The sequence below is a fragment of the Alnus glutinosa genome, chromosome 2 (assembly GCF_958979055.1).
Source record: "Alnus glutinosa chromosome 2, dhAlnGlut1.1, whole genome shotgun sequence".
NCBI lineage: Eukaryota > Viridiplantae > Streptophyta > Magnoliopsida > Fagales > Betulaceae > Alnus > Alnus glutinosa.
The window spans coordinates 3,028,076-3,100,164 of NC_084887.1; the positions used below are offsets into that span (position 1 = coordinate 3,028,076).

Genomic DNA, 72,089 nt, shown 5'->3' on the forward strand with positions numbered 1-72,089 from the left:
TCTTGTTTTTACTTTTAGATTTTGAGAGAACCACGCGGACACATGATTTTTAAATCGGAGACATCAGCGCCAATGTTCACACCCACGAAGGGTTGGGTATCTTGGTTTTGATCTTTTTGCTGCTAGTGAAGATTTAGCTACAAGAAAGATCCTCAAGAATTGAAGAAAATAAGAAACTTGGTTTCTTGACTTTGAAGTGGGTTTTGTTTCTGCCTTGTGAGACTGGGAAAAGTACAGTGAAGAAGAGGGAGATGACGGTGAATAAAGGTGTACAACGATTACGGTTCCAATTATTTTCTCTTAACTGCAACCGCCTTAAGAGGGTTGTCACTTTTAAGTAACCGCACTTGTTTCACTAGGGCCAGTTAGCGGTCTGTTATAGTGATTATTGAAGGTCAAACTGCATCTGCTAACCACATGTCAAGTAATTGGCTTTTTGAGCATTTTTTAGTGTTTTGTACCTCTTTTTATGGCCTATTTTAGACTACTTTAAAGAGTTTTTGCCTCCTCGCCTTTCTGTAGTACTCCCATATCTGGCATACAAGACCAAATCGCCTGACATGATTTCAAGATGCTGAAACTGCATTCCTTGCAAAAGGGTATTGGTGGGATGTCTAAACTCTGCCAGAGAATATTTCCATTGTCACCAAGCAAAACCAAGTTTCCCAAATCTTTCAATACAACTGCTGTAGCTCTTTGTCCGGCTGTGTTTGTAGACCAAACCACACCTTTCTTGCTTTCCAAGTAAACATTCCCCCGGTTGTCAAACACAAATTTATCCGCACCGAGTAATGTTCTTTGCACAATTTGTATACACATTTTGTACACAAAGTGTATTGGGGAAGTGAGAAAATAGTTAATGTTTTTTGACGGAAAATTAATAATTAACATAGGTAGTGAAAACAAAAAATTTGTAAAACTCAAGTAGCATAATTTGACAGTTTTGAAAACCATGTTTTGATAAACCTGCAAACCACATGTTCTAAAATGGTATTTAACCCAAATTCTTATTAGTTAAAATATTGAATTTTTCTTTTCTTCTGGTGATGTTAGTGGGAATTGAAAACATTATCGGATCTATCTGTTCTTTCTTCCACCCTTTTTGGATTTGGAAGGTCCAGCAATTGATGTGGATGCAGGCTCCTGCTTCTTAGCCCTCCCAGGATGCCGAGGTACCAACTCAGCAACACGGAGCATCAGCTGTTTTCCTACAATATGATCAAAAGATTCAAAACAAAGGTAAGCTCACAAGAGGAAAAAAGGCAGATTTTTTTTTTTTTTTCTCTAAATTGAGCAGATAGCCATTCAAACTAAACAAGTGACATATAGTTATTATATCCTTGTTTTATTCTTTCCTATGCTTTTAATAACAGAGAAAAAAAATTATTTTCTTTTAAATTGTTCTCCTCTACTTTCAAAGAAGATGACAAGATCTAAAAGGTGGAGTCTCACCAGAGAATTACCACAGTTATCTTCCAAGACAAATATATCATAAATGGCTAGTTCATACAATAAGGCAATGCATGATATCCAAAATGCTAAAACCAAAGCCCTCCTAAATGAGGTTAAGCTGGTGTGTCAATATATTTACAGTTGGGAGGACAATTATAAACTTGTTAACCATTCATGTACCCACCAATAAGTTCACTGATATCAGCGTTATAAACATGTTAAAACATTTGGACTTCAGCCCACATGTGCAATTGGAGAGGGGAAAAAATGAAGGGTGAACTGATGCAAGTATGGTAAAGCTAAAGACTAGGTAGAATAGATTCAATTTTGGAATTGGCAATTGAAGTCATTCGACTTACAACGTGTAACAACCTAGGCAATGCGTTAGCCACATTTGCGCTATGCCGCTATCACTTCAAAAAAATTAGTCGATTTGGAGTTTTCTTAGAATTACTTATAAAGCTCAGCTTCACCTAACAAGGAACTAATGTAAGACTTAACACCCACGAGTGCCTTTATAAACTACCTACTCTATGTGAGCTACTTCATCTTCCCAATGTGGGACTGGGGTGTTACACAAAGACACTTAGGATGAGTTCCCACAAATAAAAGGTATGGAAGACAAAAGGCTGCTTAGTATTTAAATGCCCTTTGGTCATAGAAGATGAATAAATTATGCTGTATCTACCAATATGGCTGATTTCCACTCCATGACAAGAACCATGGAAAAACAGTGATCGAGATTTGTTAGCAACAAGCTTGTATACTCCCCCTCACTATCAAGAATTAGATAAAACAACAGAATCACAACTACCAAAAAATAGAACAACAAATTTTGTCACCCCTTCACAATTCCCATTTAAATAACTTAAAACATTACTCCTTAGAAAAAAGAAAAAGAAAATTCTAGAAAATCATTAGTAAACACTCTCCCAAGCCAGCTAATAATGTGGGCAAATCTAATACAACATCAAGAACTTTCCATGTCAGTTAACAACTGCAAGAACCCATTATAAGAACACAAGAGAGGGAAAGTCTACTCGCAATTGAACTGGCGTGTACGACATATAACAAGGACTCCCACAGACTGCATGCTTGCATTCCTTCACACCAGGTTACATATATTTGAACATAGGTATAGAAGTACATGAAAAAGAAAAATTGAATACAACCACAATGCTAAGTTTTCAGAAAGGAAAAGAAAAGGATACGATTAACTATTCTAACAAATTGTTGTTTTCAAACCGGCATGGCCAAGAATGTACTATTTACAGATTTCCATCTCAAATAGACAGGGTAATTGGCCCATCCCTGACAAAAGGAAATTGAATCAATAACATATTTTGCCTCATGCATTAACTGATGTATTACGGCATTTAAATGACTCATAAAGCTGGAGCTATTGGCATGTCATACTAATATTAGATAACTGCACTAGGACAGCCGCTTCTACAAGGAATTTTGTATAATATAATATATGCATGTCATATTAATCAAATAAAGATTTCAAGTGTTTTGGCAACCATCTAAAAATGATTAGTGGAAATATTTTCACATACATTTTGAGGTAAAAACATGCTCAGATACAGCAACCCAATTGAAACAGAGGAATTTCTTTAAATTTATAGGTCTTTGTTGGAAATCAAATATTCTGCTAAAATAATATGACATTGCCAAATAAGCATTCATTCATAACAGTAAATTTCTTAAAATTCTAACCATTATTTTTAACTAAATTATTCGGATTTTACCACCTCAAACTTCACAGGTTCTAAAATATCCTCAAACTTGCCTGTACATAATGGGTAGGATTCTTAGAACTCGAATAGAAAACGTAGAGATAAGTAACAATTTAAAAAACAATAATTTAACATATAATAATAAATAGTAAATAAGAAAATTTATCCTTACTGGAAGAAATGGCTGGGTTGCACAGAGTCCCATCCTCCCTTTTCAACAATACCCTCACTCTCCCCATTTGCATGAAGTCGCGCGAATAAGCCTTATCTATCTGCCACCAACACCCTCAAACACTTTCATAGACCCATCAAAAATTACAAAAAGAAAAAAAAACAAAAGCACCAACCCGTAGATCCATCAGCAACACTCTAAAAACACTTTCGAGACTCATGAACAATATTCAAAAAAATTGAAAGAAGAAAAGAAGAAGCACGAACCTCAATAGCAGAAGGGAGCTTGAGATGGGCGCAGCAATCGGCGACCTCGGCGCAAGTGGGATTTTCGCATGCGTTGCCGAGGCCTATCCGCCTCCCTTGCGCCACTGTTTTCTTCGAGTTTATGTAAACTGGGTGGAACACTGTCCACCTCTTTACATTCACTGTTCCTCCTCCACCGTCCATGTCTCTGATTCAAAAACCCTAAACCCCAAACAACCATAAAATTCACAGATTAATATGTGAACAAGTCCAACACGAGGTAATACGACGTCGTCTCTGTATGGGCGAACCTGAAACAAGTTTGTCGAGGGCAATTGCGAGATTCACCCACCCTCTCAATGTAATCTAATGGAAAAAATGCACTTTTGTTCCGTATTGTTTAGGGCTATGGAGGTTATTAATAAAAAAATTAATAATAATTAGTCTTTATTGTTAGAAAATTTAGCTTTGCTGGTCACTACTAATCATGTTGTGACATGTGTCACTTAGAAGAAAATATAAAAAAGAAATACTAAAAAATTAAATATAAAATCATATGGTTTTCAAGGCTTAGGACCAAACTTATTGAGTTGGGCTTTGTTGCCTCAAGATCTGATTCATCCCTTTTTATTCTAGGGCCTCTACCATGTTATGTTTATATTGATTTTTGTCAATGTGGATAATATTATTAGGGAAAAGTGCACCACAATTTGTATACTAATGGTTCTTTTTATTCTTCTTCTTTTTTTTTTTCTTTTTTTTTTCTTTTTTATTTTATTTTTTATATTGTTATTATTGATATCAAGTAACTAAATTGGTCAACTTCTTATTCTCATGCAAAAAAAAAAAAAAAAACAAAATGAACCTCCAATGGAATAAGTATCTCATTTTATATAATTATTTGATATAATTAGTGTCAAATGAACTGGGGGAAGGGAGAAGAAATTCATTACAATTTTCTTTTCATGAAAAAAATAAAAGAGACAAATTTCTTTTTCCCACAAAAAATCAACCTACTTTGCACACATACCTTTGTTATGAATGTCATCCCAAAATACTTTTACACACAAAATCAGTGTACTTTAAATCACTCTTTTCATGTGATCATAGTGTAAAAGGCAACAATCTCAATGAGGAAGTTGAAACCTCCACTTCTATCTGTTTTATTAACTAATATTATTATGTTTTTAAGCCATATAATTTTTTTAGTTAAAATATTTGAGGAAATTAAAGCTTAGTTCCATTTAGAGAGGAGATTAAAGCTCTTGCAAAATTCAAGGCTAATGAATTTAGTGGAACTAGCAATTTTGCGGTCGTTTCAATCCCAGAGTAGAATTCTTTTGTATTTCATATGATTCCGTGATTATGGTTTCTTCAGTTTATTTGTTCATCAAAAGTAAACGTGAGAACATGAAACCTAAAAGTCCCTGCCAATTAAATAGTAAAATGTACAAGTTAAACTAAGATCAAAAAATCAAATATTTTTTATTTTATTATTTTTTCAAAAGTTTGACGAGGAAATTACTAGAATTATGAGAAAACAAACTGGCCGCCATATTATTGTTGAGCAAAAGTTCACCAAAGAGGATTTCATTTTCATGGCTGATTGGCTTTGTTACTTTCTCGTGTAATACTTGGACAAAAAATGCAAAAGTAATGTTAAATTAATATATTTTCAAAATATTAAAGCTTAAAGAAAAATTAAAACAAGCCAAAAACAATAAAAATAGGCTTTTTTTTTTCTTTTCTTTTTTTTTTTAAAAAAAAATCATTAAAATAGGCTCTAATAGAGACCCAAAGAATGTTCAAAACTAAGGCTCATTACTTAATATGCAGATAACGAATAATAACCTCAATAAGCGCTCGGATGCGGTTAGTAAAAACATGAAATGGATGCAAATGCAGATATCTAAGAGTACTATCTGCATTTGCAAATGCAACAGCAAATATTGCAAATTACTGCATTTGCATGTACACACTTAAATTACCAACCATAAAGTGGAAGCAAGAAAATAAAAATAAATAAATAAATAAATAAAAGGCTCTCTTATCGACTTAGTTTAAGCGCTTATATCTCTTTCAACCTATACAACTTTCTTAATTAGCCTCTCAACAAATCCTACCGCCCAAGGAAAAAAAAAAAAAAAAAAGTTTTAGACGACTGTGAGTTTTCTAAAGTTCATGTTTTTAAAATAATTTTTTTGAGATTTTGGGTTATTAATTTATGTTTCATTTTTGTGTTTTATGGTGAATGATGGACCCAAAACAGTATATCTTTCTTATCCATATTGTGTTGACCCTAAACTACAATATTAAATAAGGCTGTAAATTAATAAAGCTACTTGTGAGCTCGTTTAGGTTCGAACTCAACTTGATTATTAAACAAGTTGTTCATGAACACGAAATTAAGCTCGATTATTAAACGATTTGTACTCGTATAAAACTCAACTCAGTTAATGTTTGTGAATAAGCTCATATAAAACTCGACTCGCTTTTTAGCTCGACTCGTACATATATATATGAGCCTATATATTAATAAAAATAGCTTAGTATTAAAGTTTATATAAATATATATTAAGAGATGCGTTTAATGTCATTCTTTTGCACATCTCTTGTACGAGATGGACAAGAAATGTGAAAGAGAATGAAACAAAACATTTTTCTAATAAGAATATGTATTCATCCAAAAAAAAAAAATGTGTATATGTATATTGATCATTCAGTTAATATATACTTAGTATTACAAAGTTAATAAGTAACTTAATTAACATAAGTTATAAATAATTAGAAAGTTAGTTAATATCTCTGAGTTGCATGACATTCTCTTAATTTCGACAAGGTATTTGTAGTTTAATAAAATTCATGGAATAATTAAAATGATTTATTTAATTTGGTTAGTTTGGCAAGCTAGTGTTTATATATAATTGGGAGCACTTGAATATTTTGTAAGTAATATATGGAGAATCTATATTTGCAGTAATGGGTAACGCTAAGCATGGGTCGGCCAGTGTCGGATTTTCAAGTATTCTGAAAGCAAACTTGTGGTCGTCGGGTTTCATTTCCAACTCCCGATACCCGAGATTTATATATTATTTCCATCTAGCTTCTTTTGGGTATTACTGGTCGAGGTAAGGTATTCTCCGAGAGTTTGAGATTGAGAGACAGATATATAGAGCTTGATTCGGTGGAACATGTATAACTTTCTCCAATGTAAAAAATTGTCAATTTTAATTAAATTTTCAGTAGAAAGTCTTGGTATTCAATGTGCTCTAATGTCAATTTGAATTGAATGCTGAGAAGAATATAGAAAATCTTGAATATAAAAACTTATTTAGTAATTTTGTATCTAAAAAAGCGAGATAAATGACTTTTAAATTAAAATAAAATATTATTTAATTAATATTTAAATATTATATATATATATATATATATATATATATATATATATATATATATCTCGCTTAAACTTGTCGCTTTAGGCCTCAAAATGCATGGAGCCGTTGTGCTCGGGCTTAATGTTGCTGCTTCAACCCATTTTGTTATTATTGATATCAAGTAACTAAATTGGTCAAGCTCTTATTCTCATGCAAAAAAACTGAACCTCCAATGGATTAGGTGGGATTGAATTCGCCCACACAAGAAAATAGGAGTTTAAGAAGGTAATAAGTATCTATATTTTATGTAATTCTTGGATATAATGAGTGTCAAACGAACTAGGGGGAGGGAAAAGAAATTCATCACAATTTTCTTTTCATGAAAAGAGAAAAGCAAATTTCTTTTTGCCACAAAAAATCAACCTACTTTGCACACATACCTTTATTATGAATGTCATCCAAAAATACTTTACACACAAAAACACTGTACTTTAAATCACTCATTTCATGTGATCATAGTATAGAAAGTTACAATCTCAGTCAGGAAGTTGAAACCTCCACTTCTATTTGTTTTAGTAACCAATATTATTATGTTTTTAAGCTACATAATTTTATTTATTTTTAGTTAAAATATTGGAGGAAATTAAAATATCCCAGTTCTTCCAACGTTTTTTCCTCCTTTCTCAACATGACTCAGGTGCTACGCAAAAGAGAATAACTTTTTGGTGTAAACATATTAGATTTGAACACAAGAAGAAATAAAGATGAAAACACCAAAATTTGAGTTATTCTCTTCAAACAGAGCCAACCCCATGGACAAAATATTCGCTTTCCTTTTTTCCTTGTTGAAATTTGTTGATATTTCTGATTAACAAATGAATCTTTTTCCTCGATGTTGGCAATTAGGCTTCTAAGGAAGTGGAGGAATGCATAGAAAATGGTGATTTGATACAAATAGATGATTTTGAACAAGAAGAAAATATGCAGCTAGGAAATTGTGGAAATGAAATGCCTCAAGGGATCAGGGGTGAAAATGATGTGCAAAATGTCTCAAGTGCTGATCATAGGAAACAGGGTAAATTTTTTTATTATGATACACCACTTTCTGAAGAAACTGGGATTTGGATACCTCTCTCTGTTCCACCCATGTCTGAGTGTGAGCATGAAGAATGGAGTAGAGGTTCATGCGAGAATGGAGATATATCCCGAATAAGGACATGCGTTGGAGCAGATAAGGAGTTGACCATGTGGGATATGGTTACTGAGATGTTATTTGCAGCTCGAGGGAAAGTGTCTGCTATTGCTTCCGGTGGTGTCCATGGATGTAAGATTTCTCGGCCATCAAAGCATATTCTTGAGCAAGCTTGGAAAGAGATGGCTCAGACCCTTACGGAGGTCAATTTTGGTAACACCGTAACATAAAGGAAACACTTGAAGCAGAGCCTCCAAAGTGGTCTTAAGTGGTAGCTGGCTGGGGACCACGCCTCAGGAAGCGGAGGTCACTAGTTTGAATCTCTATCCCTCTTCTTGTGTGGACATGTCAAAAAAAAAAAAAAACAAAAAAAAAAAAAGAGTAAAAAGAAAAAAGAGCCTCCAAAGTGGTTGGCTAACGGTGCTGCATTTGCTTGTATGCTATGCAATGTGCGGTTTCATCCTATCATATGCTCTAGGCATCACTGTTGCTTTTGTGGAGGGATATTTTGTAACAAGTGCTCTAAAGGGAGGTGTTTGTTGCCCTCAAAGTTCCATACTAGGAACCCCTGTGATGTATGTTTTGTGCGGCTTGAGTTTGTCCAAGCATACTTAATTGATCAAATAAGTCGTGCTGCTCAGTTGCCAACCCATGATTTGACAGACCTAAGTTACATTGAGATCATGGCTTAATTTTCCATGGGTCTAGTTCATGGAATATGAGATTTATAAGGCCACAAACACCATTCCGGGTTATAACAAGGTAGCATTTCAGTTCTGTTGGTAGTTTTCTGAATTCAGTTAGATTGATGCTTGACCCCATTGAATTAATATATATATATATATAATAAATTCATTAAAATGATGTCATTTTGGATTAAGTATAGGTTATGCTTACATTAGTTTGGTTGGCTTTGTTACTTTCTTGTGTAATACTTGGACAAAAAATGCAAAAGTAATGTGAAATCAATATATTTCCAAAATATTAGAACTTAAAGAAAAATTAAAACAAGCTAAAAACAATAATAATCGGCTTAAATTATATTTAAAACCGTTAAAATAGGCTCTAATAGAGACACAAAGAAAGCTCAAAAGGCTCATTTCCTAATATGCGGATAGCAGATAATAACTTTAATAAGCACATGGATGCAGTTAGTAAAAACATGATGTAAATGCGGATGCGGATATCCAAAAGTAATATCCTCAATAAGCGTAAGGATGCGGATTTCTAAAAATGTTATCTGCATTTGCAGATGTGGATGCGGATATTGTAAATAACCGCATCTGCATATGTATGTACACCCTTAATATCAACCATTAGGTGGAAGCAAAAAATAAAAAATAAATAAAAATAAAGTCTTAGACGACTATGAGTTTCTAAAGTTCATGTTTTTAAAATTATTTTTGAGATTTTGGGTTATTAATTTGTGTTTCATTTTTGTGTTTTATGGTGAAAGATGGCATGCAAGAGTTGTGTGATTTCCATGGACCCAAAAACAGTAAATCTTTCTTATCCATATTGTGTTGACCCTAAACTACCATTTTAAATAAGGTTGTAAATTAACAAACTTACTCATGAGCTCATTCAAGCTTGAGCTCGACTCGATTATTAAACGGGCCATTAATGAACACAAAATTAGATTCAATTATGAAACGATTCATACTTGTATAAAACCCGACTCACTTTTTAGCTTGACTCGTGTGTGTGTGTGTATATATATATATATATGAGCCTATATTATAATAAAAATAGCTTAGTATCACTAAGTTTATATAAATATATAGGATTAAATACCTTACACACTCTTGTGGTTTCAAAACTTTATATTTTGCCTTTTGAGTTGTCATTTTTTTCATAGGAGGTACCTGTGCTATGGGAAAAGACGAAAATTGTACATTTGTTCATTTTTCCGTCCAAAACTAACGTCTGGCCTTGTCATCGGACACGTGTCGGCGTACCTGTGTGCATGACACTTGTCCCAAATGCAATGTCAACACCGTGTCAGCTTTCACATGGCTACTATATATATCTAGAGAGAGAGAGGTGGCTCAACCATACTCAATGCCAGTTTTGGGGGTTGCTTCGGTCACCCCCATTTGGCTTAGGGGTGGCTCGGCCACCCCCACTTGGCCTTGGGGTGGCTCGGCTACCACTAGACCGGTCGGCCTGGGGGTTGTTCGGCATGGGGATGGTTTGGCCACCCCCAAAAGCCAGAGTGAAAATAATAATAATAATAAAAAAAAAATTAAGTTTTCGTCCATGAGGGTGACCGAACCACCCCCAGGCCAAATGGGGGTGGCTCGCCAAATCGGGGTGGTTTTAGCCACCCCTATTTTGGCTCTTGGGGGTGGTTTGGCCACCCTAAAATTGGCATTGGGGGTGGCTAACCAAAATGGGGGCGGCCAGCCACCCCCATGTGGCCCAAAGGGGGTGGCACAGCCAACCCTACCATTTTTATTTTTATTTTTTTTTAAGCCTTAAATAAAAAACCAATGTACCATTTATGATACTTATTGAAATCACAAGGGATACATCATGAAATTTATTAAACCATAAGGGGTATATAATTGAAAACCGAGGTACCATTTGTGATTCTTAATGAAATCACATGGGGTAAAACATGAAATTAATAAAACCTCTAGGTTCAAAGTTACATAATTCACATACATATGTCAAACTATAAGTTAGTGTTGACATGGCGCTGACGTTGCATCTGGGGACAGGTGTCACAATATTACACCGACACGTGTTGGATGATGTGGCAATCCGTTAGTTTTGGATGAAAAAATTGATGGAGGTACAATTTCCGTCTTTCTTCATAACATAGGTACCTCCTATAAAAAAAATGAAAACTCAAGGGGTGGAAAATAAAGTTTTGAAACCAAAAGGGGCAATTATGTATTTAACCCAAATATATATAAAGAGATGTGTTTAGTGTTCTTCTCTTGCACATATCTTGTATGGAGATGCACAAAAAATGTGCAAGAGAATGAAACCAAATATTTTTCTAATAAAATATATATTCATCCAAAAAAAAAAAATGTATATATGTATATTAATTGATCATTCAGTTAATATATACTTAGTATTACAAAGTTAATATATTGGAAGGGATTTTCAAAAAAAAAAAAAAAAGTATTACAAAGTTAATAAGTAACTTAATTAACATAAGTTATATAAGTTGTAAGTAATTAGAAAGTGAGTTAGTATCTCTGAGTTGCATTACACTGTTAATTTCGACAAGGAATTTGTAGTTTAATGAAATTCATGGAATAATTAAAATGATTTATTTAATTTGGTTAGTTTGGCAAGCTCGTGTTTACATATAATTGGGAGCACTTGAATATTTTGTAAGTAATATATGGAGAATATATATTTGCAGTAATGGGTAGGGCTGACCATGGGTCGGCCGCGTCGGATTTTTAGGACTATACTGTTTCCATCTTCTTTCTCGTATTACTGGTCGGGGTCAGGTATTCCCCGAGAGTTTGAGACTGAGAGACAGAAACACAGAGCATAGAAAATCAGAATTGAATGCTGAGAAGAATATAGAAAATCTTGAATATAAAAACTTAATTAGTAATCTTACATCCAAAAAAGCGAGATAAATTATTTAATTAATATTTAAATATAAAAAAAATGATCTCACTTAAACCTGTTGTTTAAGCCTCAAAATGCATGGAGCCGTAGTGCTTGGAGTTAATGTTGCTGCTTCAGCTCATTAGTACGCAAGTGTTCTAAATGCTATTTTGAAGCTTCTTGTCTGGCAGTTGATGTTCTAAATTTTTCCTCTTGGTTAATTCGAGGAATCCTAAGCATTCTTACTTTAAGGTAGTTTGAGAAACCATAAGTTTCTGAACAACAAAAGTAAACATTTGACAACAATTAACGCATCCATTATTTCATTAGAGAAATGATCCATACACTCATTTCTCACAACATTTCCACAACAAGCTGACGTGACGGATAATATTTTATTATTTTATTATTTTGTTTTCTTTCTTTTTGTAAAAAAATAATAAAATATTACCAGCCACGTCAGCTTGTTGTGGGGCTGTTGTGAGAAATGAATGTAGGGATCATTTCTCATTTCATTAACTTTCTAGTGTCTTTAACTAGACACTTCCAATAGGATAAAATAGATAATACTCAACTAATGATAAACTTAATCCTAATTATCTTACATTAAAATAAAACTAATCTTAGTCCTAATTGATAACTAATAATCATTATTAACTTAAAAATTCTACATCGGTACAAATTCTAATCCCCTCCTAACTCCATCCGTAACAGTGTGGTTGTTCAAGAGTCCTAATGATATTCTTCAATTCTTCTAACCCTTAAAAGCAAGAATACTATTGCTCAGGAAAAAAAAAAAAAAACTATAAATAATATTTCTGTGCGTCAAAAAGTAAACAGTATAATTATATCAAATAAATGATCTATTTGGTGTCGGGTAATTTATATTTAAATTTTATATTCAGACTCAAAAATACAAAAATTATGTAGGAAATGTGTAATTATATTGTAAACAAATCAATTAAAAGTAGATTCGATGAATACACTAACTATTTGGTGCTCATTCAGGAAAAGAATATCAGAGTATAAAAAGTTGCTATACAGATGTAACTCGGCAAAATTGCTCACTTCAAGTAACAAAAATGTGCACTAATGTTTAACTGCATATTGCAAGATGACAAATGGAATTCTGGGCATTACAATCCTTTCGTTTCGAATGGTGGCTACTCACAGTTTTTCGAATACTACTTCTGCTGGCTTGAAGCCACCACTTCAATTTGTTTCACCAAAATCAAACAAGACTTATATCACTAGCCTCAATGGCACCCTCCAGGTTGACAGATTCTCTAACTGGTTCACGTCGAGCATCGGTCCGCCATTGTTAGCCATGATGGTAAGCACATACTCATAATGGCCAGACTGCAGGTTGTAAGGTGAGAAAATAGTGAACCCTACGACACGTCTGAGATTCCAATCTTGCGTGATGGATAGATTTCTATCATGATGTCTATTTACTCCTGGCAAGTGATTTGGATCTTTTTAAGACTAAAGGAAGAACCAGCTTGATATGCCATTTTGGCAACTTGATATCACCTCTTTTTCAATTTCTTTCGCAGAAAGCAAGCGAGTGTAATATCGTAACTCTCTTCAGGATCACCATCTAGATTAATGCTCACTGGTTCTTGGAGACCAGCATTCTTCCCTTGGACAAGATCTTGTCTACCAGGCCCACTGTCACTATCTATGATGGTTGGCATATCCTCCAAATGACCAGACTGCAGCTCGCAAGGTAACAAATTATGAGGATTTTCAACATGACAGCATGTCTGAGGTTCCCCATCTTGTGTCGATAGGATTTGATTTCCATCATGAAGTTTATCTACTTCAGTGGGAACTGAATCAGCACCTGTTTTCAGACTAGATGGAGAGCAAGCCAAATTAGCATTTTTGGCAACTTCGAGCCTTCTCTTCTTTGATTTCTTGTGAAGAAAGCAAGTAAGCGTAATGTCATCTCCATCTCCCGTCCCTAAAATCTGCTTAGAAGAAATGTTTCTACATGTTGAGATTTTGGGGCCATCTTGTTGGCAAGGATCAGATACATTGTGGCCTTCCCCTGACGGTTTATTACTTCTTTTCCTTCTTTTTTGCATCTTTAAAACTCTATTTTCCTTATCCACAAAGCAGCTTTCAACATCTTCACCATCAGTTTTCCTGAACTCCAAACTTTCAGGATGCGACAAGAAACTGTGGCTATCCTTGGCCAACTCCATACATTTTTTCCTTTTTGACTGCAGTTTAGCTCTCTTCTCCCCTGTACAAATATGTCCATTCGGTGAATCAACCACTTCACCATTCGTTATACATAACAATGTAGAATCCAGACAAGACATCTGATCATGAGGATGTTCAGTATCATTAGTAATTCCTGAAAACATTGACTTTCCAGAAGACCAAGTTGAATTCTGGTTTCTCCCTATATATATAGAAGTATTATCAATAGCAGCCTCTATACAATCACCGTTGGTTGTCCCTGATTCCAAACTTTCAGGGGGCAGCAGAAGACTCAGGTTGTCCACAACTGGTTCGGTACATTTCCTTCTCCTTGAATGTGGTTTGGGATACTTATTCTTCTTTATAGTACCAGAAGAAGCTTGAGATTGTTGTTCACGCTCCTTGGATCTGACCTTCCTTGGAACATTGCTGCATACAGTAAGAAAAAATTCTCAAGAATGAGTAAAGCAAAGTCAAAGTTATAGATAGCAAAAAGGACGCTAAACTAAAAAGGTTAGAAATCCACCAACAAAACACGAGGAAAAGAAAACTCTTAGAAAGCTTACGGTGATTGCAAATGAACAGGAAAAATAGTCAACTTACCAAAAAGCTGCATTCTTCTCTTTCATTGATGCTGCCATTCCTCTGTGCATTGCGGGCGCATCAAGTCAAAATCAGTACAGTGTATGCAGTAAAAAAGAAAGAAAAGAAAAACTAGATAAGTGTTTGAACAATATACCTTAATCCTCCCTTCCTTTTACTGCAAGGATTTACATTTTCTGGTTCTGATACTGAACTAATAAGTGGTAATGGAAGAAAGTCACTAGTACAAAGGGCAGGGCGTTCTGACTCCCGATCTACAAAGTTGGTTATAAGAGCAGCTTTCTGTATTCTTCTAGCTTCTTGAAGCAAGGGCACTTCATGTGGAAGCAGCTTCTTCCATCTCCTGGTTATATAGAGAGATGTTATCGAAGAAGGTTCAAACCATGTAGGCAATAAAAATAGATGTAAAATATTTGACATAAAGAGACTGATTTGACCATACATAAAAATTCAAAACCTTCATACCTTCGGCACTGATTATCTGTACGTGGAGGCACAGATGCAGCAACTTTAGCCCAACAATGTCCATGTTCCGCTATAGCTGCATTCAACTTGGAATCCTCTTCTTCAGTCCACTCACCCCAATTCAACGAAGGATCTAAACTATTGACCCACCTGTTACCAGAATAAGAAGAGTTAACAGTTATATCCAATAAATAGCATCTAGATCGAGTTAACACAATTCCACAGTACCTTTCTCTACATTGCACTTGAGTTCGACCAGGCACAAATTGAGCTAACTTATTCCAATTTTTAGGCCCAAAAAGCATCACAGCTACTTTGAGGCGTTTGTCTTCATCTGCAATCCACTTCCCTACTCTTTCCCTGGTTGGGTGAAGCGATTTTTTCCACCTGCAAATCACAAGAGGTCGTGATAGAATTAATTCATTCACAGTGAGCAGCCTATAACCAAGAACTAAGTGGTTACTAGAAGGCAACCAGATAAATATGTCCAAAGGCAAATTTGGCAATAAAAGAATTGGTTGATTCAACTCAAGGGAGACAGTTGAGGGCCTTGAAAGGCCACATAGGGAAAGATCATAAAGGTTAACAAAAGGTACAAGTTTGGAGGAGTTTAAGGAATGAAACTCAAGGAAGACAGTTTTGAGGAGGGCCTTGAAAGGCCACATAGGGAAAGATCGTAAGGGTTAATAAAGGCACAAGATTTGACGAGTTTAAGCAACGAATGAAAGAGGTATATGTTTTTGGAACTTGCAATGGCATATGACATTGTAACATCAGCAAACTGCCTTACAAAAAGGAATCAGATACTCTGTAATCTTGAAATCAGGTTAAACAGCAGGAGTTTGACTCCAAGGGAAGAGAGAGCCATAAGTTTACTTTCCCAATCAAATAAAATACACTGCACTATTACATTTGTGTAATACATACCTGAGACAAAAGGGAAAAGAAAATATATTGCCCACAATCAGGTTACTAACCTTGAATGGGAAGTAGAAAGCACAATATTAGTAGAGACTCTAGAGAAGGAAATAAACTATAAAGATGAAGTGAGTTATTGTATTACACAAGTTGATGTGGTTTTTAAAATCACCATTGAACTTGTGATTAATCATTATGAAATTTTGATGAAATGATGATTTTAAAAGCCACATTATTATTAGAGGGACACAAGAAAGACGTGCATGACGTCTAGAATTACTCATCTACTAAAGGTGTATTTGCTATTGGTTCTTCGATTACAATCAACTATATGAAGATAGAAATAAACATACCCCTTTCCCTTTTTCCTAACCGAAAATAATTGTGAGCCAGATCTCATAGATATATTGGCTTTGGTTTGTTTAGAATTTTTTTTTTTTTTTTTTTTTTTTAATAAGTAATAGAGATATCAATAAAATCATAAGGCGCATCCAGATATACAAGAAGTATACAAGAAAAAACACCTTTCTAGAAGGAGAAAAAAGAACAAGAAAAGCATGTCCAAAGATATAGAGTATAGAAAAATAAAGCCTTAATCTCCTCCAAAGTCCAATCATAGTGCTCAAAACTTCTGCCATTCCTCGTTTAGAAAATATGATTAGAAGGGTATTGATTCTAGTAAGGATGAGATCAGTAAATGGGAATTGATTAAAAAACAAATTTAATTTATTTATTTAATGGGGCTAGAATCCCACTGCTATTTCTACGATAGGAAAAGTATAGCATAAAAAATAAGTTTTCTCAAGACAGCTAACTAACCTGTTAGAGCATTGGTTACCGGTCCGTCCTTCCAAAGCAGAAGCTACAGACTGCCAATCGTTCTCACCAAAAACCTCTACAGCCGTGCGAAGTTGAGCATCTTCATTCTTAGTCCACTCACTTTTAAGTATAGAAGGATTTAAACTCCTTTGATAACGTGCCAAACACTGAAATGGGGTCCTGTTTGTCCCCAATGACCCAGCAATATCAAACCAGTTATTAATCCCTTTTTCTTGTACAAGTGACATCAGATTCTTGTCCTCTTCAGCCTTCCAAGGATTGTGGTTGATTAAGGGATTTTCACAGTTCAACCACCTGCAGAGATAAACAAAATATATTAAGCTAAAAAAAATTAAAAATGCAATCCATGTCTACATGGTGGTTGTCATTCCAAGGGCATAAGAAATGAGAGTCACAGACGTCTGTGATGACATCATCAAAGACCCATTTAGCACCACTGTATTTGAGTAAAGCACACATCATGTATGGATCCCACCTATATGACCTATGACGACCTCACACTTGTTTTCAAATCCAACAATGCTATATGTGTCTGTGATGATGATTGTCACATTGTCATAGATGTCTGCAAAGCTTGCTTCATTGGATACATATTCTTCACATAAAATCAATAAACATGAAAACAATAGTCAAGAACTGATTGAGACCAGAAAAATCTAACTGTTAAGAGCACAACAAAGACGCTTTAAATATAATATAATCTGCCTGTTAAGAAAGTACATACCTTGCTTGACATTCAGCACCAGAGCGATTGGAGCAACCGGAGCGATCAACAAAATACATGGAAGCCAATTGCTCCCAATTAACCTTGGGCAGAAACCCCCTAATCTTTCCTGGGGTAACTTCAAGCTCTTTGATTGAGACGAGGATCTTATCATGATCATTTGAATCTCCAGAAGATCCCTCTGAACCACTGTCAAAAAGGTATTTGTCAGGGAAAGTACGCCTAAGAAACGTTATCCAAGGAAGAAAGACAAATATTGAGATTATCTGTAGCAATGTCTTGAAAAACGAGTGAGAAATAAGGTCCAATAACACAGTCTAAGTGGCCCCGTATTATTATTATTATGTATCTTTCATTCTTTCTTTATGAGCACCTTATACAAGTGTACAGAATCTGTGTATGGTATCACTTTATAGTGATGTAACTTATTCAATTCTTTATCGACTCAACTATGCATGGGTAATACTTTAGTAAAGTGTGAGGCCTGACAAAGACTGGTTTTACAATCTCATTTAGTTCTAAAGCCATAATGATAGATTTTTTTTTTTTTTTGCTCAAACTTATGCTTTTGGCAACACCTAGTAAAAAATTAGATAATGTTTTTCTTTTTTTTTTTCCCATAAGAAGTGACCATTCTGAATCTCTCTCTATTTCCCATTCATTTCATACATTTCTTTTCTTTTTCTTTTTTGAAAAGTTATCTAATTTCATTAAAAACCAAAAGGCGCACCCCAAGTACATAGGACATATACAAGAGAAACACCTAACCAAACAAAGAAAAAAGATCAAACTAATCATGAAAACTAGAAATATGGAAACAGTCATAGGCAGCCATCCAATGGAATTTTTCATACATTTCATAAATTTCATAAAGTAACCAAAAGCATAAATTGCCTCCAATTATAATTTAAGATTAAACATTAACCTTTAAAATATAATAAAAAAGTCATCAGGCAAAACAATTGGTAGGACTCTTTAAATTTTCATCACGAGTGTGAACCTATCAGAGATGGGGTTTTCTAGTAGCTGGTCGGTGGAATCCAAAGAGTTTGAAATGGTGGTAGTGGGAGGGGAGATAGGGGTCCGTATCAGGGAGAGTTGTAAGGGTAAGAATAGGTCGATCTTGTTAGATAGAGCTGAGTTAGCATGGTTGTTAAACACTTTCGAGACTCTGGTTTGCGTGCAAGACTCGCGGGTGTTTTGGGATCAATCTCAGCATGGGTTCCCGCGGATCATTGCGCAACGGCATTTTAACAGACATGGTGGTTACATGGTCATAGAAGAATTTAATGGTGATCGAAGGAAGGACTCGATCTTTATCCCGGAGGGAAGATCCGGCCAAGGTTGGAAGAGCTTTCACGCGGAATTACGCCTGGTCTCTGATTACTTCAGAGCCATGGTGGTAGAATCGGAGCTCCACGCAGACCTGAGAGGGAGGAGAAGCTATGCAGAAGTGTTGGCGAAGACAACTCCTCCGCTGGATGCGCCTTTTGGTGATGCTTCTGGTTCAGTACCTAGAGTGCTGAGATGGGTTAGAGAATGCTCGGAGGGGATTAAGTATTCCCAAAATCCGGCGAAGCGTGATGCTTACTTTCTGGCGAAGGACTATCACGCCCAGGAGTCTATTCCGACGAAGCATTATAGAACAAAGGAGAAGAGAATTCATCCTTGGCTTCCTGTGACTCGGCAACGTCTGCCCAAGCAGACGATTCTGGAGAAGACAGAAACAGCGGCGGGTAAGACAACTCCAGCTCCAGCAGGGCTCTCTGCTGCGTTGGGAAGGACGACTGACTCAAGGCATGGAGCAGTCTCAACTACGTTGCTCCCTGCAGCACGCATCAATCATTTTGGTGAAAGTCTCGATGTGGGCGCCTTCAGAGAGTCGTTAGAAAGGATTCAAAAGGAAATTGGGTTTTGCCTGAAGGGTTTAGCCATGTTTGAAGGTGGTGGACTGGGTCGCGCCATTTCTCGCCCCAATCCTAGGGCCCGTGCAGATTCTGCCATGGGCTTCAAAGGGCCACGGCCCAAAACGAAATTTCTAGCTCGTTCCAAGTCAGCCCGGGATACTAAAGGAAAAGGCCCCATGGTTTGTTCAACTAACCAGCCCAAGGTGTTCAAGGCTAAGGAGGGTCCAAGCTCCCGCCCCCTTTCGGCTCTTTCGGGCTCAGGTGCATCACTTTCTCGGGCAGATTCGCTACCGGGCCTGGACGTCGGGATCTTCACACTAGGCGCCTCATCCTCAAGGCTGGTTCCAACTCTGGTCCTAGCTGCCAGTAACCCATCATCTGACGGCCAGTCTCGAACGCCTGTGATGGTTTCACCATCGCCGGTTCCTTTGGGCTCATAAGTGTCAGCCGCACGGGTGGATCCACCACAGAGCCCAGCCGCCGGTTTTCCGACACCCTCACCACCGGGCTCAGTTGCCGGTCATCTTCAAGGCCAACCCAGGTTACCGGACAGGTGCGTTTCTCCTCGAGGCAGCATTGAGTTGATGGTGTTTACTGAGCCAGCGCAGGTGAAGGAGGTCTCGGGTCAGAGGAAGGAGGTGAGTTGAACGCAGGGTCCGGATCAGCTATGGAAAAGAGGTCCTCGGAGCAATTACAGCCGGACAGCCGTGAGCTTTCTGTGGTGTGTTCAGAGGCTGGTCCACTTCAGGTGAGGGAATCTTCGGAACAACTATAGTTGAAAACTGACTATCTTCTTAATATGCCACGGATGCTATCAGGGACTGAGTTATGGCCTCAACCATTGGTGGAAATTGCAATTGTTCCGTGCATTGACAGTGCTAGAGGGGAGGGATGTGATTGGAAGGGGGGGCAGTATTGGAGTCAGAATCTTCTAGTCTGCAGGTTGGAGATGAGGGTGAGGCCTCCAGCGGTAATCATCTCGGGGGTGCTGAATTGGTGGAGTTCAAGGTGGGTGAGAAGGCAGAAGATGCGGGTACTCCTCTCAATGCTTACTCTCCAGCCTCGGGGGGTTTGGGGCACTCTGATTGGGTTATTCAGTGTGCAAATGAGATTTATCCCATTTTAGGGATGTCGTTTGCGAGTCATAATCTGCAACTGTTAGCATTTTTGACTTGTCTAGAAGAGGAGCGCCGCATTGGAGACAGATGCACGAAGGGTAAGAGGGAGATTAAGAACTTGGAGAGTTCTATAAACTATGATGCCAAAGGTTCTTGCTCGAATCACGGTAAAAGGAGGGCAAGGGGGCCTATAGTAGTGCCATGAAGCCCAAGATTCTCTCTTGGAATGTGAGGGGGCTGAACAATAGGCGCAAACGCCTAAGGATATGCAACTTGCTCAGAGATTGGAAGGTAGATATTATTTGCCTCCAAGAAACAAAAGTTAAAGATCCGTCTAGAAGATTTGTGCGAAGCTTATGGGGGTGCAATCATGTGGATTGGAGTTGTTTGGATTCTAGTGGGGCTTCAGGGGGTATCCTGATCATGTGGGATAAGAGGGTTGTGGAAAAGGTAGATGTGTGCGTGGGGGTTTCACACTTCCAGTTTCCTTTAGGAATGTTGCAGATCATTTTGAGTGGGGTTTTGCGAGAGTGTATGGTCCGAACTTCAAGATTGATAGGAGGGGGCTTTGGGATGAGTTGGCTGGGATCCTTAGTGGGTGGAATATGCCTTAGTGTATAGGGGGTGATTTCAATATTACTAGGTTCCCTAGCAAAAGATCTGGAGATGGTAGTGTGTCTGCCATGAGGGATTTTTGTATTTTATCTCTGATCAGGGTCTTATGGATTTTCCTCTCGCTGGAGGACCTTATACTTGGTCGATCTCTTGTGATCCTCCTGTTTGGTCCAAGATTGATCGATTTCTTGTTTCTCTTGATTGGGAAGCTAGATTTCATGTGGCTTCCCAGAAGAGGCTTCCTCGCCTTTACTCTGACCATTTTCCTATTCTTCTCGATTGTGCTCACACTTCTGCAAGAAGTAGGCCGTTTAAGTTTGAGAATATGTGGCTTAAGGCGGATGGATTCGTGGGGTTGGTGAAACAGTGGTGGGATTCATACTCTTTTCATGGCACTCCTAGTTTTGTGTTAGCTTGTAAGCTAAAGGCTCTCAAACAAAATTTGAAGACTTGGAATGTAGAGGTTTTTGGTAACTTAGAGAGAAACAAGAGAAAGCTTTTCGAAGAGCTTCAGGTGTTCGATACTATTGAAGGTAGTAAGGCTTTGGTTGAGGGGGAACTCCTAAAGAAGATAGAGATTGTCAGCGAGATAGAGACTCTCTTTTGGAGGAGGTTAGTTGGAGGCAAAAGTCCAGGGTGACGTGCTTAAAAGAAGGGGATAAATGTACTAAATTCTCCCATTCCATAGCCAATTCAAACAGAAGGTACAACTCTATGGACTCCTTATTGATTGGAGATTCTATTTCTTCTGATCCAGCTGAGATAGGTGAGCATGTAGTTCAGTTCTATCAAGATCTCTTCTCTGAGAAGCACAGTTGGAGGCCTCGGTTGGATGATCTTTCCTTTGATGCTATTCTGGAGTCAGAAGCAAGTTGGTTGGAGAGAGCCTTTAAGGAAGAGGAGGTTAGGAAGGTTGTGTTCGCTATGAATGGTGACAAAGCATCGGGTCCTGATGGTTTTACTATGGCTTTCTTCCAAACTTGTTGGGAGGTTTTGCGCTTGGAAATTATGGAGGTATTTTCTGACTTTCATGCTAGAGAAGTGTTTGAGAAGAGTCTGAATGTTTCTTTTATTGCGCTTATTCCTAAGATTCCTGGCGCTATCTCTCTCAAAGATTTCCGGCCCATAAGCCTTGTGGGAGGTATCTACAAGATTATTGCTAAAAAAGTATTGGCTAACAGATTGAAGACAGTTTTGGAAAAGGTTATTTCCAAATCCCAGAGTGCTTTCATCAAAGGGAGGCAGATTCTCGATCCAATCATTATTGTCAATGAATGCCTTGATAGTCGAATTAGATCAAGGGAGCTGGGCGTCATTTGCAAAATGGACTTGGAAAAAGCTTATGATCATGTTAATTGGGATTTTCTCCTATATGTGTTGAGGAGGTGCGGATTCGAGGGTAAATTGTGTTCGTGGATAGCTCGATGCATTTCTTCTGCGAAGTTTTCGGTGCTGGTTAATGGCTCGCCCAACGGCTTTTTCAGTAGCCCTCGAGGCTTGAGGCAAGGGGATCCTTTGTCTCCTCTTTTGTTTGTGTCTGTTATGGAGGCTTTGAGTCGTATGATTATAGCGGCGGTCAGTGGAGGTTTGTTAGATGGCTTCAGAGTGGGTAATGCTTCTTTCTCTCATCTTTTGTTTACTAACGACACTTTGGTTTTCTATGATGCGCGCTCCTCCAAGTTGCAGTATTTGCGGAGTCTCTTTCTCTTATTTGAGGTTGTTTCGGGTTTAAAGGTCAACTTGGCCAAATCCAATCTTATTCCAGTGGGGAATGTCGTTCAAATGGGAAAGTTAGCCGACATTTTAGGGTGTGAAGTTGCTTCTTTGCCTGTGAAGTATTTGGGTCTTCCTTTGGGGGCTTCCTACAAGTCCACCCGTATTTGTGATGGAGTTATCGAGAAGGTTGAAAATCGGTTGGCTAGTTAGAAAAGGTTACACCTCTCAAAGGGTGGGAGGGTGACCCTTATCAAGAGTACTCTCTCCAACATACCTACCTACTACATGTCTCTGTTCCCTATTTTGGTGTGTGTTGCTTCACGCATTGAGAAGCTACAATGAGATTTTCTTTGGGGTGGAATGGGAGAAGAATTTAAATATCATTTGGTGAGTTGGGTGAAGGTTTGTACCCCAATTTCAAAAGGGGGGCTTGGCATTAGGAATTTGGTGTTGTTCAACCGTGCGTTGTTAGGAAAATGGTTATGGCGCTTTGGCATGGAAAGAGATGCTTGGTGGAGAGTTGCGGTGGACTCCAAGTATGGTAGTTTGTGGGGTGGGTGGTGCTCCCGTGAAATTGCAGGGGCGTATGGAGTAGGGTTGTGGAAGTACATAAGGAAAGGATGGGAGACTTTTTCCAGATTTCTTAGATATGAGGTGGGGGATGGGAGTAGGACTAGATTTTGGCATGACTTGTGGTGCGGAGATACGGTTCTGAAAGAAGTGTTTCCTGATCTCTTTGGTATTGCTCGGGTTAAGGATGCGTCAGTGGCTGACAATATGGAGATTTTGGGCGGGTCCATTCAGTAGTATGTGAGCTTTGTTAGAGAGGTGCATGATTGGGAAGTAGATGTTTTTGCCTCATTCTTCCAGGTTTTACACTTTACTAGGGTGAATAGAGATCGGGCAGACTGCCTTAGATGAGTCTCTTCCAAGAAAGGTGTGTTCAGGGTTAAGTCTTATTTTGGTTCCTTGACGTGTTCTGGAGGAACTCGGTTCCCTTGGAAGAGTGTGTGGCAGTCTCAGGCACCCCCGATGGCAACTTTCTTCACTTGGTCTGCAGCTCTAGGTAGAATCCTTACTTTGGACAATCTCAGGAAAAGGCACATAATCATTGTAGATAGATGCTGCCCATGTAAGCGAGATGGGGAATCAGTAGACCATATTCTTCTGCATTGTGATGTGGCATCCGCTCTGTGGAACAACATCTTCTCTCGCTTTGGTATTTCTTGGGTCATGCCTAGGAGTGTGCTAGACCTAGTTGCTTGTTGGTGGAAGTTTGGGAGATCAAGGAGCACTACAACATGGAAGATGGTGCCTATTTGCATTTTTTGGAGTATTTGGAGAGAAAGAAACCTTAGGTGTTTTGAGAACCTAGAGAGCTCCCTAGAGAAAGTGTTAGAGTTGTTTCTCCATACGCTATATCTCTGGTCGATGGCTTTTTTGTACCCTTTATCCATCAGCTTTGCTGATTTTCTTGTTTCTTTTTCATTTTCTAGTTAGGTGTTTCCTGTTGTATACTTCCAGTGTACGTAGGAGCGCCTTACGCTTTCAATAAAACTAAATTTACTTATCAAAAAAAAATATATATAATAAAAAAGACATTGAACATGTTCTGCTAGTGACATATTCTTTATCAAGTATCCAATACCACATACTTTGGGGAAAAAGAATGGAGTTTCACATTGTAAAGTTCAAAATCTGTTACACGTGGCTAAAAGTTGAATGATCAAACCAAAGCCTTCCAAACATCTATTGGGATATGATGTCTTAAACGCTAGTTGCTAATTCAGAAAACTAAAATGCATGTCACACAATCATAAACACTATTTTTTTTTTTTTTTTTTTTTATAAGTAATTGGCCCTAAAGGGAAGGAAATGCATAAACACACAATACTTACAAGTCCATATTAAAGGGGCTAACTCCTACCATGAAACATAAACAAAGGATGATAAAATTATAAGTTCAGAAAGAAAAATGTGGAGCTTTTTTCTGTAAAGAGAAATACTAGAAATCACACTTTTATCCCACTTTGTTGATGTGGCACTGTCAATCAGCTCTTGTTAAAAAAAAAAAAAATCCAAAGGCTGATTAGCAATGTCATATCAATAAAGTGAGATAAAAGTGTAATGTATAGTATTATTCTTTTGTAAATGTTGAAAGTACTTTTTCATCCTTTAAAATTGAGAATAAAAAGATTATGAGCATTGTGATGATCGGCACTCAAACAAACTGATGTACAAAGTGCATATATAGGTTGTAAGAATGAGACCCAAGGCCTGATGAGTGCACCTTGTGATTGATGTACATTTCAAGGCACGATTTTAAATGGAACATCAATGAAATAAAAAAGAAAGAATACAACTGATTATACCTAAAATGATCCCCTGAAATTTGAAGCACCATTTCTTGAAATTGTCGCCTAATTCCCTTTTCAAGATTTTCACTTTCTTCCTTTGACCATTTCTTCCTTTCTAAGGAAAGCGGAAAGTTAGTGATTGCTATTCTATAATTAGCAACATGAGAGTTCTCTACTGGACCATAACACATGGGAGAAAGCGATTTATCACTAGCCTGTAGAAAAAGAAAGAGACATCAACATAAGCATAAGCATAATGAAGGCACTTAATTTTTTTTTTTAATTTTTAATTTTTTATTTTATAAGTGCTTAATGAAGTCACTGAATATCATAGATAAAAAGATTAATTAAATTATAAAAACCAAGATGAAATCTTCTGCAATTCTCTAACAATATTGTAAATAATTGATCATAGCCAGACAAACCGGTCTGTGCTCGGTCTTTGAACCACACTGACACCACAGACGATTAGTCAATTGTCGGAAGGCTGGTTGGTTCAAGAAAAAGAATGAAAACTATGCGTTGTTTTGTATTTGTTTTCACCAATCTGTTTGCATACACGAGAAGCGACCACCCTAATGGGGTCAAAAATCTAAAAAGTTAACAAAACCTACAATATTAGAGGAGAAATTAGGAACAAAAGTAAGTGCCCAATCTAAAAGGGAGCTCAAGAAAGAGGCTTTTAAATGCAGCACATTCGTCTCGCAGTCCTCGAAAAGATGTCTATTTCTTTCTCTACAAATGGTCCACATAAGTAAAGAAGGAATGACTTTCCAAATGGCCTCTTTGGATTGTTGCCGCCCTTGCGTCTTCCAACACTGAAGTAACTCTACAATAGTGCCTGACATGATCCACAAGACTCCAAAAAGAAAGAGAACCAAGTGCCATAACTCTCTAGTAAATTCACAATGGAGGAGAAGGTTGTTAACGGTCTCTTCGCTCTTCTTACAAAGACAACACCAATTGACAAGAATAAGTCCCTGCCTCCTAAGGTTGTCAATCGTAAGGATTTTACCCAAGACTGTCGTCCAAGTGAAGAAAGCAATACGAGATGGAGCCTTCACCTTCCAAACGCTCTTCCAAGGGAAAAATGAAGACTCTCCAAATTGTAATGTGTTGTAGAAGTTCTTCACTTCAAACCTTTGATTATGGGCTAGGGACTATATAACATTTTATCTGTCGCACTCAGTGAGGTTTTCAAAGAGTATAAAAGATCGAGGAATGTAACAAGAGACTCAAGTTCACTCTTTGTACTTATTATTAAAAATTACAAGCTAAATACTTAAGCTGCAACTACCAAAAAACATTTAGAAGTGGTCTCTGGAAAAGGAACTGAAAAATATTTCAGAAACCTAAACAGAAAGATCTTTATCAACTAACCTTTGTATCCTTAGAAGCCCACGATTTTTTTGCTGAAATTAACTGGACATGAGGATCCTTTTTCTGGGATAATGCTCGCCCAGTTATTTTTCTGCAAGAAGCCTGAAAGTCTTTAAGGATTTTAACGTGCTCCTTCAGCTTTTTGTTTTCCTCAATTCTCGCTTCTAACTGAATCAACTTACTTCGGAGGAACTTCTGACTGGATCTATTCTTCTTAATGGCATCAAGTAGCAAAAGTGCAGACTTTGGGAAGCAAGACTTCGTAAGTGGCAATATAGATGACTTACAAGCATCTGATTGATGGCTCTCAATGAAACCAGAAGGCTGAATTCCCCCATTATCACCCAATGAACGGGTGTTAGAATAATCTTCAGCATCTGTAAACCCTTCACAAGAATTAGTTCTATTTACAAACAAAGTGTTAGTAGTTTCCTTCTCCAAGGATAGACTAGAGGCATGAACCTGCTCAGGTTTCTTTAACGAACTCCCAAATCCATGTTTCAAAGTATCTGCAAGTGTAACCGTACACCAGTTCTTTGAGGGTGCTCATAAAGACAGAGAAAGACTCAAACGTACAGAAATAAAAATACTGTAATAATTCACAATCAGTGCAGAACAAGCCACACAACAATAAAGCAAAACAGATATGCATAAAATAAAAAACAAGTACATGGCATGTTTGCACATACATAGATGAGGAAAAAACAATACTGCAAAACCATTCCTACATATGAACAAGAAAAAAGAGATTATTCTTAACCAACTCTCAAAAAAAGACAGGGTAAAAGCACTAGCAGCAGACACCCAACGATTTTCCCTTAATTTAGAGAACTAAACTACTTTTTGTTTCCCTATCCAAATACACTTCACAATAGATTCCCTTCATTTTTCCTTATTTCATTTAAATATTATTTCTTTCCTTATTCATTATTCTTTATTTTTTTTAATTATTTCTTTATTCTCTCCCAAACCACTTTCTCACTCTCAAATCTCAATCCCAGCTCTTTTGCTGTATTGGTCAGATTCATGAAGGAACCCATATCTCGAATAATCACAAAGCTCGATACTATGGCTCAGTGCAAAGACATCCCATACTATGCTCTCCATCCCTTCTGAAGTTTGCATTCTTACAGCCAAATAGGCAATGGCTCAGTGCAAAGACAGAAGAAATCCAAGGGTGGGTTTTAAGTTTTTCAGTTATATTCAAAAAATTTGCCCAATAGATGAGTTTCTTTGCCCATTTTGTCTATTTCACCTATTTTGCCCAACTGCTGAAGAAGAAACTCATCCCATTTTGTGATTTTTCTCTCAACAGATGAGAATGTCTCAGTGCAAATATGTCGTACAGATGCTGAAGCAAAATCGCAGCTTGAACGAAAGGCGAAGGGTGAATTTGCTTGAACGAAGAAGAAGGAATAGGGGTGCGTGTATAGAAAGGCATGCAAGGAGAGAGATGATTATAATAACGTATTGGGTAGCTACAGTGCTACCCAATGGTTTAGGGAAGACATAGGATATCTGCTGCAGGTGGTTTTTTGTAATTTTTTTGATATTTTCCCTATTTATAGGGAAGGGAAGAGGTTTTAGGGTATCTGCTGCTAGTGTTCTAAGACTTCACCTCTATATATTTATACAATTCTATAACTACAAAATAGGGAATTATCACATTTATAACGAAAGTTTGAATAAATTCTGCACAAATTCTTAAAGTAAACATGACCAACAAAGCGTATCGATTACTTCAACAATGTTATTATTACACAACTCCAAGTTGCATATTCTGTACCATTGTCACATAAGGCATGCTATAGACATTTTTTATGCAGGAAACAACAACTGGATATGTGAATATGAAAGCAGCAATGAGAAGTAGATGATGATGCATAGTAAAAAAAAGGAATGAACATGCCAGCTTGTGTGGGTTGTGTAAACTTCATAAGACCAAAACCACAATCCCACATCAACTACGCTATGCAATTCAAATTCGCCACTCAGTTTATTCAAATTTTTTAACTCATTGTCCACCATAAAATGCACACACAGACATATAGGTATAGCGCTTACTGGTAGCTTGGGCTGAAAACCGCCGTTGAATTGCGAGGAGCATTTCAAAATCGTCCTCGTCGTCCGACGTGGCGGGTGGGAGAGAAGACAGAGGCTCCAAGGTTAGGGTCTCGCATAGCGCAGGAGAGATCGAGAAGCGGTTTTGAATATTTCGAACCAATTCGAGGTCGTCATCAGAGTCGGAATCAGCGGCGCCGGCGGAGTAGTCTCCCATGGCAGTGGAGGTGGAGAAATTGTTGTGGTTGTTAAGGTGGTTAGGGTTTCTTCCGGTGAGCACGCACGCTCGCCTCAGGGCTTCCATGTCCTCGTCCAAAGCATCGTCGTCTTCGCTCCCGGAGAGCTCATCATTTTCTAGTTCTTCTTCTTCTTCTTCTTTGGGTTCGGAGCGAGGAGACATTGTGTGAGTTCTCTGTGTTTTAGGATAACATAGTTAAACCAACAATAACTATAAATTATTAAACACCAGCAGAATGAGTAATTACAACATTTTCCAAGTGAATGTTTACACGATAAATTAAACAAACATGCTATACAAAGGTGTATTAAATCAAAGTACATCTATAAACCAAAAAAAAAAAACATATAAAGAATTGTACATTTGTACTAACTATTATGATTTTAACAACTAGAACAGAATTGGATGTTTGATAACCATCGTGTCCATTTGAATTAATACAGCAACCCTACGACAAAACTAACGGCAAAACCCAATCCACAGCAAATATATCTTGAAACCCATATGAAATTTATACCAAACAATGATCCATGTCCAGCAACCAAGTACCAACACATACCCATCAATAAGAGATACAAATACCAAGCAGAACACACCCAATCAGAAAACATTGCCAGCAAATAAACCGAACTCAATAAGCAAAACACACCCAAATCAAATCAAATAAAAAATCTCGAATTGAATGTACCTTCTTCTTATTACTACTGTAGTGGTGTCAAATAGGATTATAAAATGCCAGAGCAGTATCACCCCGTCCTTGCCTCCGCTCGCCGTCGGATGAGAGGACCACGTCCTGGACGAAGTGGGAGTGCCCTGTTTAGCCTGCGGCGTGGCACAACGTAGGCCGTCTCCTCCTTGGTGAGATGCCAGAGGATGATGGACCTGTCGCGGGAGGAGGTGACGACGATCACGTCGGAGTTGTCGATGGGGGCGGCGATGGCCGTGACCATGTCGGTGTAGGCTCTCATACGAGCCCTTCGGTCATGGTTGTTTCTCGCTTGCTTCTTTGGCTTTTTTGTGGGTGAAGCTTTACACCGGGTTGACACTGTTGAGACAAAATCCTCTGTTCGCTGTTTGTAAGTAAAATTTAGCAGAGATTACTCTAAGTTTTGAGTGTGTTTGGGGTAGGTACAATCTCGTTCTGGATTGGAATTAACTTGTCCAGTGTTTTTCTTTTATTTTATTTTTATATTTAAAAAATAAAAAATAAAAAATTGGGATTGGGATTGGGATTTCAGCCCATTTTACGGTTATGAATTAATCATAGTTTTTGTATTTTCTTTTTTCTTTTTTTTCTTTTTTTATTTTAGGGAAAGTTACACTTTTATTAAAACATTAAAACATGAAGAGGGGTACATAAACCATCATAAAGGTGTACAAATTCCACCACCACAAAGGTGTGCACCTAACTTGAGCCAAACAAAACTCAGGTAAATATAGACAGATTGTTACACATAAAACCTAGCCAACCAGAATGATGCCTCTGCGCTGACATATAACTTTGCTTGATATGGGAGTCGACCACACAGTCTGGGCTAAAAGCACTGACCATGTTAATAACCACAAAACAACTTGTCAACTGAAAAACAAACAAAAACAAAACAGGAAAATCCACACAGAAACCCTCTGGAAAAATCGCCGCTGACAACAGCGCGTGTGGCACACGCGCCACCCCGGAACAGCCCCACAACAAACTTTCACCAACATCCTCCGATCACCACCAGCCACAACCTCAAAAGAACGGAGCGTGGTCCCCGGTGAAAAACACCTGAGCACGCGCCGAACACTGCACCTCAACACCATCGTAGCAAGCAGATCCCAGACCAAAAGATGGCGGCAAACACAGCTGAAAGGCACGTGTCAAGCAGAAGACAGTGGAAAAGAGGAAATCAGGCCTTCAAAAAATGTGGGAAAAGAAGAATATGGCCAAACTCCACCATCGACACCCCGGATGACCCTTCTCCATTAGGCACCTCATGAGTGAGTAAGCTTTTCTGTCAAAACAAGAAAAACAACATAGCCCAAACGGACTATGAGAAACAAACACCCACAACCAGAACTATCCGGGGGGACAAAAACTCCATAGCCTAGTGGTTGGGGGACTCAAACCTCCACAAGGGAAACCCTAGAGAGAAACAAAAGCCCCTTAGCCCAAAGAGACTAAGGGGAAAGACAGAGCCGAGGGAGGGAGGCTTGAAAACCTCCACCCCCTCCCCCCCCGGAATAGGTCGGTCGCTTGGGGGACTCTCTAAGAAAGAAGAAGAAAGTTCGAGAGAGGGGAGAGATTCTAACTTTTGTTTTTTGTATTTTCTTCACGCCATGAGTAAAAAAGTACGTGAGATTTAGAAAAATAAAATACAAAATAAAATAAAAAAATGATATAGTACCACTTGTGTTGAAAATTTTCTTTTATCTTATTGGTAATTAAATATTTTAACAAAGAGTAATTTTATTTAATAGACTTCTCGTAATTGTATAGAAGTCTTTAAAAATCTACTAAATAGCATTACTCTTTTAATAAAACCATTGAATTTTTGCACATTGTGTAAGTTGTGACTATATGAAATCCAAACCCCAAGTGACCAAAAGAAAAAGAGAAAAGGAGTGCTTGACCTAAGTCAGCAAAGGAAAAAGAAAAGTGCAAATGGGTTTCTAAATATGACCCTATCAATACTCAATAGCATACTTCTGAATATATCACAACTCTTTTTTTTTTTTTAATAAATAAATAAATGTAAAATCAATTTATGTAGTTGACTTAAATTCCAAATCGTTTTTTTAGGTATAAAAATAATTCAGAGGTTATCGAGATAGGTCAAAATAACAATTTAGTCATTACAGTCAAATTCCATCAAAACATTTGATAGATTCTATTATTGTACTGCGTCAGCACCAATAAAATGACGACACATATCACTCTTAATTAAAAATATATATATAAATATAAATATATCAAACTAAAAGATTAAAAAATTAATTTAAAAAATATAAAAAGAAAAAACAAAGATTAAGATCGTCCACAATTATTTGCTCGAATTTGAGAGAATTTGGGCACGTGATTATGAGAAACCACTTATGGAACCTACCTAACCGAATAAATCGTTGGGCAACTCAATTTTTATTTGGTCAGGTAGGTCCCATAAGTGGTCTTTTACAACCACTTGTCTGAATTCTCTCAAATTCTAATGAATAATTATAGATAATCTTGATTAAAAAAAAGGGTGCCTCCAAAAGGTAAAGGGAACATCTTACTCCTAAACAAACCGGGCCTTATACACATCGGCAAATTAAAGATTCTGCAGAAAAATGACTTACCAAAGACATGAATAAGAACAGAGAGAGAAAGCAGAGCATCTAGGATGGAACATCGATCTCGAAGTTCCCAGAAAGAACATCTATGCAAATTCAAGATGAGTTCACCAAGAATTTCTCGTTAATTGGTTGGGCCAGTAACCCCAATATATATATATATATATATATATATATATATATATATATATATATATATATATATATGATCAAGAAATTGGATTGGATCTTTTTTTCAAGGAGAAAAGGATCGAAGTCAGCTTTTCCATTAACATTTTAACCGGGCTGCTTTGTGAGAAGTGAGAACATATTAGAATTGAGTGCAGTGATAGTAATTAAGGCCAAAGACACCAAAACAGAGACCGCTGATAGTAGAAGCATCAACACATGCGCTCTGCCGCCCCTCGATCACCTCCTGCGCATACTTGGTTGAAGCCAGTGCCAGCACCGGCAAAGAGAACGGGTAAGCCCACCATTGATCTTTTGAATAGGGCTGCCCTACAAACCTACTTGTGTCCCTCTACCCGGCGCTCTAGCGTCCCTCTCCATCTGACGTGGCATAGTCCACGTCAGGCCCTTTTTTTAAAAAAAAAAATAAAAAATTTAAAAATTAAACCCTGCGTTTATACAAAACTACATTTTCAGTTTCTTTCAAAATATATTTGCCCCCAAAAAGCTTTCCTTCTTTCCCTTCTCCCTCCCTCCCTCCACCCCACCGACAGCCACCCACCCACCTGCTGAGCACTGTCGACCACCAGTTACCACCGCCACCGAACCCCGGTTCGTCCATTTCCGGCTTCCATCCACATTCAAGCTCCAACGACCCAACGTATAGCTCTAATGACCCATCGACCATTCCGCCACGACGAACCCAGCCGAGCCACCACCATCTCCGACGAGCCAAGCCGAATCACCACCACCGCAGAGGGCTTCGACGACCCATCCACCGTAAGGTCTTCTCTGTTTTGTTTCGATTTTCCTTTCGATTTTCTTTTCTTCATACAGATTTGGTTTTTGAGTTTTTGGATCTGGTTTTTTGAGTTGTTTTTTGATCTGGTTTTTTGAGTTGCTTGATCCGCCACCCACAAGCACCGTCTACCACCACCACCAGCGACGTCCATCTCCATCTCCTGCTACAAGCACCGTTTTCCACTGTAAGGTTTTCTCCATCTCCAAATGTTCTCCCATCTCGTTTAAGCTTTCAAAGCTTTGGAGGATGTAGTTGTCTGATCTTTTGATGGGTTGTTTGAGTTGGTTTCCTCGTTGTAGGATTTGTGCTTCTATTGTATTTGTTGAGTTGTTTTTTCTTGATTTGGGAATGTGTTTGTTGTTGTTGATTGGTTGTTCTCTTGTTTGGGAACTTCATTCAATTTTTTTTTTTTTTTGTTTCGATGATTTCACTTGAAGACCCGCAAGTCTTTAACTTACTGGTTTTTTTTTTTTCTTCTTACGAGGATTCAGAATCCATGATTCTTTGCTGATTGTTAGCAGCCACTTCTGGTAACGTACAATTTTTTTTTTCTTTTAACATAATCAAAGATTTGTTTTTGGTGAGTGAGTTTAAGAGAATCTGTATGGCTTTCGAATTGTGAATTTTCGAGCGTAGTTTGCTGGTTTTAGGCTTTTAGCTTATTTGGCTGTTTGATTTATTTGCCACATGTACAGAAATACAAAATTTTTTATATAGTACTTGACTATTGCAGGGCATACATTTAAGTTATGCTTTTCTCTTGATCTTAGTCATGAGGTGAAGTTCTGTGTCTTATCAATTTTTAAATACTCTTTGGTTATGCCATTTGTGTCTGCTTGATTTGATTATAAGTTTATATGGTGAGGAAGTTTATAAGTTTATATGATAATTTTACTAGAAGCAATGTGAAAAGGAAGACTTGCTTGAAATTTATGAAAATTGTGCAATTGATTCTCGCATATATGAAAAAAAGTAGACATTCTATTAATAAAAAATCAATTCTTGCTTGTTTTGGTTGTTCCAATACTTGGTTTGGGAGAGGCAGATTTGGCTATTAGTAATCACTAATTGGGTTATTTACGCTTTCAGGTAAGCTAAAAGTTTTTGGAGCAACTGTGCAGTGAGCATTTCTCTTCTCTCTAGGTTTTCTCTCTAAAACCTGGAGGTGAAGCTCTTTCCTCTAGTCTGTTGTCGGACTGGGAGTTGTGGTTGTTATTCTACGTGATATCTCTTTACTGTTTTCGTTATGGCAAAAGAGTTAACTGAAATGTGGGGGAATTTCAAGTTGTTGGAGGAGGAAAATATTGGAGTTTCCATTGACAATGTTGAACTTGACCCGTTGTTATCAAGGGGCCAAGCGTGTATTGTGGGGAAGATCTTGGCAGACCGAGTGGTGCCAATGGAGTTTTTCAAGAAGCCTTTGATCCGGGTGTGGCAGCCTTTGGGGCCTGTTTCGTTTCGATCCTTGGGAGAAAATATGTTTATAGCCGATTTCGAGCAGGAGGTGGACAAAGTCAGAATTTTGGAAGGCAGACCATGGCTATTTGATGGGAACTTAGTTTCCCTTGCAGCTTTTGATGGTACTACCCCACCGCCCCAGATGGAGTTTGAGAGGGCATCCTTTTTGGCTCCGTATGTATAATCTTCCTCTTGCATGCATGAGCAAGGAGATTGGCCAAAAAATCGGTGCATCGGTTGGTGTTGTGGAGGACGTCGATGTACTTGACGGAGAAGCTGGTTGGGGGGAGTTTTTGAGAGTTCGTATCTCGTTGGACTTAGCAAAGCCACTGGCCAGGGGGCGTCTGCTTCACCTTCAGGGGAAATCGATTTAGGTGGCGTTTAAATATGAAAAAATCCCCAAGTTTTGTTTCAGTTGTGGTGTCATTAGACATGGGAAGCTTGGCTGCAGAAAAATGAGCAATCACCGCACATCGGGGACAGAGATGGAATACCCATATGGTCAATGGCTTATAGTGAGCTATCCTAGTCGGAGGGGTGGTAGTGACGAGCGAGTTGGAATGGGTACCAGTTTTCGATCGTTTAAAGGTTCATCCAGTTCTGCTGAAGGAGGCGCTGAACACCATGCAAAAGGTGGTCTGTTTTCCGGCGAAGGAGGCGGCGGCCATGGAAGTCGAAAACCAAGTCTCCCTAGTGTAACGGCAGTTTCTCCCAATTCGGAAAACTGCCTTCCGTTACGGGATGGCCATAATGAGGGAGATCTCCCCCCACAAAGGCAAAATGTAACGCCCGGTATCTCAACTGCTATTTATGGGGATAGCCGGGATGCTTGTAGTACGCAGGCATTGGCGGGGTCCACGACTTCCAAATTGGCAAGTATTGGAGAAATGGAGGGATGCACGGTTACGCAGGATGGTATGTCACGATGCATGTTGGGCACGTCAAAATCTCCAAAAGGAAAGGCTGTAGTTGACTCTTCTTTAGAAGATTCTGGGGTGGCAAATTATGGAAAGACCAATTGGAAGGCATCAGAGGACAGCATGGGTCATAATATGGAATATCTTGGCAGTGATGGGGATATGGGAGAATTTCCAGCCTTGCAGGATGGTAAGCCACGTAACGGGGTGGGTACTAAAGTGGTCACAGCACATCAAGAGACAGTTGACTCTGTCCTTGAAGCTCCTAGTGGGGATAAAAGTGGAAAGTTACCGTCCAAATTCGTGGGTAGTTGGGACTCAACTAAAGGGAGAATGGATTGGATTAAAGTGGACATGGAAGGTATCCAGCTGGTTCGTGATCCTTTCTCCACGTCATATTTTCCACATGTGAGTTGTACTCCAAAGAAGGTGTCGACCAATCAACAGGTTGATGGGTCTTGTACTTTACAAAAGCTTGAATCTCCTTCACTGATTCAACCACCGAGTGAACAATTGAGAAGCGAATAGAAAATCGGAAGCGGAAATTGGAAGAAAAGGGCCAGGAGTGCCAACACCAAGAAGGGAGGTTCGGAGCAGCGAGTGAGTAATGAAGGAAATGACTCCTATGATCGAGTGGAAGGGGAGGATGAAGATTGTATTCAAGCACCAAAGAAGATGGCGATGGCCCGTAAGGACATATCCCAGCAGAAAAAGGCGGTGGCTGTGGAACAACCCTGCCACTCATCATGAATTGTTTGAGCTGGAACTGCCGGGGGCTTGGGAACCCCCGGCGAGTTCGAGGTCTTCACCAATTGGTGAAGGACAAGAAGCCCGTCTTGGTTTTCCTGATGGAGACCAAGTTAATGCAGCAAAAAGCAGGTTTTCTGACGAAAAAATTGGGTTTTGAAAATATTTTTGTAGTTGACTGCAAAGGTCGTAGTGGGGGACTTATCCTTCTTTGGAAGTCGGATTTGAGTGTGGAAATTCAGAATTATAGCAGGAGACACGTAAATGCAATCATCAGAACAAAAAATGCAGGTGCCCCTTGGAAGTTTACAGGCTTTTATGGGAACCCAGAATCAGACAAGCGGATGGAATCATGGTCTTTGTTACGATATCTGTCCTCTTTTCATCCTTCTCCATGGCTATGTTTAGGTGATTTTAATGAGATCACTTCTAGCCTTGAGAAATACAGCTTGGCAGTGAGACCCCGGAGCTAGATGAGGAATTTTCAAGCCGCGTTGGAAGATTGCAATCTGCTGGATTTGGGTTTTACTGGGCCAACTTTTACTTGGACGAATGGGAGAAGTGGTCGTGAGTTATCTTTGGAGCGTCTGGACAGGGCAGTAGCTAACCCTGAATGGTGCCAGCTCTTTGATGCGGTGGATGTCCAAGTTCTTCCCAGGTGCTTCTCTGATCATAACCCTCTACTTGTGTCTATTTCTAATTCACAACATGTTAAATGGAGAAAGAGCAGACAGTTCCGCTTTGAAGCTTCGTGGGTGGCACACAAAGAACACAAACCTTTGATTAAACAAGTCTGGCGAGTCAAAGCCCCTGTTCGTGACAAGTGGCGGAGGATAATTAGTAAGCTGGAGGGATGTAGGAAATCACTTCAACATTGGGCTAGAAAACAAGGGGATCAAGTGGAGGGGAAGATACAAGAGAAGTTAAAGAACCTGCAAGCCCTTCAACAATTTTCTGAACCGAGCAGAGCAGAGGAGGAAAAAGTTCTCAAAGATGAACTGAATATTCTTTTAGAAGAGGAGGACCTGAAATGGCGTCAAAGATCAAAAGAAAATTGGCTCAGGAATGGGGACAGGAATACCAAGTACTTCCATGCGTGTGCCTCTCAGCGCAACAGGAGGAACCAAATTCAGTAGATATTGAATCATGAAGGGAGACAGTGTACCACTCAGCAGGAGATCGAATGTGCTTTTATTGACTACTTTCAAGGGCTATTTACTGCAAGGACTGGTCTAGAGGTGGAACAAAGCACACGGTTTATTGAAAAAAGAGTTACACCTAGCATAAATCAGGAGTTAATAGCCGTTGTGTCTATGGAGGAAATCACTTCTGCCCTCCACCAGATGGCTCCACTCAAGGCTCCTGGGCCTGATGGTTTTCCTGCGTGTTTCTATCAAAATAATTGGGACATTGTCCACAATGAGGTATGTGATGTTATTCTATACTTTTTTGAAACGGGGGAAATGGATGAGAAGCTGAATTCCACTAATATAGCTCTGATCCCTAAGAATTCTAATTCGTGTTCTGTATCTGATTTCAGACCCATAAGCCTCTGTAATGTTCTTTATAAGCTCATATCTAAGATTCTTGCTAATAGACTCAAAAAGGTATTGCTAGCAATTATTTCTAGTACTCAGAGTGCATTCATCCCAGGGAGGTTAATAACTGACAATATACTAGCCGCCTATGAGACTATGCATACCATGCAGAATAATATGTGGAGTAAAACGGGTTACATGGGATTGAAATTAGACATGAGTAAGGCCTACGACAGGGTTGAGTGGCCTTTCCTGGAAGCTGTCATGTGCAAGCTCGGTTTTGAAGAAGGGTGGATAAAAATGATCATGTCCTGTGTCCGGACTGTCAAGTATTCTGTCCTAGTTAATGGAAATGGTGTGGGGGCACATTAGACCTTCAAGGGGCATTAGGCAGGGGGATCCTATCTCCCCTTACCTTTTTTTGATTTGTGCTGAGGCCCTCAGCTCTCTCTTGAAACATGCAGAACAAATAGGGGCAATCTCAGCGGTTCCCACGTCCAGGAGGGGTCCAAAACTCAGTCATCTATTTTTTGCAGATGATAGCTTGATCTTCTGTAAAGCTAACCAGGTGGAATGGCGGAGGATTATGCGGGTTCTTGGGGTTTATGAAGCTGGGTCGGGTCAAAAGATCAATTTCCAGAAAACCGCAGTCTTCTTTAGCCGCAATACCTGTCCTAGTAGAAGACAGGAAATCCTCTCTCTTTCGGGTTTGTCCAAGGCAACCAGATATGATTCCTATCTTGGTTTGCCGACTTTGATTGGTAAATCTCGCACTCAATCTTTTAATTGTATTAAGGATAGAGTTTGGCAGCGCTTAAACAATTGGAAGGTGAAATTTTTGTCCCAAGCGGGGAAAGAGATCCTTATAAAGGCGGTTGTCCAAGCAATTTCAACTTATAGTATGAGTGTTTTTCTCCTCCCCGTGTCTTTATGCAAGAATTTGAACCGCATGATGCAAAAGTTTTGGTGGGGGCACATGGCAAATGACTCTAAAATCCACTGGATGAGTTGGTCTAAAATGGGAATTTCAAAGGCCATGGGTGGACTGGGCTTTAGAGATTTGACGATGTTTAACAAGGCCCTGTTGGCTAAGCAATGTTGGAGGCTGATCCAAAACCCGGAGTCACTAACGGCTAGGATTTTTCAAGCCAAATACTATCCTCGGTCTTCGTTTTTGGAAGCTCACTTAGGGAGCCGACCGTCATTTGCGTGGAGGAGTATATTGTCTGCAAAAGACCTCTTGGCTCAGGGATTAATATGGAGGGTGGGGGATGGTAATTCAATAAATGTGTGGGGGGACCGATGGCTGCCAACTCCAACCTCTTTCTCTGTTCAGTCCCCAGTAAATCACCTTCCACTAGATGCCAAAGTCTCAGCACTTATAGACAGGGAGGTAAGGGGATGGAATTATACACTCATCCAGGAGGTGTTTTCACCTGAAGAAGCCGCGACTATCACAGGTATCCCCCTTTGCCCCGCTTTCCCTCTTGATAGAATCATATGGAATGGCACCTCTACTGGAATGTTTTCAGTCCGAAGTGCTTATCATTTGGGAATGGACATTCAGCGGCGTTTAAGAGGCGAGCCCTCAAACCCGATTATTAAAAGCTTTTTATGGAAGAATATCTGGGCTGTAAAAGTTCCAAATCCAGTCAAGTTATTTCTTTGGAAAGCATGTCACAATTTGATCCCCACCAAGGTGAATTTGTTTCAGAGAAGAGTTGTTGAAGATAAGAGCTGTCCTTGCTGTAAAAGAGAAGATGAGTCCATTATCCATGCAATCTGGACCTGCCCAGGTGCACAAGATGTGTGGGGAAGTGGACCGGTTCAATTTCAGAAATGTTCTACGCAAGTGCAAGATTTTACATCGTTACTGGAGCAGCTTATGCAAAAGCTGGATATGGAGCATTTATGCCTTATGGCTACAGTGGCTAGAAGAATCTGGTTAAGAAGAAATCTTTTGGTTTTTGAAGGCAAATTTACACCTCCTAATATAGTTTTTGACGAAGCAAAATTGGAGTGTCGAGAATATCACAGATGCAACATCTTGGATCCTCCTACAAGCACAGTTGAAGGGAGTGGTCCATCGGACATTCTTTTATGGCAGCCCCCTCCCCACGGGCGTCTAAAGGCTAACTGGGACGCGTCAATAAATAGGAGAGCTGGATGTAATACCCCAAATTTTTATTAGACAACATATTTTTTTTAAAAACCAATAAAAATACCTATGTTTATTAATTAGTTTTTTTTATTAAAAAGTAACCTTAGTTAAAAAAAAAAAAAAAAAAAAAAAAAAAATGAAAGAAGAACTTGCACGGCAAGTTGTTCTTTTCCTTTAATAATCCTTCTCTTCTTTCTTTTCGTCAACTTCTCCTTTCTTCATTATTTTTTTTCTTTCTTCTTCTGTTCTTCGTTTCTTCTTTCTTCTTTGTGCTTCTCGAGCACAGAGACTCACAGAGAGAGAGACCAGAAAGACGAGAGAGAGGGACTCGGGAGATAGAGAAAGAGAGATCGGAGAGAGAACAGAGAGACCGAGAGATTGGAAGAGAAGGAGCCGAACCCAGGAGCTCGGACCGGTGGACCCGTGAACCCAGGGAGCTCCGAACCTCCATGACCGGCGGACCAGTGGCGGATTCCGACGAAACCGTGCGATGTCCGGCGTGTTTTCCGGCGAGCTTAGACGATTTTTCCGGCCGATCCACGAAGACCCGAAGCCCTGATCCAAAACTCGACCCGCAACCCGCCAGACCCGAGAGCCTTGATGCCCGATCCTCCCAGTCCGGTGGCCTGAGACGCGATTTCCGACGTTTGGGGGCTGCTCTCTGGTGGTTTTTCGTCGGTAGTGGACTGCTCAGCAACCCGCACGACCCATGACCGTGCAACCGTGACCCTGTTACCCAGAACCCGACCCGTGACCGCTGAACCCGAGAGGAAGACCCGATTCTTCCTAAGCGTTTTCCGGTGGCCAGAGTGGAAGACCGGCGATTCCAGGAGTGGTTTCCGACGAGTTCGTGATCCGTAGGTGTGTAAAACCCGAGCAACCCGAACCTGTGAACCGTTGGACCCGAGAAGAGATTCGGTCTTCCAAGTGATTTTCCGGCGGAACTAGTGATGTTTTTTCTCCGGTGGATTTTCTGGAAAAATCCTAAAGTGAGTGAATCTTATATTTAAGTTTAATTTAATTATTGATTTGGGTTGAGTTTTTAATGAATTGGTGTTTTGGGTTTTTACTCGGTTGTTTATGTTTGGGTATGTTGAGATTACTTAATCGGAGTAGAATTTGTGTATTGCGGTTGGGAAATTATTGATGGATACTATGATTTGGGGTTGAACCCGTGCGTTTTGGAGCTTTGGGTGTTTGAACTGATTATGGGTTGTAGAGTATTTTATTAATAATTTTGGCTATATGGTGATTTGGATATTTGTTTTAGGTTGTTTAAGATGAATAGATATTGGATTATTATTTGGAGGTATTTGGCTAGATAATTAAGTGAGATTTATATATATTGTGTTGAATTGGAATAGGTTAAATTTGGTCCTAATGGATTGCTAACTGAAATTTCCTAGGGGACTTTTATGGTAGATTAGTTATGATATGAGACATGCTTTGGGTGTTCTAGTTTATAGATGGTGTTTAGCTGTTTGGTTAATTCAATATTGGACGTATTTTCTAATTCGGTTGAAACTAATTGTAATAAGGATTATGTTTGCATCATGAACTCTTGGACCAAGGATATGGTTTTCAAGAGGGGATTGCCATTTTTGGAAGATATCCTGTGATTGGGACTGAGTGAGTCACGCTTGTTGGTAGTTTAGTCTCTAGGTAATAATGTGGATTTAAGGTTGTTGGCAGACTATGCAATTTGGAAAATCTCCGGTTGCGTGTTATGTAAGGGGATACAACACCGAAAAACCCCCAACAAGATTTTATTATAAATCTTTTGAAAAAGTGTTGGGGAATTTTACAAAGCGTTGCTCATGTGATTTTTAATGCCAAGCTTTATTTCTCATATGATATTGTTTAAGACTTTTGAGCATAAATCACAGTTTTGGTTAAGAGCATTTTCTAAGAATTATGATTTATGCATAATTATAGTTAAGACTAAGAGTATTTCAGAAATTGTGAATTATGCATACAGATATGATTAAGAGCATTTTCAAAGTTTTGATTTATGCATATATGATCAAAGGTAGTTCAAAGTTATGAATTATGCATACTTACAATAATGAAAAAGAGAGCATTTGAAAGATATGATTACAGAAAATTTCAAAGTATATGATTCTATTCAAGAATACAGTTTTGAAAGAAAAGAAATTCTAAAGTTAAATTCTGCACATGATTACAGTTATGAAAACGGCTCTTACAGTTTTGAAATAAAGTATACAGTTAAAGCAGAGCCCACAGTATTACAGAAAACGTTCATGTGCAGTAACCGTTTAACCCTGAGGCACTATTACAGCTAGAATTGGTACCCATCGGGTAGCATGGCAAGCATACCATGTGTTGGTGTGTGCTACCAGCCGATGTTGGCCTTCACCTAGGGAAGATCCCCAACTCGGAACCGGCTCTCCCCTGTGACGACAGGCTGAGTCCATAGGTCTGTGTGACAAAAGCCAACGTGCTCCGCTCACGGTTAACAGCGGTTTAGAGTCTATAAAGGGTTAAACCACAGAGAAAGGATTAAAGAGAAAACTGATAAAAAGAATATACTGGATCATAATAAATTGTCATTCTCATTTATAAACTGTCATTCTTATACCATTATTCATATTCTTCAATTCTATTTAATTGTTCATATGCCATGCCACCTGTCCTAAAACAATACATTTCACTTTATGAATCATGCTTTAATATGTGTTTTCTTATAAAACATAAACAGCCTAGCATATCACTTCCCAGACAACTATTCATAACTTGAATCTTGAACTTATACTCAATCTAAAATCACATATCATATTCATACTTTTAAACATCATCGTAAACTTCAATATACTCAAAAACACTTAATTCATCTAAAATAAACATACTATTGGTTTAGGTTATAAATCAATTTACTTTATGCAATTCATCATATGTGAAAATAATTCTTATCAGTGAGTAGAATAAATCTGTCATTATGCATGACTAAAGATTATGACATAAAGGTTTATAACATGTTTTATTCCCCTGGTGTTGTATTTTCCTTACTGAGTTGTCGAACTCACCCCTTCTTCCTCCACCCCTCTCCAGATGACAACCGTAAGACGAAGTCTTTTTCTTGTAAGGGCGTAGACCTCGCTGAGAGCGATTGTTCGTGATGAACCAGCCAAACCCTAATATTGTATAGTATGATTTGTTCCTTTTGGAGTTCATGATTTTGTATAGATTTATAAATAGAAAGGTTTAAGAGAGTAGAAGTTTTAAATTTTTTTAGTTGTAAATGCACGCTTTTATTTAAAATGTTTGTTTTTAGCACTTAAACTCACGTTTCCCTTATATCCCAAAACGGGGGCGTGACACTGGATGTATTGGATTTGGCTGTATTGTCCGTCATAGTTCGGGAGGTGTCATGGGAGCTGCTTGCAAATATCAAAAAGTTACAGTTGAACCAAAAATGGCAGAAGTGATGGCAGCCTTATTTGATATTTCCTTTTGTAGAGAGGTAGGTTTTTTTGAAGTTATGTTTGAAGGTGATGCGCTACAAGTTGTTCAAGAGATCAACACGGGTAATCCTCCCCTTTCCCGAATTGGTCATTTTGTAGAGTCCATTAAAAATGAGCTAGAAGGTTTCAGATTCTCTAGTGTCTCATATTGCCGTAGAGAAGTAAATTGTGTTGCTCATGAGCTTGCTAAGGAGGCCTCTTCCAAGGGTATAGACGAGGTATGGCTAGAGGAGTGGCCTAATTTTATTTCTGAAGTTGTTTGTAGGGATCTCTGTATCTCTTGATCATAATTTTGATCTATCTATTATTAATGAAGAAGTATCATTCTGTTCAAAAAAAAAAAAAAAAAAAAAAAAAAGGTTTTTGGAGCATTTACTTTACCCGTTAATAGAAACATCATCGTTGGTTGAGATACTCACCTGTTATTTATTTATTTTTTTGGTACAGATTATCCTATTTGTTGCTACTAAATGAAGATGAGTGATCCATCCTACAATACGTACTTAGGAGAAAGTACTGCCAGTGACGAAACTTCATTGTGCTTTTATGAAATTTCATCCAAACTTTTTTGTTAAGCTTTTTTGTACAAGATTTGATTATCTAAAATTGTCTAATGTATAAAAATGATCATTGTAATTTTATATTTTTTGTACAGGATTTGACTTTGTCTTTTTTATTATTATTTACCTTTTATGATTGGTAGTTAAACACAACTTACATCTCTATATTGGATTGAAGTTATGAGCTGCCGAAAAAAAAAAAATGAAAACATAATATCTTCATTTTGGTCACGAAAAAAAAGGAAACCAATCAGGCTGGTTTTGGTTGAAAATGGAGAAACAAGTTGTTTTAGTTTTGGCTACTTTTATTTTGGTCCTTAAGAGATGTATATTCTCTGTCATTGTGGGTTAAACTTAAGACCTAACTTTTATTAAAGGGAAAGATGTATTACTTAATCATAACGTGTCGAATGTACAGAAGAATGAGTTCCATGTGACATATATTGTTTTGGATAACCTTGAAAACAACCTCCCTCATCACAAAATCAACGAAAAACTTCTAATATAACTCATTCCCAAAAACCTCTAATACAAGTCAATGAAATAACAAAAACTCCTGAACATGTAGAAAAAATAAAAGTCCTTGCAATTGAATATTTGAATAGCCTCAAATAAAACTTTCAAAGAGATGTTACGTGAAAATTTACAAACCATTCTGCAGAACCTCAATACAGACCACTTTAGGAACAAAATTACATCAAAAAAAAATTCCACAGAACAGTAAAATCTGAATTAAACATACATTCGTTTATATCCATTTTCAACTTGTAATGATACAGTTCTAAATCTATAGAATTCCACAAATGACAATATGTTACAATGCCATAACTTCAATTTCCTCCGGTCTTCTCCTTATACTTAAAATTGTCATAACATCACAATCTTAAGTTCTCTTGGTTGCTGAAAAAATGTGGCAAACATAGACATCAAATCCCAAAAAAACATGAAGACCCCACAAAAATGAAACTCTTTCACATTCTTTTTGTTAAACTTTAAACACTGCTAGCAGTTTCATTCCATCCAAATATGTATTTAACTTAATCCAAGACATATTGTTAGCCACCAAATCAGGAGCACCTTACCTGTGTATATTTTCTCTTTGCATGTGGGAATTCCTTAAATAAAAGTGCCATAGTATGTGCTGTTATTTATTTGTTTTATACAAAATCAGTCTTATTTATTTCATGCATGCATTTAAAAGCACATCCAACAGTACCCACAAAAAATTATGTATATAAATCTTACATATACTCAAATTACAACAAATTCCTAAACAATAGCGTCACCTACCATACCAATGCTTAAAATTTTCAAAGTCTATTGAAACTATGATGAAACCAAAGACTACTTGGTACACAGAAAAAGCTTCAAAATTCCAATACAAGCCAAATCAAAAGGTTATTCTGAAAAAAAAAAAAAAAAAAAAAATTAGTAGTTTTACACTCAAGCCTTTTGATTACATTAAAGAAACAAACAAACAAACAAATAAAAAACGTGTCAACTGCACCTCAGCATATATAACAAATCAAACACAAAACCATCTCCCAAATAACTGCATTTAGAAACACACTAGTACACACCATAAATTCAAATGCAAAGAGCAGGAGAATCAACAACACTTCATCCTTACTTTAGTCTAGTTGACTTATCAACAAATAAAGAGAAATATCCACGTAGGCTGATCATCATATAGCAATAAGTAGCAAGTAGGCTGAACAAAAACTGTAACATAAAGATTAGTTTAGTTTAAAGGAGAGAAATGAAACATAAATTCCCATTCAAGAAGTTCAGGGAATAAATATTACAAAAACTACAACTCTTCCAAATATTGCCCCCTTATAATCAGGAAAATATATTTAGAGACAGATCGAGTAACATAGATTCAAACAAGTTAGATCCCATGAAAAATCAACATCAGCAAAGAAGAGGAGAGGGATTAACAGGAAAACTGTTTGGCAACAACAACAACAAGTATGTACTCCCATAACATCTCCCAACAACAAATATGTACTCCAAAATAAACAAAACCAACAACTCGAAACCACCATCAATAGAAGAAAACCAGAAACCCAAAAGCAAAAAATACAAGCAAATCATCAAACACATCAGCTACACAAACAAACATGTAAAACAACCACAAATCCAAAAGCCAAATGGGGGAAATAATGGAAAGAGATGGAGAAAACCTTACAGTGGAAAACGGTGCTAGTAGCCGGAGATGGAGATGGACATCGCTGCTGGCGGTGGTCGACGGTGCTTGTGGGTGGCGGATCAAGCAATTCAAAAAACCAGATCCAAAAATAACTTAAAAAACCAGATCCAAAAACTCAAAAACCAGATCTGTATGAAGAAGAGAAAATCGAAAGGAAAATCGAAACAAAATATAGAAGACCTTACGGTGGATGGGTCGTCGGAGTCCTCTGCGGTGGTGGTGATTCGGCTTGGCTCGTCGACGGTGGTGGTGGCTTGGCTGGGCTTGTCGTGGAGGAATGGTCGATGGGTCGTTGGGGCTATACGTTGGGTCGTCGGAGCTTGACGGTGGATGGAGGCCGGAAATGGACAAACTGGGGTTCGGTGGCAGTGGTAGCTGGTGATGGTGCTCAGCAGGTGGGTGGCTGTCGGTGGGGTGGAGGGAGGGAGGAAGGAGGAAAAGAAGGAAAGCTTTTTGGGGGCAAAAATATTTTGAGAGAAATTGAAATGAAGTTTCGTATAAGCGCGGGGTTTAATTATTATTTTTATTTTTATTTTTATTTTATTTTTTTTTAAAAAAAGGCTTGACGTGGACTATGCCACATCAGAGGGAGAGGGACACTTAAGGGACGCTGGAGCGCCGGGTAGAATTACTCCGCTCTTCCGCCCCTCGATCACCTCCTGCGCATACTTGGTTGAAGCCAGTGCCAGCACTGGCAAAGAGAACGGGTAAGCCCACCATTGATCTTTTGAATAGGGCTGCCCTACAAACCTGCTTGCGCATGCAACGTCATTGTAATCTCAATGGTTAGAGCATGCACCATAATTAGCCTATATTTTCCTATAAAACTAACAAGAGTAATTAAGGCTCTTTCATATATATATATATATATATATATATATATATATATATATATATATATATATATATATATATATATATATCCCTTTCTCTTTTTAACTCAATTTTACGTACGTTTATACTTTTATTTAGGGTCTATTTGTTTCGGCATAAAATGTACTTTTTTGTTGGAAAATGTTTTTCATCCATGAAAATAGTTTTTGGTGTTTGGTTCGTATAATCTGAAGAGCTGCAAAGAAGAGAGACACTATCAACGACTTTTTGTAGTGTGATGAAAAGTAGCTGCAAAGGAAAGTGTGAGTTTGGAGTAAGATTGAGATCTAGTGCAATTTTCTGCCCATATTATTTGCAATTTAACAAATAATTGTGAGATGACTCTTGTAAGACTCACCTACCCGGGCATGTAGGCTTCATAAGAGGTCCTCTCACAATAGCTTTTCTAGATGTGTAGGAGCATGGGCGGAACTAGAATTTTCAGATATATATATATATATATATATATATATATATCATATGAATCATTTGATCATACGATCTAAGTATTATCGTATGATCATATGATCTTAAATCTTGGATCACATGATGACGATGATGTAACGATTTATAAGTATCTAATAATAATACTTATAACATTGGATATAGTTATTAGATGTCATATGCATATGCCACAATGTTATATTATTATATGATTATATAGTCTTATTATATTATATAAATAATATAATATAAATCATATAATTAACAATTAAGTATTGATATTATTTATTTTTACTATTTATATATATAACCCAACTATATTGTTTATAGTTGCAAATTGGCCGAATTCACTAAGAACCACCTCGGATGTTTCCTCTGTACCTTGCTTTTTGAAAATATGAAAGACAAGTCAACAACAGACCACAATGTTGTCGGGCCTTCGAAATTAATATTTTATGGTTTCGCGCGCTCGATCTCTATAATATTGGCCTATAAATAAAGAAAAGGACTGATATTATTTAACACTACTTCTGTCTTCTATATAATAAGAAAAATGGGTTCCAAGGCTTTTATTTTGCTGGCCAATATTGTTCTTCTGATCATCTCTTCGGAGGTGGGAGCGAGGAAGGACCTGGCTCAGACTTCCTCTAACCAGAAAAACGGTGCGTTGGGATCTATATATTTCGCCTTAGTACCTTTGTTCCGTGCTACAAATTTCAACGCATGCAGTTTTCGATTTTTTTTAATGAATAACGCTGTTTTCGTTTTGCGTGAACGCGTGTAACAATGCATGATAAATGGTGTCATTTTTCCATGGAGCTTAAAATAACTGCGTTTCCTTACAAATAGAATTCTGAAGCATGCATGAATATAGTATCACAACGGCGTTTCCTTATGTTCTCTAAAGAGCAGCATTTGACGTTTGTTTGTTTGTTTTTCATTTCTTTCTTTTTCTTTTTTCTTTTTTTAAATTTTGTGGGAGTTTACTTACAATTTGATCACTAATAACTTGTGTTTTTCATCATGTGTGTTAATTAGTGTCAATTATATCACAATAAGACAATTATATATATCGTAATAACATGTTTCTAATTTGCACTTTCAGTGGCCACTTATAAGCTTAGGGAGGCCACCAAAGAGTCCAATTATGGAGTAGATGATTACAATGGTGAAAGTGCTCATCCCATTCATAGTGGAATTGGTGGAAAACATTCCTGCAAGAATGGTTGTTGTAATTATAACTATGAAAGTGGTGGGGGCTGCCGTAGCTGCTGCCCTTAAGCTGGTGAAGCTACTGATGCGCGCAGAAACCGAAGACAAGCCTCAAAACTAAAGCAACATATTTATCTAAATAATATATGGTGCTTAATTCGGCAGTAATGTTATAAATAAGTGCTCAATACATAATTAGTGTCGATGGTTTTAGTGTTTATAAGAATAGTCTTTTCAACTTTTTGACCGTGTAAAATTAATATTCCTTCTGTCTACTTTTGTTAGTGGGGCGGTTTGCCACTTGTAAAAAAAAAAAAATCCAATTAGTTCAATCACATTGCGTTACATGTACCATCCACTACAAAAAAATAAAAAAAATAAAAATTGGTTTTTATTTACCTACATTTAGTGGTGTTTTTAGCAATCTGCCACATCATTTAGTGTTGTTGACGTGTAATTAGTGACGCTTTTGAGATTGACCACTTTCTGCTAATTAATTAAGTTGGTATTTCAAAGGAAGCGTTGGTCAAGGCCGGGAATGGCTCTCTCAAATTACCATCTAAATTATCAGCTCCATATTTTGTTAAAAAGCTCCAAGCTTCCAGTTCAAGCTTGTGCAGTATATAACCTGCAATTGAATGCAGAAAATAATATTAAATTCAACAGTTGAAAAAAAAAAAAAAAAGATTAATTTTTCTTCCTTCTTCACCAAAACATTTCTTCCATGAAACAAAAATCAAACCCATTCTATGAAACAAAGAAAATTACCCATTTGACTAAAGCACCCAAGAAAAGGAACCCAAACTTCTCTACCCATTCATTTTCGGTCAACACCCATAACCCAATCGGTTCAAAGAACCGAAATTTTCTAAAAGATTCAAAGACCACCACACATATAATATATATAATAAAAAAAAAAACGAAGACAAAGAAGAAGAAAGGAAGACAAGAAAGAAGAAAGGAAGAAAGGAGTACCTGTAGGGGAGAAGAGAGAGAAGATAAGAAAGAAGATAGAAAAAGTAGGGGAGAAGAGAGAGGAGAAAAAGGAGGGAGGGGAGGGGGGAGAAAAAGGGGGAAAAACAAAAAAATTAGTGATGTGCTGAATGTACCACTATGGCTACTAAATATTCACACATGCCACTAATTATTTTAAATATAAAATAATTTTGATTTTTTAAATAAATTAGTGACGTGCTAAATGTATTACGCCACTATTTAGTGACGTGGCATATTCAGCATGTCACTAAATAGCGAAGTGGCATATTTAACACGCCACTAAATTATTTAGTGACGTTTCATAAAATGAAACCTCACTAATTAGTGACGTGGCATAAAGTGAGTTACTGTAGCCATGTCACTAAATTACTAATTTTTTGTAGTTATCCCCTGATCCCCACATAATATTTAATTATTGTTATATTATTAAATATTGTCAAATCAGCTTTTCATTTGGTCATTTGGCTCCACGTAAGGCTGCAATGTCATCCTCGATACCTCTTTATAAACTAAACGAAGCCAAAATCGAGAAATTAGCATCCTCTCAAATTATTTACTCGAATTTGAGAGAATTCGGACAAGTGATTGTCAGAGACCACTTATGAGACCCACTTGACCGAATAAATGGTTAGACAGTCCAATTTTTATTTGGTCAGGTGATCCCATAAGTGGTTTCTTACAATCACCAGTCCAAATTCTCTCAAATTCAGACAAATAATTTGAGAAGATCCTAATTCAAAATCGAGAGAAGCAACCAACTTTTTTTTCGAACCTCCTATCCTTCATTCCTCGAATAGCCCGAACCTATGCATTTTCCAATTGGGGTTTTTGTTTTTGTTTTCAAGGGGCAAGGAAGATCATTGTCATGAGTCTGGATATTTGATGATGATAATTTTGTAAGGAAAGAACAACTTTGGCACTTCAAGGGACCAATGGAATCTAGATATGGATTTCATCTAAAATACTACGGCTTAAAAAAGAAAATCAAAACATGCCCAATATTCGGCAGGCTTCAGGTCATCTCACACAACCTCCATTGCATGATAGCCAACAGGCTCAGCCACCAGCAGTTCAAACTCTTCTTGGGTTACCCCTTCTTGCACAAAACAAGATGTAGTCTGGTTTAATGCCCAAAGTGCAAGGAAGTTACCTTATCCCTATCAAAAGTCAAGCTTTCAACAGTATCTCAAAATCCTTCAGTTCACAACCAATTTTCTTCACCCATACAACCTCCAATTCAGCTTCCATAACATGCGAACAACCATATTGTACAACAGGCCATAGTTCTAGGCCAGTGTACAGTTTCAACACTTCCTCTCGTATTACCCATATCTTTGAGTAGTTTGTCCTCTAGACCACAAATACAGGGGGCAAATTCCTCTTCTCTGAACCATCAAGTGCAGCCCCATATGCTACAACGTTCCGGACAGGTTGGGGCTGCCAATTTAGGACATAGCTTTCAAATGACTAATCCAAATGCTAGAACATAGTCTTCTGTTTTACCTCACCTCATCCTCCCTTATTAGATCGATGCAGGCTTTCAGGTGCCAAACTTTGCTAGTGTTGTTGAGGTCTCGTTGTTGTTGTTGTGTTTTAGGCCATGGTCCCAAATACTAAGAAGCAAATTTTTTTAAAGTATATATATATATATATATAAGGAAAAAAAAAACATTTTAGCTTACTACCCTTGCAACAAATTTTTTGGCCCTGGCCCCTACACATAATATCTTCTAGCTCCGTCCTTAATAATAGAGCTCCAAAATATTAAAATAAGTCCAAAAGGCTCATTACTTGAAATGCAGATATCGGTTAGTAATCATAATGCGGATGCGGTTACCTACAAGTAATATCCGTATAATACGGATGCTGATATTGCTAATAACCACATTCACATCCGTATGTACAACCTTTTTGCCAAGTAAAATTGTGCGTACTCGTTTAGTCGTTTTGTACATGCACAAGATACGCAGTTTACTACTATCCATTCACCAATAAATTTCCGTAACAACATTTCAAGAGCCGTGTACTATTTTAAACAACATGCATGAAAAGCAGCCTCTATGACGAACGCCTTCATAGAGAAGAATTAGTTTAATGTCATTCCCATTGTCTCCACGTGGCTTCGCCGCTGCGTTCTTGAAATATTAACTCATTTTCTAATTTCATTAATTAACTAAGATACATTAACCTTTCATGTAAAGACTTAATGACACAATGCATCAGTTTTCAAATTCTACCCAGATCCACTGGAAATCAGTTCTGGCCGACAACCCATGGAGGATCAGGTCTTCGGTCACTCATGGGTCCTCCGGGTTCGTCGAGTCTTCCCTCTCCGTCTCAGACTCCCTCTCTCTCTCGAGTCTCATGGGATCTCCTGCTCTCCCTCTCTGTTTTCTCTCAGTCTCCCGATTGGTCTCTCTTTATTTTGGACGGGAGAAAGAAGGAAAACAGGAGGAGGAAGGGAGAAGAGGATTGGGGAACATAAAGAGAAAAGGAGGAAAGGAAAAAGGAGGGGATTCAAGAGTCTCTCTCTGTTACCAACATGAGTGAGAAGAAGAAAGGAAACAAAAAGAGAAAGGGAAGAAAGAAGAGAAGAAGGGGTGTGGGCTGAAGGGAGAGATCAGTTAAATAGAATTCTTAAACTTGCTTAGCAATTTGTAGGAACTTGTTGATTAAGTTTTCTATAAAACTTACGGTTTAGGTTTATGAAACTTATAGATTAAGTTAATTTATAAAACATCTTCGATATTTTATCTGTAGGTATTTTACATTGGGTCATTACCATTTTAATCTAACTCATTAGGGTATAATTTTAAACCCGTTTTAAGTCTAGTTCATTTTGTAATTAATATTATTTTCTCAATAATATTATCACATTGATAATATAATTATACATAATGATGCTATAATACTAATAATATTATAATATTACAATTATCATAATGTATACCAAATATATATTACATTAAATAATATTATTGGTATATAATATTATTTAATGTATATAATATATAATGTAATATTATATACCAATAATATTATTTGCAATAAATATTATGCAATAATATTATACACCATTTGATTCACTAAATATTTAAGTCTTACATTCCTATTTAAGACGCTATATTCCAGGGTTTAAAATCTGGGATGCTAAACTTTTACTCTCTCGGTCTCTAGAGTTTTCTCGGCAACCAACCTAACAGTTAAAAGAAAAACAACCAAGAAACAGAAGAAACAGAAAGAAAATGAAAACAATGAGACCAAAGTAGAAGCAGAAACCGAATCCAATACCTTTAGGAGCCATTGGTGTCGAAGAATCTAAAGAAACATTTGCTCGTAGGCCCTTTCAATCACCTAAAACCCTAAAAAAATACCTCTCTCTCTCTCTCTCTCTCTCTCTCGATCGTCTCTTTGTCTCTCTTTGGATCTCAGACTCTCTCTTTCTCTCTCTCTCTCTCTCTCTAGATCTCTTTGGATCTGACTCTCTCTATTTAGTCTCTGAATATTTCAACCTCCTGCTTTGGCTGGATGAAAAAAATTTCTTCCTCCCGCTAAATATGTTTGGACAAAAAAAAAAATTTGGAGTCATTTTATTTTAAAATGGCTCCAATTGGATTCGTTTTAAAAATGACTCCAATTATTTTTAATTTTTACTCAATTATTTTTATATAACTTAAACTATGAATGAAGGGTTTTTCTTTGATGTTATATATATATATATATATATATATAGATTATAGTTATTTAGTTATATAGAATATATTAGACTTACTACTTTCTTACAACATTATACACATTGCATAGTTTATGAACTCTGGTTATATATAATAACATATTGTTAATTTATTTCAAATTATAGGCTATAGTCATGTACTATATTTTATAATATGCCTTTTATAGTTACATATTACATATTTATGTTATTAATAAATGCATAGAGGTTGTTAACAAATTCGGGCTTGAACTTCGCTTTGATCACACATTGAAAAATTTAATAACCTAGTTCGATGTCTAATTAAGCTGAGATTGTAGAGTAACTTGCTTCGCTCGAATGACATTCTCAACGAGCTCGAGCTTAAGCTCGCCTGAGTTTTCAACGAGCCGAGCTTGAACACACATTTAATAGATCGGCTCTAGTTCGAAATCGACTATTTAAGCTCAACTCATAAACGAGCCAGTCTTGAAATCTTAAAGCTCGACTCGTCTCGATTACAGTCCTAAATACAACTTATGTAGTGTTATATATATATATATATATATAATGGGTTTATACATATACAATATATGTATACTAAATATAATTATAACTTAAATATATAATGACTCATATTTTGGTTAATTTAATGCTATATATTGTATATAGGGTTAGGGTTATAGATATATTATTAAAAGTGATAGGGCTGGGTAGGGGTGTACATGTGCAACCGCCAATTAATAATCATTAATCATATAACCTCGGATAATTGAGAAACTGAAAATAGCCGCAATCTAATAACCGGTAGGGTTTTAGGAAATCGGTTAAAAATAAAAATAATTATAAATGGAGTCATTTTTGTTAAAACGGCTCCACTTTGAGTCGTTTTATTTGAAAATGACTCAAGTTAGTGTCGTTTTGTTAAAACGACTCAAGAACAAAACGACACTAACAAAACGCTGATTTTTTGTAGTGTAATATTAAATTGTTTCACTAAAGGAAATTTTCTTTCCCTTATGGTTTTGTTTTGAAATTTTAAAAATTCAAGAGTTAGAGTCTTAAAGAGATTATGCAACTAAGAGTTTAGGAGAAAGAAGAAATCTTGGTTTATTATGTGGATTTGGTCAAGTCCATTCTCATATTTGCATTTTTCAAGATATTTTATAATTATAAGATTCTAATTTAATATTTAATCTTAATACTTCATATATTATGATACAACAATTCATAATCTTAATAATGACATAATTATAAGTTAATATAGATATAAATATAATGATAGTATTATATAATCTAAGTATTATCATATGATTTCAAACAAAAAAGTATTATCATATGATATTTGATCTTAAATCATGTGAATTATGTGATATAACGTAGAAGTATATTATATATAACGATTCATAATTATTTAATTATAAAAAAATGTAACACTAGACAATATATTTTCATATGGTCCTATATATCTAATGATAATACTTTTTTTTTTTTTTTTTTTTTTTTTCTTTTTTAAAGTTATTAGATCATATCTAATGGTTATATATAACACAATGTTAGATCATATGATATAAATTCTAATTATAATACCTAAATTGTGATTATAATTAACACATTGGTAATTTTAATCTTAATAACTTAATTTTTTTTTTGAATGAATCCTAATAACTTAATTTGGGATTTTATGAATTACATTGTCATTATATATGAATAATATGATTAAGTTTCAAAAGCATCATTATATCATATAATTAATGTGCATTCATACCTATGTATGTAATCTATATACCTAATCATTGTATCTAAGTATTATTAATAATTATTAGATACTTAAAATCTTACATCATACTTAATCAGTGTATCTAAGTATCTAAATACTTAATCATTGTATTTGAATATTTATATGACATTATGTGCTATAATTTATACTTATAGCTTGATATATATATATATATATATATATATATATATATGAATTATGAATCATATCATATCACTTGACTTATGAGATTTTAATTTATCTACGATAACATTGATAAATATAATAATTATAAGTCATAATTATCATAATTCTTAACTATCTCCTAATAATACTTATAATATCATATGAATCATATGATCATACGATAATACTATTATCGTATGATCATATAATCTTAGATCTTGGATCACGTGATGACGGTGATGTAACGATTCATAAATACCTAATAATAATACTAATAACATTGGATATAGTGATTAATGATGAGTGCTAAATATTGTGTATTTGGACTCATTGATTACATAAGTTAGACCTTTAGCCTTGTTATTTTCTGATGCTTTGGTTAGTTTTGTGTTTTTATGTTTTGTAGGTTAATAAGTGAGGAATGGCAAAATTCATGTGGAATTGCTTGGAAAATTCGAAAGTTCTGAAGAACTCGATCGATCGAACTTAAAATCGATCGATCGAATTTTGCCCGAAGTCGATCGATCGAATAAAAGTCGATCGATCGAAATTTCTCAGAACTTACGACTTTTGCAGAATCGCGCCAGAACACCCAATCAGGAGCTTCTCCATGACAAAAAGCAGTTCTCCCTCTGATTTTCGCAGCAGAACACGTTAGTTGCATGACCTTGGTTGTCTCTAGCAAGAGAGGAACCCTAGAGGGGGTTAGAGGAGTCATTTTACATGGGTTTCTAGCCCTAATTTCCTTCTATAAAAGCCATAGCCATACCTCATTGTTAGGAGAGTTTAGAGAACAGTAGCTAGGTTTAATTTCGTGCATTTTGTAGTGTATTCCAGTAGTTTTTGTTCTTAGACACTTTCTTTTTGTAAAGCTTTCATTTTATTTCCATGGTTGTTCTTCATTTTCTTGTGGTGTTCTTAGTCATGGAAGGCTAGTAACCTCAACTAAGGTTGATGATGAAACCTTTCCATTGATGACACTCACACTCTTGTTATAATACTTGCACATTTGATGATATATCATATTTGTTATTCAAGCTCCATTCATTTAAATACTTTATCTTTTGCAATGAATGTGGTTGTTGGTAGATATAGGACATTTAATGTGTTTCAACCGATGGATACATTGTTTTATCTGTTTGAATGATGATATCCATTATGATTTATTCATTGAATGGATACATTGGATGATTTGATTTCAAATGGGTACTCTTTGTGATTTATCTTTGAGTTTGATTCATTTAATGGTTCTAGAGTATGTGGTTGAGAAACTTGAATGACACCCTAAGCTTAATGTTCTTTGAGTGTTCAAGTAGAAACCAAGAAGTGTGAGTTGTTGGATTTGGTTTGGTGGATTCCTTAGCCTTAGTTCCTTTTAATTTGCATATTCATTTCATCTCGTTTATTTAGTCTTTTGTTCTTGAATCAATCCTCAAACCTTTGGAACTAGGTTAAAATGAGGTTGATTAAACAAGACACCAATATTTGAACATTTTTCTGTGGATTCGACCTCGCACTTGCACACACTATATTGCAAACGATTCGTGCGCTTGCGAGTACTCATTAAAACACACATCAATTACATATCATATGCCACAATGTTATATTATTATATGATCATATAGTCTTATTATATTACATAAATAATATAATATGAATCATACGATTAAGTATCTGAATTGTCATTATTCACTTTTACTATTATATATATATATAACCAAACAATTATAATGAATTAATATACACTAACCATTTTTATTTGTTACTTAATTTATGCTTACATATAGTATATTGTTTGTTAATATATTATATTATAAAAATAAGTTATATATTAACAAGTTATATATATATATATATATATATATATATATATATATATATATATATATATATATATATATATATATATATATATATATAAGTTGATCCTTATATAAGTGGATTCACGAACATTAGTCGAGCCAAGTTTATATTAGTTTGTATCGTTTAATAGTTGAGTTCGATTTTGTGTTCACGAACAGCTCATTTAATAATCGATTCAAGCACGAGTTAAGTTTATTCGAGCCAATCTCGAATAAGCTCACAAGTAGTTCAGCTTGCACTACAAAAAAAACACAAATTCTGGACGGCTTTAAATCGTCCAGAAATCGAAACAAAAACTGTTTGGAAACAATTCCAGACGGTTTATTATGGACGGTTTAAAACAGTCCAGGATAAACAGTCGCGAAATAAATTTCTGGACAGTTTTGCGATAAACAGTCGCGAAATAAATTTCTGGACGGTTTAGGCAAAACCGTCCAAATTCAATTCTGGACGGTTTGCCACCCCCCCCCCCCCCCCCCCCCCACCTTTTTTTTTTTTTTTTTTTTTTTTTTTTTTTTTTTCCCGAGATGTATTTCTTTTCTTTTTTAATATATATTAACATCATTAATTAATTTTTTTTTTTTTTAATTATTTACCAGAAATGTTAATTAAGATAATAGGTCTTTCCCTGATCTGAGGTGTGAGCAAACCCCCCATGCTGTCGTAGTTGCAACAGATTGGGCTTGGCCAGATCAACAATGGAGAGGACGGCGTCGAGGCTTCGCAGAGGCTTCGCGGCTCAGTTCTACAGGCTTCGGTCGATTTCAGTGGCAGCGAGTTCTGGAGGCTTCGTGGCTCAGTCCGATTTCAAGCTCAGCGGAGGGGGACGACGACGGGGAGTCATTGTCGGAGATGTCTGTCTAGTATAGCAGCTCGCGGTCTCGGATTGGAGGTGTGGAAGCGGTGGTGGTAGTGGACACGCTCATCTTCGTCTCTCTTGGCGGATCGGACCTCCTCATCTTTGTCTCTCTTGGCCGGTGGTTGTAGTGGACACCATCGGAGAGCTCAGAGACGTCGTTGTCGGCGGCAGCATTGATGGGCGAGATTCCTCGATCTAGCTACGTACCTCCGGCCAGGTCATATATATTCCTTTATATTTATTTTGGTTTGGCTGGGAAAGTTTTTGGTTGTCAAAAGAATTAATGGATGGTTGTGATTTTTGTAGGGAAAAAAATCAGATGGATGTAGTGAAATTTGGAGGCATCACGCGGATTGATGACATAGCGTGAGAAAAATATTTCCAGACGGTATTTTTTGAAACCGTCTAGAACTTAAATTTTACGGACGGTTTGGTAAAAACCGTCTCTAAATTTATAGACGGTTTTATAAAAAAACCGTCTGAAATTTTAAAACGGTTTTGTAAAAACCGTCCATAAAATTCTTTGGGAATAATATTTACAGACAGTTTTTTTCAAAACTGTTTATAAATTTATAGACGGTTTTTACAAAACCGTCTAGAAATGAAAATTTCCAGATTGTTTAGTAAAAATCGTCTATAATAAATTTTTTACAAATAGTTTTAAAAAAAATCGTCTGCAAATTTTATTTTCTAGACAGTTTTTAAAACCGTCTAGAAAAAAATCGTCCATAAATGAGTTTTTTTTTTTTTTTTGTAGTGTCGTTTACACTCCTAACTTTGTGGTGGATTCAACGTGGCCAACTACCAATATAAAAAAGAAAAGAAAAAAGGAACTCGCGTGGCCGGCCAACTCTAGTGGATCACTAATAATTACAATTTGATCACTAGCTAGTAACTTGTTTGTCATGATGTGCGTTAATTAATGTCAATATTATCACAATAACATGTTTTATTTTGTGACAGTGGAGGCCACCAAAGAGTACTCCAATGGAGTAGATGATGCCAAATACGGTGGACAAAGAAAAACAATTTTTTTTTTAAAAAAAAATTTATAATGGTTGACCAAATAAGATATCTCTTTCCTTCCCACTTCGTAGTGAAAGAAGAGAGCTTTGTGGATTCATTGAACGTGGCCAACTCAGGTGGATCCTAAGTCCTGTGATTTTATGAGATTAATCAAACAAACAACGCGCAGAGTAGGAAAAGTCCGGGGTGATTCCTACTCAATTCGACTTGAGAAATGTTAGGGGTACCAAAATTTTTATCCAGAGAAAATATCAAGATGATGCATGTGCAGATAATTTATTCGTTGGAGATGGTCAAAATAATTAATAAAAAGAAAAGAAATTAGACTTTTCCAAATTAATAATTTCGCGCGCTCTCTTTAATGTTGGCCTATAAATAAAGTAAAGAAAGACTGATTTTATCATCATCCTCGTTCCTCCAATATTTTCTTTGTTCAACAGTTCTGTTTTCTAGTAAGAAAAATGGGATCCAAGGCTTTTCCTTTGCTAGGTCTTTTGTTGGCAGTCATTGTTCTTCTCATCATCTCTTCGGAGGTGGCAGCGAAGGACCTGGCTCAGACTTCCTTCTACCCGAAAAATGGTGCGTTGGGATCTACATTTTGCTGCCTTAGTACCGTTGTTCCGTGCTATAAATTTCCACGCAGTTTTCGTTTTGCGTGAACGTAACAATGATAAATATTGGTGTCATATATTGTTCCATGCATGAGCTTAAAATAACTGCGCGTTTCCTTACAAATAGAATTCCTGAAGCATGCATGTTATTGAAGCACAGAATTGTAAAATGTTATCTAAAGAGCAGCATTTGATATTTGTTTGTTTGTTTGTTTTTAATATTCTGGCAGTATACTTACAATTTGATCACTAATAACTTACAATTTAATGTCAATAGTATCACAATCAGACAATTATATATATCGTACTAACATGTTTCTAATTCGCACTTTCAGTGGAGGCCACCAAAGAGTCCAATGATGGAGATGATGCACGAGACTATGAATTTGACTACCACAGTGGACTTGGCGGAAAACATTCCTGCGAGAATGGTTGTTGTAATTATAACTATGAAAGTGGCGGGCGCTGCCGTAGATGCTGCCCTTAATCTGGTGAACCTATTGATCGATGCAGAAACCGAAGCTAAGCCTCAAAACTTATTAAAGCAACATATTCATCTAAATTATGGTGCTTAATTAATTCGGTACGGTTGTAATGTTATAAATAAGTGCTAAATACATAACTGGTGTCGGTGGTTTTAGTGTTTATCAGAATAGTCTCCTCAACTTTCTGACAGTGTAAAATTAATCCTTCTCTCTACTTTTGTTAGTGGGTGGTTTGCCACATGTAAAAAAATCCAATTAGTTCAATCACATGGCGTTACGTACACGTTAAATATTGTCATGTTATTAAAAACTGTCAAATCAGTTTTTCATTTGGTCATCTGGCTCCACGTAAGCATGTGATGTCATCCTTGATACGTCCCTATAAACTAAACAAAGCCAAAATTGAGAGATTAGTCTCCTCTCAAATTATTTACTCGAATTTGAAAAAATTTGAACAGATGATTGTAAGAGATTACTTATAACACATCTGACAGAATAAGTGGTTAAACAGCCCAATTTTTATTTAGTTAGGTGAGGCCATAAGTGGTCTCTCACAATTACCTTGTCCAAATTTCCTCAAATTCGAACCTCCTATCCTCATTCCTCGAACAGCCGCAACCTATGCATTTTCCAATTGGGGTTTTTGTTTTCATTTTCAAGGGGTAAGGAAGATCATTGTTATGACCCTAGATATTTGATGATGGTAATTTTGTAAAGAAAGAACAGCTTCGGCACTAGCTTCAAGGGGCCAATGGAATCTAGATATGGATTTCATCTAAAATGCTACGACTTAAAAAAGAAAAACCAAAACATGCCCAAAACACTAAAACACAGGACCAAAATAATTTTAAAATCGTTTAAAAAATAAGCCATATTAGAGCCCCAAAAGATAAAAATAAGTCCAGAAGGTTCATTACTTGATCAAATACAGATAGCGATTAGTAATCACATAATATATACAGATGTGGATATTGCCTATAACCACATTTGCATCGATATATACAACCCTGCTGCTAAGTATCTACTTTTAAGTAAAATTGTGTGTTTATTATGGTGTGTTTGTTTTGAATAATATTTAGAATAATATTCAACTTTTTTCAAAAACAAATTATATTTTATTCAACTTTTTCAAAAAATTTCAAATTTTTTCAAATTTTATCTCACAAAGTCAAACCTCGTAATTTGCACAGTGAATTCGAATAATATTCGAATTCAACACCCAAACGGATCATAAGTATTTCAATCAAAACACACGTTTTTATGTAATGTTTTAAAGTCTTTCAATTGACTTCGAATGTCGGAACGATTATCTTAATTTCTTTTATTTAAATAAACTTTTAAAAACCGTCGATGACATCTCCAACTTCTTCTCCTCTCTCTCTCTCTCTCTCTCTCTCTCTCTTCTTTTAGGGTTTTCTTCTGTTATGGCTTTTTAAAGAAAAATGATTAATTTCACAGTTAAATTTTTAAATACGATACTGAAAATAACCATCCAACAAGTCTAACATGTTAGAGAATAAATCTCTACAGCAAGTTATCAATCCTTGCTGTAGAGATTTGACTTGCTGTGCAGGCTGATGTGAATGACATGACTTGATGACTTGCTGCATAAACTTATTCCCTAACATAACATAGTCTATAGCTACTTAGCTAAGAAATAGAAAATAGCAAAGTGAAAGTGAAAGCACACAAAAGGTTCTCGGACGTCATTAATTACATTCTTCTTCTGTTTCTAATTTCTTTGGACCATCTCTTGACTAACCAGTAGCCGAAGCGAAATAAGTCCATGAAGACCATTATTCCTATTATTGTCATTGCCCAATGAGAAGCATTTAAACCAGTAGGTCCAATCAACAAAAGCCCGCAAATATAACTTGCAGCCATGCAACGCACAGCGATCCCCAACAATGCTTTGAGTGGAAACCCATCCATAACCAAAATAATCACGGCAAGCGATGCAAAAAACCCAATAGAAGTGGGAACCATGAATGGAATGAATTCTTGTAAATTGTCTGATATTTTAGCAGCAGAGTAATCTGTGCCGCTATAAAAGCCATTGGGAGGACTTAGTATGGCTTGGTAGGTTATAGTTGCGATAAGTACAGCCACAACCAGCAAAGCATTTTGAGTTTGTGATGGTGACTTTTTCACTTCCTCTGTTAACGTTTTCCAAATTCTCCAAGGGTTTAGAAGTGAAATATCATGTAATAAGAACTGCCAGAGAGTCTGGGGAGGCAGAGCCGTCACCGAGATCTGCTTGTGATGAACTTGAGCATAAGTGTCAAAGTCTTCAACTTCTGACCCTCTTAAGGCTCCTGCGCGCAGAAGCAAATCCCTGACCATGAAATTAGTGGGTTCACCCACCATTTCCTGTACGAGTACGACATCAGACACATCCAAAGCAGTGAAGCGACTCTTGTTGGTCACATTCACACCGGCTGCTTCTTGTTGGCTACCATCACCACCAAGTAGCAATTTCACTGTCTGTAACAAGTATTGTAGATAGTAAAAGCATTAAATATATATATATATATATATATATATATATATATATATATATATATATATATATATATATATATATATATATATATATATATATATTTTCCCTTCTTTCTTTACGAATAAGTAATTTATAGACTCGAACAAAATAGCAAACTACGTACCAACAGCCCAACCCCTCACAGTTCAGAGGATCGGAAATTATTAGATTGTAACTAAGAACGTATACTAGTAGAGATATTAATGTAACTAACGTTGAATGAAGTTTGTATAAATTATACTGAACAAAGACAGGTTATGAATAAGCTGATGCCAATCATTTTAACTCAGCAGATTAATAATTCACGGATTTATGTTCCTTTGCTGATAAAGCAACATCGCGTGTAGAGTGAGATGGCATTATTTACGTACCTGACTCTGCTTCCTAGCAACTGCAAGGTGTAAGACAGTGTTGCCATCATCATCCCCAGCACTCAGAATTTCGTGTATGTTAAGCTGCCTGAGCATATCAAACATGGCTTTGAAGGCCTCAAATTGGTTATACTTCACGGCTAGGTGAAGCGCAGTCTCGCCTCTTAGAGTCACGTCTCCGATACAGCCGGGATAAAAGCCGAGCAATTCCCTAATGACATGAAGCCTCCCAGTTACAGCTGCACAATGAAGGGAAGTCCTTCCATCGCTGCTGTTAAGACGGGCAAGCTCACGGCTAAACTTCAGTAGCTCTCTCACTGTTTCCACAAAATCATTGGCGGAGGCTATGTGTATTGCGCTAAACCCGTCCTTGTCCAGTCTGGTGGCAAAATCTGGTTTAAGCTTCAGTAGCTCCCTCACAAGGTCTGTTTGCCCACCCATGGCTGCAATGTGTAGGACAGTCTCAGGGTACACTGCCACTGAACCTCTCTCAAGTACGAGGTGGTCCTCTTGAAGTAATTTCTGTAGTTCAATGACGTTTCCTTTTCGCACTGCCTCCACCAACCGGGGATCCATTTTTTTTCTTTTTTCTTTTTACTGAATCAAAAACCTTCTAAAGAAGAACCAAAAAATAAAGCACAGGAATGATCAGGAAGAGAAATAGATCTCCATATTATAACAACGAATACTTCTACCTAGACCTTGACTTTTAATGTCAACGAAACGATGTATACCATATATTATTGGACACCATGCGTGTGCTCCTTTATTAATGTAACGAAAACAAGACCTTGACTTGTGCCTGTGTAAGTAAATGGTAGTACGCATTTCATTCGGGGCAATACGTAAATGAGTGGTTGTTTAGAGGGGAAAACGGTATTTAATTCAAAAGTTAATGTAGTGGCAAACGCGCACGCTCATACATATATATATATATATATATATATATAATCACAAAAGAGCATATCGATCTTTTTGTTCCTAATTAATTGTCAATATAGAAAGACAAATTAATACTCTACGTAGTAAAAATGTATTTATTTGCAGTCATAGTTTGAAGACAAATAGAAGACGAAAGACACCATTAAGTTTCAGGCTTAAAGCGACAAATTTAAATGAGGTATTTTTCTTATATTTAAATATTAATTAAATAATGTTTATTTTAATATATATTATATTTTTATTTAAGAATTATTAATCTCGCCTTTTGGGATGCAAAATAATAATTTATTTTTTATATTCAAGTTTTTGTAACATCTTCTTTTTAATTGATTGTAAAGCTAATGATCAATTTAATTAATATTTTTTGTGACCTTGTTGATCTTAGATAAGATTTTATCAATTTTTATTTTTAAAACCCTTTTTCTGTATAAGCAATTGTAACAAGTATTGTCACTAAAATTCTATAAGAAATACATGCATTTGGAAAAGAAATAAAAATCTTTTTATATAATTTATGCATTTTAAATACTTTCCATATTCTTCTCAACATTCAATTCAAATCAATATATATATATATATATAATATGAGTTTCCTAACGTGGCTTCTACCTCCTCCAAAAAATCTGATTGCAATGTATTTTATATTTTCTACACATCTCATTTTTAAATCTATTACTGAATTTATACATATAGAACCTTAGATTGTTTTGTAATTCTGCATACGTAACATGTATGGCAGTAGTTGTATTTATAGAAGAATCTGAAACATCTAGATAATTGCTAGATGTGTTTTACATGAAACAAACTATCTATCTAATTTGAACGTCTAACTTTAGAGTCCTAGTAGATTACATTCACAACTAGTCTAGAGTTAATCTAAATATAGAAGTCTAACTAGAAGAGTCTTTGTTTAACTCTAAAGCTTTATCAGAATCCTTATTCAAGTCTATAGCATTATCTTTAGCCGAATAGGATTCTGATCCAATACGCCCCCTCAAACTCGACGTGGGAGGATGCACGTTGAGGTTGGATCATAGCATCCCGAACCGGACAGCAGGAAGAGGCTTAGTGAGGACAACAGCAAGTTGATCTTTCCCAGAGATGAAGCAAGCATCAAGAAGTTTCTTAGCAACCATATCTCTGACAAAATGATAATCAATCTCTATATGCTTTGTGCCTGCATGATAGAGAGGATTAGACGTGAGATATGTGGCGCCAATATTGTCACAATGTAGAACTGGTCGATGTGGAGAAGTAACACCAAGTTCATTGAGTAAAGACTGAATCCATGCTAATTCAGCTGCTGCATTGGCCACTGCTTTGTACTCGGATTCAGTACTTGAGTGAGAAACGGTTGGTTGCTTCTTTGAGCTCCATGACAGAATATTCTTACCAAGTAAAACACAATAACCGGAGGTGGATCTTTTATCATCCAGACAACTTGCCCAATCTGATTTTGAGTAAGCTGTGAGTTGCTTGGAAGAATTCTTGTAGATGCAGAAATAATAGGAGATGGTAGGATTCTGATAAACAAAGACTCTTCTAGTTAGACTTCTATATAGATTAACTCTAGACTAGTTGTGAATGTAATCTACTAAGACTTTAGAGTTAGACGTTCAGATTAGATAGATAGTTTGTTTCGTGTAAAACACATCAAGCGATTATCTAGATGTTTCAGATTCTTCTATAAATACAACTACTGCTATACATGTTACGTATGCAGAATTACAAAACAATCTAAGGTTCTACAGCGCTATTCCAAAGGACCTGCAATACAACAACAGTGCCCGGATATTGAACGCATACGGTCGTATACTAGCAGCCCGACTGAGTCCGATCTCGAGTGGCCCACGCTACTATCAAAACCATAACTGTAACCCCTATTGAAGTAAAGTACGCTAGTCACAAAAACAATAATGGGATCCAAGGCCTATCATAACATCAAAGTAACCTCTGTAACCATAGGGTTAAGCCCGTATAGTAAACTTATGGTCGTCCTACCGCACGTATCGGTGTACCATATCATATGATGCAATTTAATATAATTCATTTCTTGGCATAATAAAAAAAAGTAATACTATCTTGGAACAGTTATAAAAATATTATAAAATTAACAGGCTTATGACATATTATTAAGGAAATAAAACATGTTCAATTCGCTGATATATCACACGTTAAAGCGAGACAAGTTTTGTAAGTGTTTACTTACCACGTCTGCTAATCCATAAGCTCGGACATCTTGGATTCCCGCTACTACGATACACATTCTAACATTATAAATAACCACTCAAAAGTCTAACCTATATATACACATAATACCCTAATAAAGAGTTAGATGTACATATTAAACCATCAAAAATTAGTGATATTGGGTATCGTCAAACGTTCAGCTAGGGGCTGTGGAACATTCGAATGGTACTTGAATGCTTGAAAGACTTAAATCTTTTACCCAAAACGTAACTCATAACCCTAACTTCTAATACCCGAATAAAAACATGTTAAAACACATCAACGTGATGGATCATGGAAATTAAAAGTTAGTTTACCATTTTCTTTTAAAAAGTGACAATCTATAAGACTCATTATAGTGTGCTTAAAATTTGTCAAAAACATAATAAGTCATAAGGACAGAATACTAATAACATGAAAATCGAGTTAGGCACCAAGCTAGATTTACCTTAGTGAGGGTGGAACAACCTCAAAAGCTCCTCCCTCTCTCTCTCTCTCTCTCTCTCAATATATAGGGTGGGAAGCGGTGGTGTATAAAGGACATAGGGGGGCTGTATTTATAGGGAAAGGGGAGTGTTGGACTAACTGGCTTTTCTTTACACGTGGTAGACGTACGGAAGGATTAATTTTACACTATAAGAAAGTCTAAAGGCTAATCTGATAAACACTGAAACCACCAACACCAATTTTGTATTTAGCACTTATTTATAACATTAATTACTACGGAATTGAACACCATACTTTAGATAAATATGTTGCTTTAGTTTTGAGGCTTGGCTTCGGTTTCTGCAAAAGTAGCATCACCAGATTAATTAAGGGCAGCATCTACGGCAGCCCCCGCCACTTTCATAGTTATAATTACAGCAACCATTCTTGCAGGAATGTTTCCCACCAAACCCACGTACTATTGGAATAATTGTAATCATCTACTCCATAATTGGACTCTTTGGTGGCCTCCACTGAAAGTGCGAAGAAAGATGTTTGTACGATATATATAATTGTCTTATTGTGATATTATTGACATTAATTAACACACATGATCATGAAAACACAAGTTATTAGTGATCAAATTGTAAGTATACTGCCACAAATTTGTTTTGTTTTTGTTTAAAACAAACAAACAAACATCAAATGCTGCTCGATCTTCAGATAACACTTTACAATTCTGGGCTTCAATAACATGCATGCTTCAGGAATTCTATTTGTAAGGAAACGCAGTTTTTTTAAGCTCATGGAACAATATATGACACCATTTATCATTGTTACGTTTACGCAAAACGAAAACTGCGTGGAAATTAGTAGCACGGAACAACGCGCGGTATACCATTTTCCTGGTTAGAGTAAGTCTGAGCCAGGTCCCTCGCTGCCACCTCCGAAGAGATGATGAGAAGAACAATGGCTGCCAACAAAAGACCTAGCAAAGGAAAAGCCTTGGAACCCATTTTTCTTATTAGAAAACAGAACTGTTAAACAAAGAAAATATTGGAGGAATGAGGATGATGATAAAATCAGTCTTTATTTTCTCTATTTATAGGTCAACATTAAAGAGCTCGCGCAAATTCATTAATTTCGAAGGCCCATAATATTGTAGTTGGTTGTTGAGTTGTGTTTCATATTTTCTAAAAGCAGGGTACGTAGGAAAAGTCTAATTGACTAGGAACAGCCTTGGACTTTTAATTTCCTACTCTGCTGTTTCTTTGATTAATCTGATAAAATCACAGGACTTAGGATCCACCAGAGTTAACTGGCACGTTCAATCAATCCACAGAGCTCTCTCTTTTCACTACGCAATGAGAAGGAAATTAGAGATAGCTTATTTGGTAAACATTTATCAGTAAACACCGGTTTTTTTGTAGTGCCGAATTCTCTCAACTTCGAATAAATAATTTGAGAGGATGCTAATCTCTTGATTTTGGATTCGTTTAGTTTATAAGGACATGTCGAGGATGACATCGCAGGCTTACGTGGAGCCAGATGATGATCTAATTGGAATTTTTTTTTTTTTACACGAGGTAACAGCCCACTAACAAAAGTAGACAGAAGGATTAATTTTACACTTAAAAAGTTTAAGAGACTATTCTGATAAATAATAGTAAAACCACCGTCGACAACAATTATGTATTTAGCGCATATTTATAATGTTATAACTAAGAATTGAATATTAAAAAGGGAATTCAGGAAAAGATAAATTAATAAATAGGGAAGAGAAAGGCTTTAATTGTCACAAATAAACAAACAGAAAAATAATTTCGAATGACTTAAATTTAATTAATATTTTAAAACTTGATTGCCAAATAATAAAGACTAGAGGCCTTTATATATGATAGGTACCTCTTAATTTAACAACGAAAAGGAAAACAAATCTTAATTGGAAAAGGGAATTAAACATAATCCTAATGGAAAAGGGAATTGAGCACCATATATAATTTAGATAAATATGTTGCTATAGTTTTGAGGCTTGGCTTCGGTTTCTGCATAAGTAGCTTCACCAGATTATGGGCAGCATCTAAGGCAGCTCGTGCCCCGCCGATGTCCAAGTTATAATAATCACAACAACCACCATTGCAGGAATGTACGTTTTCCGCCAATTCCACTTCTAATGCCCCCGGGCCCGGGGCGGACATATATTCCATTGGACTCTTTGATGGCCACGTACGTACACATGATGAAAAACATAAGTTATTGGTGATCAAGTTGAAGTATACTGCCACAATTTTATGTTTATTTTTTATTTTTTTTAAAAAAAAAATCAAATATGCTGCTCTTTGGATAAAATTTTACAATTATGTGCTTCAATAACATGCATGCTTTAGGAATTCAGTTTTTAAGCAAACGCAGTAATATTTTAATTAAGCTCATGCATGGAACAATATATGACACCAATATTTATCATTGCATGTTACGTTCACACAAAACGAAAACTGCGTGGACATTAGTAGCACGGAACAACATTACTATTTTTATGGTCGAAGCTAGGAAGTCTGAGCCAGGTCCCTCGCTGCCACTTCCGAAGAGATGATGAGAAGAACAATGGCTGCCAGCAAAAGACCTAGCAGAGGAAAAGCCTTGGAACCCATTTTGCTTATTAGAAAACAGAACTGTACGTACGTTAAACAAAGAAAATATTGGAGGATGATGATAAATCAGTCTTCCAATTCTTTTCTTTATTTATAGTTTAATATTAAAGAGAGCACGCGAAACCATTAATTAATTTGGAAGGCCCGACAACATTGTGTGGTTGGTTGTTGAGTTGTCTTTCATATTTTCAAAAGGCAAGGTAGGAAAGGAAACGTCCGAGGTGGTTCCTAGCTAGTCAATTGACTAGCGCTAGTCAATTACTAATTGACTATTAGGTAGCTAATTGGCTATTAGGGGATCCGGCTTTTATGCGTTAGTGTAAATTAACTACCCCATAGATGCTTAGTCTAAAGGGCAAGGCCCAACAAAACTAAACGGTAGAATTTAAGGCATAAAAAAAATAAAATAATACTAAAAAAGCAAGAAATTTAGACTAACAGTATCTATGCCTAAAAATTTAAGCAGATAGGAAAAGATAAATTTAATCATTTAATTATTACTTTAACAACGTACATGACATAGTATAAACCATTCATGAAGCGATGGTCATTACTTCGAATCTCCTTCCTTCATTTTGTGTGGATATGTCCAAAAAAAAAAAAAAAAAAACCATTCATTTAAAAATAAACGGTCAAAATAGAATTATTGCATAGGCCATTATAAGTATTGGCCTGATCTCAATCCAATAAAATAGACAAATTTGAGGAAGTTAGGGAATGGAATATGGATGATAATGAGACTTTGAATTCTACATGATCACGTTTTCCGCTTTGAGGGGTTGAAATTTCCAGAATCATCATTCGTCAATTTTGTCTCTCTTTCCATCCAAAGACTTGTTGAACGCTGAGAGACCTTGAAGGAATATGGAAGAAAATAAAAAAGCAGTTCATGATGAAATTTGAAAGAAATGGACAGATTTTCCTCCGACCCACTACAACAATCATTTCTCTGCCAAGAAAATCTAAACCAGTAAGGTTTGTTGCTGTCGTCACTCTTGGGCTTCTTCATGCATGTTTGGGTACGTTTCTCAAAATTTCATCAGAGACATTGGGTGAGAAAGCGTTAGAGTTGTTAGTGGATGAAGGAGTGAACGGTGTTAAAGTATTTTAAAGAAAACATGTGCTTTTTAATTTTCGTATGGAAGGGGACATTTGGCATTTTACTAGAATGGATCGGAAGAAATATCTTTTAGACTAGTTTGGAGGAAATTTTTATTCAAAATAAATTTCTTTCACACATTTTTACAATAATGTGTTTAGTTACCAGAAATTATTGTGGCTTTGGAATTGCATTAAAAAGGAAATTAATTAACTCGTTAATTGACTCTTTATGGGCACTTGATGTCGTATTTTAAGAAAAAGTAATGGTAGATACCATTTTTTTATGTTCTTTTTATACTCTCAAAGTTTATGTGAGAATATTAAAGTCATACCTCAATACATTTACTTTTTAACTTTTCTTTAAGTAATTTAAATTCTGATTATTCTATGAGACAATAACATTTTATGACTGATAATCGTAAATTGTATAACAAGTGAAATATTAATTTATTTAAGCTTGCATATAGTAATAACTGCATTATTTAATCTTATATATATATTTATATAGTAATTCAAAATGCACATTGCCCCATATACGAATAGCAGAAAATAACCGTAATAAAGTTGCGAATACAAATAGTTAAACGTGATAAAAATACGATTGCATGATATGAAGGACACAACTCGATCAACAACTAACGACAATATTGTGGGGCCTTCCACATAACTTTTTTCACGTGCTCGATCTCTTTAATTTTGGCCTACAAATAATGAAAGGAAAGGCTGATCTTGTCATCACTTTCCAACAATTTCTTTGATTAACAGTTCTGTTTGCTAAGAAAAATGGGTTCCAACTCCAAGGCCTTTCTTTTGCTAGGTCTTTTGTTAGCTATTGTTCTTCTCGACTCTTCGGAGGTGTCAGCGAGAGACCTGGCTAAGACTTCCTCTGACCAGGGAAAAGGTATATATGTTGGGATCACTCATAACGTAATTTTGCTGTGTTACAATGATCAGGTGTTGTCATCACTTAAAATATCTGCGTTTGCTTACGAATAGAATAAGTAAATTTTTTTTATTTTTTTATTTTTGGTAGGACTTCTGAAACATGTAATATATTGAAGCACAGAATTGTATAATATTATTGTACGTAAATCGGTGTAAGCATGATCTAAAGATCGGGAAGCATTTGATGTTTGTTTTTCTGTGGCAGCATATATACATATAAGTTTGATACAACTAACCCTAAGGGGGTGGCCTAGTGGTTAAGGCTTGGGATTTTTAGGGTATGATACTCATGAGTTCGAGACTTATTAGGTGCTACTTTTCTCTTGAGGTCAGCCACTCGGTCATAACCCGCGTTTCAAGCACTCCATGCAGATAGTAGCGGTTCACATGGAGTACAGAACTTAGTCCTTGGTCTTAGTAGTTGGTCCTTGCACTCATAACCCGTGTTTCAAGCACTCCATGCAGATAGTAGCGGTTCACATGGAGTACAGAACTTAGTCCTTGGTCTTAGTAGTTGGTCCTTGCACTCAGAAGGTTCGACTACCGCAAAATGGATCAGTCGTTCAGTGAACGAGGTACATCAAAGCTATAAAAAGGTCGGGGGATACCTTGATAAA

At 36.8% G+C, this 72,089-nt stretch overlaps 6 protein-coding genes across 7 annotated transcripts in view; 3 read left to right on the forward strand and 3 right to left on the reverse strand.

Moving 5' to 3' along the window:
- Positions 1-897: 897 nt before the first annotated feature.
- Positions 898-4,004, reverse strand: LOC133861389 (signal recognition particle 19 kDa protein-like). Of its 2 annotated transcripts, XM_062297177.1 has the most exons (4): positions 3,920-4,004; positions 3,630-3,830; positions 3,364-3,463; positions 898-1,208 (listed from the first exon to the last, which is right to left on the reverse strand). In XM_062297177.1, the coding sequence occupies exons 2-4, from the start codon at positions 3,810-3,812 to the stop codon at positions 1,078-1,080; spliced, it is 414 nt and encodes a 137-aa protein (XP_062153161.1). In that variant the 5' UTR covers positions 3,813-3,830; positions 3,920-4,004; the 3' UTR covers positions 898-1,077. The 2 variants fall into 2 exon arrangements, with proteins under 2 accessions (XP_062153161.1, XP_062153160.1); XM_062297176.1 differs by having other exon boundaries at positions 3,630-3,958.
- Positions 4,005-12,714: 8,710 nt separating this feature from the next.
- Positions 12,715-29,969, reverse strand: LOC133860681 (uncharacterized). Its single transcript, XM_062296256.1, has 11 exons — positions 29,595-29,969; positions 28,672-29,080; positions 26,608-27,116; positions 25,243-25,442; positions 17,515-17,703; positions 16,770-17,084; positions 15,261-15,419; positions 15,033-15,182; positions 14,704-14,910; positions 14,568-14,609; positions 12,715-14,393 (listed from the first exon to the last, which is right to left on the reverse strand). Exons 2-11 carry the CDS (start codon positions 29,066-29,068, stop codon positions 13,283-13,285), a joined length of 3,279 nt encoding a protein of 1,092 aa, XP_062152240.1. The 5' UTR covers positions 29,069-29,080; positions 29,595-29,969; the 3' UTR covers positions 12,715-13,282.
- A 6,811-nt stretch (positions 29,970-36,780) lies between these two features.
- Positions 36,781-37,443, forward strand: LOC133859373 (uncharacterized). The gene has a single exon (XM_062294767.1). The coding sequence runs from the start codon at positions 36,781-36,783 to the stop codon at positions 37,441-37,443; it is 663 nt and encodes a 220-aa protein (XP_062150751.1).
- A 22,142-nt stretch (positions 37,444-59,585) lies between these two features.
- Positions 59,586-60,548, forward strand: LOC133861833 (glycine-rich protein DC7.1-like). The gene is made up of 2 exons (XM_062297647.1): positions 59,586-59,748; positions 60,116-60,548. The coding sequence occupies exons 1-2, from the start codon at positions 59,631-59,633 to the stop codon at positions 60,265-60,267; spliced, it is 270 nt and encodes an 89-aa protein (XP_062153631.1). The 5' UTR covers positions 59,586-59,630; the 3' UTR covers positions 60,268-60,548.
- Positions 60,549-61,822: 1,274 nt separating this feature from the next.
- LOC133861246 (ankyrin repeat-containing protein BDA1-like) lies at positions 61,823-63,888 on the reverse strand. Its single transcript, XM_062296986.1, has 2 exons — positions 63,179-63,888; positions 61,823-62,749 (listed from the first exon to the last, which is right to left on the reverse strand). Exons 1-2 carry the CDS (start codon positions 63,752-63,754, stop codon positions 61,979-61,981), a joined length of 1,347 nt encoding a protein of 448 aa, XP_062152970.1. The 5' UTR covers positions 63,755-63,888; the 3' UTR covers positions 61,823-61,978.
- A 7,422-nt stretch (positions 63,889-71,310) lies between these two features.
- LOC133859412 (glycine-rich protein DC7.1-like) overlaps positions 71,311-72,089 on the forward strand; it is a 1,220-nt gene continuing 441 nt past the window's right edge. Inside the window, exon 1 of the mRNA XM_062294814.1 lies at positions 71,311-71,428. Coding sequence (XP_062150798.1) covers positions 71,311-71,428 — 118 coding nt within the window. The remainder of the gene's footprint in view (positions 71,429-72,089) is intronic.

Excerpts from the sequence above, each read along its gene's own strand:
- LOC133859373 (XM_062294767.1), top strand. The coding sequence starts at position 36,781 with ATGAGGAATTTTCAAGCCGCGTTGGAAGATTGCAATCTGCTGGATTTG.
- LOC133861389 (XM_062297177.1), bottom strand. The coding sequence starts at position 3,812 with ATGGACGGTGGAGGAGGAACAGTGAATGTAAAGAGGTGGACAGTGTTC. Across the intron at positions 3,464-3,629 it reads AGCTCCCTTCTGCTATTGAG|ATAGATAAGGCTTATTCGCG; the intron begins GTTCGTGCTTCT and ends TGTTGGTGGCAG. Across the intron at positions 1,209-3,363 it reads CAACCCAGCCATTTCTTCCA|GAAAACAGCTGATGCTCCGT; the intron begins GTAAGGATAAAT and ends ATCATATTGTAG.
- LOC133861246 (XM_062296986.1), bottom strand. The coding sequence starts at position 63,754 with ATGGATCCCCGGTTGGTGGAGGCAGTGCGAAAAGGAAACGTCATTGAA. Across the intron at positions 62,750-63,178 it reads TTGCTAGGAAGCAGAGTCAG|ACAGTGAAATTGCTACTTGG; the intron begins GTACGTAAATAA and ends TACTTGTTACAG.
- LOC133860681 (XM_062296256.1), bottom strand. The coding sequence starts at position 29,068 with ATGTCTCCTCGCTCCGAACCCAAAGAAGAAGAAGAAGAAGAACTAGAA. Across the intron at positions 27,117-28,671 it reads GTTTTCAGCCCAAGCTACCA|ATACTTTGAAACATGGATTT; the intron begins GTAAGCGCTATA and ends TTACACTTGCAG. Across the intron at positions 15,183-15,260 it reads CAAGTGCAATGTAGAGAAAG|GTGGGTCAATAGTTTAGATC; the intron begins GTACTGTGGAAT and ends TTCTGGTAACAG.
- LOC133861833 (XM_062297647.1), top strand. The coding sequence starts at position 59,631 with ATGGGATCCAAGGCTTTTCCTTTGCTAGGTCTTTTGTTGGCAGTCATT. Across the intron at positions 59,749-60,115 it reads TTCCTTCTACCCGAAAAATG|TGGAGGCCACCAAAGAGTCC; the intron begins GTGCGTTGGGAT and ends TCGCACTTTCAG.